The sequence below is a fragment of the Syzygium oleosum genome, unplaced genomic scaffold (assembly GCF_021117445.2).
Source record: "Syzygium oleosum isolate NSW1041296 unplaced genomic scaffold, Sole_v2.1 Sole_v2.18, whole genome shotgun sequence".
Taxonomy (NCBI): Eukaryota; Viridiplantae; Streptophyta; class Magnoliopsida; order Myrtales; family Myrtaceae; genus Syzygium; species Syzygium oleosum.
The window spans coordinates 7875078-7947166 of NW_026607502.1; the positions used below are offsets into that span (position 1 = coordinate 7875078).

Below are 72089 nucleotides of genomic sequence, written 5' to 3' on the forward strand. Positions count from 1 at the left end.
TTGTTCGTAAGGAAGAAGGATGGGTCGTTGAGGATATGCATTGATTACCGCCAGTTGAATCAAGTTACAATCAAGAATAAGTACCCCCTCCCAAGGATTGACGACCTGTTCGATCAGTTGCAAGGGTCTCGGTATTTTCTAAGATTGATCTAAGGACAGGGTATCATCAGTTAAGGATCGAAAAGGAGGATATCCCAAAGACGGCATTCAGGACGAGGTATGGGCACTATGAATTCACGGTGATGCCGTTTGGGCTGACTAATGACCCTGCTGCTTTCATGGACTTAATGAATCAGGTAGTCAAGGAGTTTTTGGATCAGTTCGTCATTGTCTTCATAGATGATATTTTGGTGTATTCAAAGAGTCCCGAGGAATATGAGGTACACTTGGAAAAGGTTCTACGAACGTTAAGAGAGCATGCACTGTATGCTAAGTTTAGCAAGTGCGAGTTTTGGCTGAACCGAGTGGCGTTTCTTGGACATATAATTTCCGGAGAAGGAATCTCTGTGGATCCAACGAAGATTGAAGCAGTGATGGATTGGCCGAGACCGACGACAGTTACTGAGGTTCGAAGCTTCTTAGGTCTGGCAGGTTACTATAGGCGATTCGTGGAAAGATTCTCAGCAATAGCCACTTCATTGACAATGTTGCTTAAGAATGAGACGAAGGTTGAATGGACGAAAAAGTGCGAAGAGAGTTTTCAGGAGTTGAAGTAGAGATTGACGACTGCGCCAGTGCTAACGATCCCTTCAAGACCGGGAGGATATGAGATTTATAGCGATGCTTCGCTTAAGGGATTGGGATGCGTGCTAATGCAACATGGAAGGGTGGTTGCTTATTCATCGCGTCAATTAAGGCCTCATGATATGAACTACCCAACTCACGACTTGGAGCTGGCGGTAATCATTTTCGCACTTAAGATTTAAAGGCACTATTTATGTGGAGAAAGGTTTCAGATTTACACAGACCACCAGAGTCTTAAGTACTTGTTTTCTCAAAAGGAGCTAAATATGAGATAGCGACGTTGGATGGAGTTGCTGAAGGACTATGACTGTGACATTTTGTATCATCCCGGAAAAGTCAACCGGGTAGTGGATGCCCTAAGTTGGAAGTCGAGCATCGCGCAGTTAATGGTCAAAGAGTGGATCTTATTGGAAGGAGCGCAAGACTCAGAGTTGAGTTTGAGGTAGGACACCTCTCCATTCTGATGGCGACGTTAAGGATTGAACCGGAAGTGCATATCAAGATTAAGGCGTTGCAGTCTACGGACCCTGAGATTCAGAAGATTCTAGAGATGGATGGCACTAAGAGGAAACCGGACTTACAAGTGTCTGAGGACGGAATTCTTAAGTTTTGAGGACGTTTGTGTGTGCCCGACGATTTGGAGCTTAAGGAAGAGATTTTATCATAAACTCATAGGAGCAACTATAGCATTCACCCGGGCAGCACGAAGATGTACCAGAACCTTCGACAGCATTATTGGTGGAACGGAATGAAGGTGGATGTGGCCAAGCATGTGGTCAAGTGTTTGACGTGCCAACAAGTGACGGCACAGCATTGTAAACCTGGTGGAATGTTGCAGCCGTTGGAAATCCCAGAATGAAAATGGGAGCATATTACGATGGATTTTGTAACGGGATTGTCAAGAAGCAAGAGGGGACACGATTCTATTTGGGTGATAGTGGACAGATTGACCAAGTCAACGCACTTCCTGGTAGTGCGGAAGGACTTCGAGCTAGAAAGGTACGTAGATTTATATGTGCGGCAGATAATCCGTCTTCATGGAGTACCGGTATCAATCACTTCGGACCGTGATCCCTGGTTTATTGCTAATTTTTGGAAAAGTCTGCAAGCGGCCATGGGAACAAAGTTGCAATTCAGTACGGCCTATCATCCGCAAACGGATGGCCAATATGAGAGGACTATTCAGACTTTAGAGGATATGCTGAGAGCGTATGTATTAGATTTTCAGGGCAAGTAGGAAGAGTAGTTGCATTTGGTTGAATTTGCCTACAATAACAGCTTTCAGCAGAGTATTGGGATGGCACCGTTTGAAGCACTTTATGGCAGAGCATGTAGAACGCCATTGTGTTGGGATGAAGTGGGAGAAAGAAGTGTAACGAGTCCAGAGTTGGTTCAGCAGTCGATGGAAACGGTAAAGATTATCCGGGAAAGGCTAAGGACAGCTCAGAGCCGTCAGAAGAGTTATGCGGACCGAAGGCGTAGACCGTTGGAGTTTCAGGTTGGTGACCACGTATTCCTTAAGATCTCACCGATGAGATCTTAAATCTATTTGGCAAGAAAGGAAAGCTGAGTCCAAGGTATATAGGCCCATTTGAGATTTTGAAGAGGATTGGAACGTTGGCTTATCGTCTCGCCTTGCCGCCGAATTTGTCGCAAGTTCATAACGTCTTCCACGTGTCAATGTTAAGGAAGTATGAACCGAATCCGACCCATGTGCTGAATCATGAAGTAGTAGACGTGGACGATAGGGTGTCGTACGTGGAGAGACCGGTGAGAATCAAGGACAGGAAGGAGCAGGTTTTCAGGAATAAGATGATCCCGTTGGTCAAAGTTGTTTTGGAGCATCACGGGACAGAAGGCGCCACCTGGGAAAGCGAAGAAGTAATACGACGTCAGCACCCATATTTATTTGAGTAGTCGGGTTTGGATTGTAAATTTCGAGGACGAAATTTTTGTAAGGGGGCAAGAGTTGTAACGTCCTGAATTCGATCCACTTTTGTGATCAATGAAATAGATAGGTATTTCTCATTTCGTTTTAGTAAATCTCGCCCGGAACTGATCATTCTCGGGATACTGACCAATAGGGAATGACTAACTAGGAAAAACGGTATGTGGACCCAAGAACTCCACCGTGAATTGAGTCCAATTCCGAGAAACGACGAGGGAATATTTTGTGCCAATGTGGGCCGGTCCAAGGAGAGTGACGGATCTGGTTTGGCCAACGACGTACGATCGGACCGCGGGTGATTCCGCACGACCGAGAGTACGCGTGGCCAACAATCCCGAACTTATTCCGAACGATCGCGACCCCCGGAACTAGTGATAAATCCTCGTGTTCTCTAGGAAATCGAGACTGTCACGACTCGAGTAATCCTAACTCGATACGCGTAACCCCTAAACAGCCGCCCGTTAGTGAGAGACGCTAAAATCGCATTTGAACGAAATCGATCGTGGAATTGAGTCCGGACTTCGGTGTCGAATTTCGTGGACGTACGCGACAATTTTGCAAGGACAACGTCGTATAAGTGTGGCCAATTATATTTGGGATCGGTAGAGTCGAAAATTGGAAATTTGGCCAAGGACCGGAAAATTACGATTTTGCCCTTGGACCCTACCCTTGTATTCCGAATTTTGAAGATTATTGGAGGGCATTTTGGGGTTTAAATTTCATTCTAATCAGCCCCCTCATTTTCGAAAATTTGGGACCAATATGCCCTTGGATATTTTGGCCTTGGTTGAACCCAACCCTTGAATGTAAGGGCAACATGGGCATTGTGAGAAGTTTGGTCAACCACCCCACTAAGCCAATAATGCATAAACTCTCCCATTCTCTCTCTCTCTCCCCCATCCCCTCTCATTTGCACCGGCCACTCCCTCTCCTCTCTTCCTCACCGAATCCTTCTCTCTCCTTTTCCCTCTTGGCCGTGAGCCACCGCACGCCGGAGGAGCCGCCGCCCGTCCGCCACCGCCTAGCCTCACCACCACCACCAAACGGCCCCATTCTCTTTCTCACCCGTCCGCCAGAACCACCGACCAGCACCCCCCTTCCCGATCGTCACCTTGAACCGCCGCCGATCGCCGTCGCCGTTTGCGCCGCCGCGGGAGTCACTGTCCGCCGCCGTGAGACCAGCTCGGGCCGCCCGTTTCCTCTACCTGTTCAGTGTTGTTCGGAGCTTAGGAGCCTAAGTGAGTATTAACCCTAAACCCTAATTAGGCTAATTAGCATTTCTAGATAGGTTTAGGTTAATTTAGGGGTTAATGAGGGCAAAATTAGGGATGATTAGTGGGCTGATTAATTAGTGGTGGTTTATGTGATGATTTGGGAGTCTAATATGTAGATTTCCATGTGGTTTAGTGCCTTAGAGTGGGCTGTTTAATTGCTGGAATTATTGGATTTAATTGGCCTAAGTTCGGTTAATTTAAGGTTTAATTGTGGAATCCCGAGCATGTCTCGTATTGTCCGATTAGTGGCTGATTCGTGCTTGATTGGTGATTATTATTGTGATGCCATGATGCATGCCTAGTGTGATCGAGAATGAGTAGGTATGGCGGTCCGTGCGTATGCGTATTTGGATTATTCTAATCGCCTGGAAATTGTGAGCCGTGTTCGAATTGAATTGAATTCATTAATTGGTCATGTCAATGTGACGTTACGAGCATGCTAAATTGTGATTTGACCGTGCCATGGCTGAATTGAGTGATTGGATTAATTGGGCAAGTTAGTTTATAGTATTGAGCATGTTGAGATACACGTTGAGTTGGCATTAATTGATTATGTGCCTGAGTTGATATTGAATGCTCAATGTATATTGTGTTGTTGCCCGAGTGCCGGATTGCATAGCCACGAATTTCGCATACCAAATATTGGCATGACATGAGAATTGTACGAGTATGCGTGCCTGACATGAGCATGTGATCACCTAATCGCCCTGATGCGTCTTACGCGGGGTTCAAATAAATTTTGGTGTGTACGTGTGATCACATAAAGCCCTGATGTGTGTTACACGGGGTATTGAACCTGTCCTGATGCGTTTTACGCGGGACCATGCCCGGATTGCCGGAAGATGGCCAACTTGATGCGTTTTACGCAGGTTCAGTTCGTATGCAGAGATCGGGCTAGAGACACTGGGCCTGATGCGTTTTACGTGGGCCAGGAAGTGTTGGATATTGATATAGACCTGATGCGTTTTACGCGGGTCGATTAATAAATGAGAATTTGGCAGTGTGCAAGTGTTCATTATTGAGCCGGATCATGAGCATGGCATATTGATGGCATGTGTGTGCAAGAGTGCATTGGCAAATATGCGAGCATGTGCGAACCGGTGAATCGTATGTGATGCAGACATCAAGAAGCATGAGCATGTGCATGGCGTACGTGTGGCTAGTATGTTCGCGTATGTGCCAGTATGGTGATTTTTATATGCCTAACCTGCAGGGTCATTTGTGTGCTCGATCTGGACCCGAGGGCCTAGGTCAATTGATTTTGGTCTGTTCGTGTGATTGTTTGATTGTCAGGAGGTGCATGTTAGCCTAGTTTAGGTTTAGGGGGTTTACTCGCTGAGATTCGTTCTCACGGTTGTTAAAACCCACATTTTCAGACCCCCGGCCTTGAGGATGTCCGAAGTGCCCATCTGTTTTCGGATCCCGTCCCGGATAGACCGGGAGGTGACAGAGTACCCCGTAGGGAACGGGGATACATATATTAGACATTTTACTACAGTATGGGTCAACTTGGGCGCGCAGCACTTTCAGGCCCACGAGTACATAGGTTGGTGCTTCCGAGACTATACCGGGACTTTTGGACCTCTTAGGACCTTCGATGTCTCGTTCAACAGGCTAGGTGATTTAGATCCCCAGTGTGTCGATGGAGATCTGGCGAGCCATGAGGCCTCATTTGGAGAGGACTCTAACATCGGACACGGACCTATTATCTGGGAGGTCGACGAGCCAGACCCGATGGATGAGGAGCCGGTAGAATGGGATTCTAATCCGGAGTCTATAGAGTCGGATAGCGAGCCAGAGTTAATGGAGCAGGACTCCGAGCCGGAGAGCGAGCCAGAGGAGGTAGATTCTGAGGGTGAGTCGGTAGAGGTCGAGTCCTAGTTGGATTCCATGGACTCCGAGGATGAGTTTTCTAATAGTTCTTTCGAGTCCTCGGGATCCGACCCGGACTGGGTACTTTAGGGTTTTGCCATATCTCTAGTTAGGTCGGGCCAGTACCTTTTTGACCGGAGCTCTTCCTTAGGTTAGTGTTTAGACTGATCACCCGGGCCACTTACCCCTTTTTTGTCAGCAGTGGCCGTTAACCCGCTTTTGGTTTTTGTGCTTATACTGTAAATGGATATTGTATATATTTCCCTGATGTCAATACAAGTGTATATTTGTAATGTTGTTTGTGGATTGTGCTACCCTTGGTCACGGTGTTTTATTTGTACGGGTGTTTATGTTGCTTCCGCATGCGTCTTGATCTCTGTGTTGGGTGTTGGGTCGGTGACGCGTCCTGGGACGTCGCACTGAATCGACATCGGTTGGGTTGTCACATGCCGTAGGGTTCGGGGCGTGACAGTCGTGATCTTAACCTTGTGATGTGGTGGAAAATTGCTGCCCAAAAGTTAAAAATCCTCTCTTCGATAGCTCGGAATATTTTGTCTATTCCTATAACAACCGTTGCTTCGGAGTCAACTTTCAGTACATCCGATCATGTGCTTGATGGCTTTCGAAGTTCTTTGACTCATAGAGTGGTGGAAGCTTTGATTTGCACTCAAGATTGATTGAGAGTAGTTACCATGCGGATTAATGTTGAAGAGTGCATTGAGAATGCGAAAAGGTTTGAGTGGGGTAAGTCATGAATATATCTTTTTATCTTGTAATTCTTTTGCATATCTAACAAGTGAATGCTTTATTTAATATTTTGTTTTTGTTAGATATGGACAATGTTCACTCGGAGCTTATCGGTAAATAGAGTTTGCAAGTTGAAGTGGAAGAAATATATGTGGTGAGATTTTCCATTAATTATTCGAGTTCGATTGTTAATAATTCTAGTTTAAAACTAATGTTTAGTGATGATATATAATATATTGCAGGACTATCAACGAGTTTAGCCGTGGTTTTTGGGCTCTTAGCTTTGATCATATTTTGCTTACTTGATCAATGAATATGTTCTTCCAGGAGTACGCAACTGTGAGTGATTCAGTGAGATGTGTGGAGTTTGGCAGTTTAATGTTGAACGTCTTTCTCTTGCTCTTATTGTAGAATTTGATTTCGTTTTTTACTCCTCGGAGAGTTTGTTCTAGATGAGTTATGACCATGTTTTCTTTATTGTCTGTACCAGTGATATGGTGATTGGGCTGATGCTTTTTGGGTGATTGTAGTCTGTAATGTTGGACATGAAGAGGTAACTTTTGTTATAGATATGGAACTTGGCTCAAGGTCTCATTGTCCGAAGGGAGAGAAGATCCCAAGCAAGCCACTGAACTTTAGAGGTATGAAATTATACTTGCAGAGTTTGCAGTCATGTCCGCACGCACGCACGCACCCGTGCGCCCCCACGCGCACGCGCACACACACATACATACCGGAGGCAGAATAGGTGGGTTGGTTTGGTTGATTCCCTTTGTGCTGTCATAAAGCAAGAACAAGATGAAGGTAAGATTCTCGATTCTCGTTATCCCTATGCTCATCCACAGCATAAGAATATATCCAAGTCTTGCGAAACTAGTAGCTACACTCGTTTATTTTGTCTTTCTCTTGCAAAATCTAAGGTAGCTACTTGAACGAATCGAATCTAATTGTCTTTGCACTTGGCCAGCTTTTATACGTGATGCTTTTGAACTCTGGTCCTGCCTTAAGATTGTCTAGCTCCATTGGAGGATAATCGTGAGGGGGTAGGGGGCGTATGTGCTTAATTGAGCTTCCTCTAGTTTTCTTCAAAATCTCTGGTAATGACTCCCTCTACTCCAAATTTAGGCCGTGGCATCTTTGTAATAACTCCCTCTTCTTCAATTCTGTAGCCATGTCTTCTCTCTATTTCAAAGTATAGATATATCATCTATGAACATTGAGCAGCATATGCAGGGCACTCGTTTTTTCTATTTTTTTTTGCAAAATTGAACACTGATTTTCAATTCACTCCAAAAAGTGATTGGTTCCATTAGAACTAAATCGGACCGAGCCACCGGGGACCGGTTCCTATTTCTAGTTTCTAGGACCAGAGCCCGGACCGGGATCCGATCACCCCTAAAAATCGTACAAAAATGTTGACACCTGAAATTAAACGACAAGAGATGACGTCACCTGTACTAAAATGACAGCTGGTAGGTACGGGCAGTCATAAGCGGGAAATTTGAAATTTAGATGGATGGGGATCAAAAGTACTGAAGGTATTTCATCGAAGATATCGACAAGGAGAAGAACGAATGCCAAGCTAGGAAAGATTCGATGAAGGCCAAAAAGCAGGTGTTAAAGTGCCAAAGGTATTTTCATCGAGGACATTGATGAAAAGAATGATAGGTGTCAAATCAGAATAGCTCGATGAAGGTCCCTATTTCTGGAGGACAGGTGTCATCCCGAAGGACAGGTGTCAGATGTAGGAAAGCTCGATGACGGTTATCGTCCCGAAGGACAGGTGTCAAATGGAGAAAGGTTCGATGACGGTTACCGTCCCGAAGGACAGGTGTCAAATGGAGAAAAGTTCGATGACGGTTATCGTCCCGAAGGACAGGTGTCAAACAAAAAAAAGCTCGATAACGGTTATCATCTCAAGGGACGTATGACAAATAAGGAAAAGGTTCGATGACGGTTGTCGCCTTAGAGAACAAATGGGCTCGATGACGGTTGTTGTTCCAGAGAACCAATGGGCTTGATGACGGTTGTTGTTTCAGAGAACAAATGAGCTCGATGACGGTTGTTGTTCTAGAGAACAAATGGGCTCGATGACGGTTGTTGTTCCAGAGAACAAATAGGCTCGATGATGGTTATCATTTCGAAAGATGAAAGGAGTTCGGTGATAGTTATCATATTAAGGACAGATGTCAACACAGAGAAAGCTCAAGAGCGGTTATTACTTCGTACAAAAGATAAGATCGATAACAGTTGATAAACAGGTGGCAACAGGTGAGCGGTGAAGATGAAATTAACTATTGATATCGGATACAACATCAAGAACGGTTACCAAATCTGCGTTATAAATATCATCTGATTATCGACAGAAAACCACCCCGACACACATGAACAAAACAAATGTTGTCTTTTATTCTTACTTTCCAGTTTCGCACTTTCAGTTTCCATAGTTGTAGTCTTTACTTTCCAGTCTCGCACTTTCAATTTCCCCTAGCTGTAGTTGTGTAGGTCCTTATGAACTTTGGACGCCGCCAGTAAATGGATGATTTTATCTGAATATTCTGTAAAAATCAAGTTCTTTATTTACGCCTGGATTGCTCCTGTCCGGAATTGGATCTAGAACTCAGTCTCCTTTCATTAAGAGCCGAAGAATGACTTTTGGTGAATTATATTTCGTCGCGGGAAAATTTCCGACGAAACAAAAATTAAACCATTTTTGGAACATGTTATTTTTATCCTTCAAGGTGTCGAACATGGAGTGTACGCTCAAAACATTTGGACATGGCATCTAGTGGATACATATGAAGCATGGGAAACAATCAGCATGCTCTTATACGAATTTCAGGTTTCACGGAATTTTAACTCAAGTCCCAAGAATCCAGACTGCTCCACGTAATGTTTGTGCTCTCAGTGCCAATTCGAAGTGTGATCACAAACTTGGACTAACACCGGTACATTAATAACAAATATTCCCCCGATCCAATTGAATGCTTGCTTGGATTTTCTCTATGGGGGAAATTTGGTGCTGCTTTCAGTTTCGGAAAATCACTAATAGTTCCTAAATTTTTGCCAAATGTGTAATATCATCCTTAAATTTTTAATTCGTTTAATTTGATCCTTAAATTACTCCTAAATGTTCAATGTAGTCCTTAAACCATTGCGAAATATGCAATTTAGTCCCTAAACTTTCAATTTGTTCAATTTAATCCCTCAACTTCCCATACAAAGTCAAATCAGTCCTTCTATACTAGTCACAATTTTTCATAATTACACTATTGTCCAAATTTATAATTTTTTTTATTTCAATCCACTTCCTACATAAAAAAATGCTACCTTTTCAATACCTTTTTACCTCTTTGGTCCTTATAAATATTATGATAATTCCATTTACATATATTTTAGCTTATGATCTTTATAATAATGAAAGTGAAACCCCTTTTAGAGTTGTGTTAGGTTGATATACCTGTTATTTGATATCAATAGATATTCTTATATTAATCAAAATCTTGTTCCTAATTTTTCATACCGATAAAATTTTCATATATTTGTATTTTGTGTTTTTTTAATTAAGTTTTCTAGCTTTTCTTAATTCAGAAAACACGAAACCCAAAAAAGATGAAAAATTTAATCTTTTCAAAATTTTTAGAACAAGATTTAGATTAATAGAAGTACAAGTATTTATAGATAAATTATCATCGTTTCAGATATTCTTATAAAAATACTTACACTTAAAATAGCAAGAACATCAATTTGATACAACTCTAAATTTAGTTTTAAATCATAGGCTAAAATATACTTAAATGGAACTATCGTATTTATAAAGACTAAAAAAGTGAAAAGGTAATAGAAAGATAGTGTATTTTTTTTGTTTATGTAGGAAATGGATTAAGATGAAAAGATTTTCTAAACCTCGATAATAGTGTAATCATGAAAACTTATGAATAGTATCGAAGGACGGATTTAACTTTGTATAGAAAGTTGAGGGACTAGATTGAATAAGTTGAAAGTTTAGAGATTACATGGAACATTTAGGAATAGTTCAAGGACTAAATTGAACAAATTAAAAGTTCAAGGATGACATTACAAATTGAACAAAAATTTAAGGATTATTAATGTCATTTTCCCTTTCAGTTTCTCACCATCACCCAGAGCACACCCACACCCCTTTTCACTGTGACTTCCATGCCCTCAAATGTGACATGCATTGTCAATTCTTTTAGTAAAGAGAAGTTCCTATCTCAAATGTTCCTCCAAAGGAGCTTTCGAGGTTTGTGGATTGGGCTTCAGTCAAGCTCATTAAGGGTGGCCCAAGTCCAAAACCCCACACTTCGCATGTAGGTTATAATTTTTGTAAAATCCTGTTTGAGTTTTCATGAGACGGTGGTAAAATATGCACTTTTTTAATTGGTTAATTTTAACATTTAATTGTAACTCCGGTAGAAAATGAAATGTCTGTTAATGTTTATTTAAAGATAAAATATTTCCATTTAATTAATCTGGATTTTAATTTAACTTTTTCTTAAATTACGATAGTTTCGTTTTTTTTTCATGTTTGGGTATTCTATTTTGTCCTTTTTTTGTTAAGTATGTGTGCTGTTGTCACTTATTATATTTTATGCTTACACCTTAACTAAATGTTAAAAGGGAATACATCTCACTCAATCCTCCAAATTACTTTTCCTTATAGATATATTGAAGAACTGGACATATTTTTGATGTTATGACGGATCTATTTGAAAATGCAATTGCTATTTTAATTGCGGGAGTATAATGGCCTAATTATCATGCGAATTCAAGAAATGAATTAAGCATTGCAAAGACCTAGAAATATGCATTTCTATGTGTTAAATTGGATATTAGGACGACTTAGGGGTTTAGAACTCACAGAGCAATTTGATGGAGTTTCGGACCCGCAAAATGCCGAAAAACCAAGAGATGAACCACCAAAATGTTAAAGCCACTTCAAATCGTCAGATGAGACAGAATCACAAATTAGAATGGCTTACTTATGGTTATCAGTTCCAGGGTGAGTAGGTTCCAGACGTGAAAAGACTTGAAACTTAGAACCTACCATGTCAGGGTCAGTTCCCAGCTATAGAAACTAAGATGCGACCCTATTGACCCGGAACCACTCACCTGCCAAATTCATTTTGCATAAAAATGAGAACATCACAGTGTAACTCTCCAAATCACCAAAACAACCACCATAATCCAAGACTTGATATGCCTACATTAGTACCTCGGTTTGGTTGTGCTTGCGTAAGTTTTTGCACAAATTACTCAATGTCAAAAGTTTAGGGAACTTTCCCTTCTTTAATCATGAAGGTAAAGATGGCGATCGCTGAACACTGAATTGAAACACCTGTACTAGGATAAAGATATCTTTTTGTCACCAGTTACAAGGAGCATTCAAGTAAAATAAAATAAACAATAAAAAATTCAAAACAAATAACAAAAAGTATGAATTATAAGACTTCATTTCTTATTCGTCCATAAAAGATTATTTCAAATTATAATCACTAGAAAACAAAACAAAATAACAAGCATAGTAAATTACTTAACAATAGTATTAAATAAAAGTCATTAGTCCTTGAAATAAAACAAATTAGTAGAAAACTCACCATATATATTGATTCCACTTAAGTCTTCAATTCATAAACTCTATTTGTTGATAACAATCTCCTCGGTAAGATAATCCATATATGAAAAAAAAAAAAGAGATTAAATAAGGCATTCACTCATTAGATATACAAAGGAATTGCAAGATAAAATTAAATATAGTGACTTACTCAACTCAAATTTTTCCTCATTCTCAATGTAATCTTCAACATTAATTAATACGGGAACGACTCTCAACCAATCTTCATTGTAAATCAAAGCTTGCACCACTTAGGAGTCAAAGAACTTTGAAAGCATCAAGCCCACGACCAAATGTACTAAAAGCTTACTCTAAAGCAACGGTAGTATCGAAATAGTCAAAACATCTTGATTCATCAAAGATGAGATTTTATACTATGAGCCGGTACTCTTCCATCACATCAAAAGGTCAAGATCAAAAACATCTTCACAATCAGCTTAAAGATAATGATAAATCTAAAATTTGTTCTTATCAAACACTCTTTTCTCCTTGTTGATAAAGTTTTTCAATGGGCTTCTAAAATTGAAATCAACTTCGTTGTTACCACCATCACTATTGTCATTGCATCCACTAGGTACACTATCACTAGAACTCACATTTTGATCACCCAAATTTTGGTCACTAGAATCAAGAAAAGATTGCTCATAAAATATGTACAAACACTACAAGTTGTCCTTAACCTTATCATGCATCTCTTTAGCCATCACACTATCATCATAAATTAGTCAACAATAATACTTCACAAAATTCAACCTTTTTCTAGTATCCAACGCAACAGCTCTCATGGGAGAATCCCTCACATACCTAACCATATTTCAAATACGTGCAACAGAATGATGTGCCTTGATCAAGTCATCTCTTACAATCAAGATTGATATACGAGCCATGCACCTCATACATAAAAATTGCCCTTTAAGATTACTAACATTTCTGTTGAAAAATTTTCTTTCAAATGATTAATGGTAACATCATTTTGAACTACGATTATCCCTGGTGATTGTCGTACTTTTTTTTGTACTTCCAACTCGTAGAGGCATTTCTCAACCATCTTTCAATCTCCTTGCCCTAGTGACTAGACATCACCACAAAGTTGATGTTCTTTTGTGCAACTTCACCTGTGCAAGGACCATGTTCCTCATCTTGAAGAGTATGCTTCTCAAAATGCTTTTACATCATCTTCTCGGGAGCCTATCTCGAGCACCCAATGCTTCATTTACGTGATATTTACGTAATAAACCTTGTAATGAGACCTTTCTAATGAGCTCAATATTGACGGACTGAATTGAAAAATCCAGGATTTGAGATTTTGGCTTAACCAGGGCAATACACTCAGGTCTATGAAATGAATATCGTATTAACTATCTGAAGCCATAAAAGATTCATTATTTGTCATAATTAAGAGATGTGAAAATTTTCATGCAATTTCAAGAAATCTAAGTACAATTACGGGCATCGAGACCATATAAAATCTTAGAGAATGGAGTCATTTGGATGTTGGACAATGAAGAAATCGTTGGTCAAATGTTATGGAAAATGTTAAATAAGTGCCTTTTTTTTTTTGTCAGAAAATAAGTGCCCTTTGAACGCTTGTTTATTGGATCTCATTAAATATGTTTTGGAAATTTCAAATTCACTATTTGACGTAAGTGATTTTTTTATAAAAAAAAATGTGATTATTTCATTTTCAAAGTGCCATGGAATTTGTTATTTTCACTTTTAGTTAATTTAACTAGTGTCCTAGGGATATAACGCTTTTTCCCTTTCCTCTCTAGGAGTCTCTCCTCTCCCTCCTATCTTCACACCGTTTTCTTCTTCGACTTCCATGGAGGGGAGGGTTTGAGCTAGATCTCCCTCCCTCCCTTTTTTCCTTTTTCTTTGGCTGAATTGGTTCTTTGTTCTCTTTTTCTTGCTTTCCTCCCGGTTTGAGGAGTTTTTCTCTTCTGATTTAGTCTAGATCTAGAAGTTTTTCTCTCTTGTTTTGGGGAGGTTTCTATTCCGATCTAGTCTAGATATGAGGTCTTTTTTGCATATATGATTTTGGGATTTCGCTTTTCTCGGGTTTCGTTGTTGTACAAGTCCAATTTCGAAGGATATCAGACAAGTTTCGTGAAGGTTTCCCTCTCACAGGTGTTAGATCTATGCATGTTCAACCTTGTTACTCTGCACGGCGATGGTATTGGAGACGCCGAACCTAGGCAGGCACTGCCGAAAGGCAAAGCCGCAGAACCAAATGGAGATATCTGTGTGTGCTCATTATTAAAGACGAATTCGGTAATCGGCCGCCAATTTTGGTTTGAAGAAGTCCCAGATCTGCTCTTTGAGCGTATGACCCATATCATTGCTCTAATGATTCATTTTCTTATATGGAACTTGTTTTGTTGTCTTGGTTTGCAGTTGGACTGCGTATTTCTATTGTATATTCATGGGAATGAATAAAATGTTTCTTTGATAAAAACAAAAAAAGTAGTGTCCTAGGGACAATTATCAACGAGACCCTTAACAAATAGCCCGAGATATGATAAAAATTGCCATGTGAAGCACCCTAAGAAAACCCACACAAAGTTCAACCATCGATATTGTGGAATGTTCCATTTATTACAAAGAATCGTCTTATTATTGCGAGGAATACACCTAAATTAAAATGAAAACGGAGGAATACTTTGCTCGTGTCGGAAAAAGTTGCGCGGATCAACCGCGGTCTTCACATGCACCAACCTGTCGAAATTGTTCTTGAAGTACTTCTTTCCCCAAGCGCTTGCTTGCGTATAACTCGTGTTGCCTTTGACGTTGTTCGTTCCTATGTCGAGATCCCTGTAGTTGATATAGGCCTCTCGAGGCGATTTCGACACATACTGCGCCATATAACTATAGAAGCTTCGTATCCAACTCACGTGCTTTGAAGCAACCTCGTTGCCTCCATCGGTCCATGACGTAAAGTACTGGATCTTGTACAAAACCCCAGCTCTGTGAGGGAAGGGAAGGGCAGATTCGGAAATCTCGCTCATTTTCCCGCCATAGTGGGTCCAAATCATTTGAGCCACGCCTTCATCTTCCTCAAAGAACCTCTCCCACATCCCCTCTAAGCCACTCTCTGGGATTGGCTCCTTCACGTAATCCGATTTGTCCTTAAAGTATAATTTGGTGTTGGAGCTCCTGTTGAGCAAGACTTCCAAGGGCCCTTCGATCGGAAACCCCGCGAAGTAGAGGATCGACTCGATCCAGCTCATCTCGGTGCAGTCCTGTCTCGTGACGTTGAGCTCGGGGAAGCTGCTCTTCGTCACCTTGAGGAGCGCATCGACCCCACCGAGGTAAAGGGTGGTGTCACGCCCCGAACCCCATCGAGCTCGCGACATCCCCTGCTCCGGTCGAAATGATGCGACGTCCCAGGAACGTCGCCGACCCAACCCAAACATCAGAGCCACATGCGGAAGCGAATAACAAAACCCCGGACAAATAATGACGACAACGGGGTAGAACAACAGAACAGTCCAGCAACCACATATTCATACAACACCAAATATACATACATCATATTACAGGCATAATTAACAAACTAGCATCCGAAATCACCGTCAACAAAATATCAGGGTCTGGTTAACTTAACTTCCCTATGGATCAACCCGATTTATACAACCCCCAAAAATCTTAAGGAAAAACCTAAGGATCGCCCTCCTCCAGTCTGCTTCTGAATCTCTGGCTCGAATCTCTGGAACTCACCTGCAGCTCCACTGGGCACCAACAGTAGCTCCCCGGACTTCCAAAAAGAAAAGGCGTACTTCCCGGGTTTAGGGCCGGGGGTCTGAAAGTGGCGGTTATACAACCGTGAGACGAATCTCAATGAGTGTACAACCTCAAACCCCACGTAGGCACTCACGTACCGCCAGACAAAAACACACATAACACACAACGATCGGCCAAACTAACAATCACATGCGACCCTACCTGGAATCCATCACGCACGTTCCTGCACGTTAGACAATAACACAGCCAACACATCACAGCAAGGAATCACAGACGCGCGCGTGCCTTAATTATAAGACAGAAACCACTTGGGCACGTCCCATACTGTGCCTAGCAGTTTCTACCCCATAATTAAGCATCACATCACGCGATACAAACACACTCGCACGCTACTCACACCATGCGTCACTTTCCACAATCCTCTCGCTTGTCTTGCCAAATCCCACTCATTTTCAACCTTTCCACCACTACCGCGCCCGCGTAAAACGCATCAGGCCAACGGTCTTCTGACCTCGTCAGGCATCGTCACCCCGTCGGGCCGGGCATCGTCACCTCGTCAGGGACGGCATCGTCCCGCGTAAACGTACATGCCTCAGGACGGAATCCTACACACACTTTCCTTCTACCGCACCCGCGTAAAACGCATCAGACCAACGGTCTTCTGACCACGTCAGGCATCGACACCTCGTCAGGCCGGGCATCGTCACCTCGTCAGGGACGGCATCGTCCCGCGTAAACGTACATGCCTCAGGACGGACCTTTCCAACCAATCCTACATTTCCATATCCTCGTTCCACTCAAACCACACTTACACACAACCAGCACACGCACAGCCAAACATACACGCCTCACACATACATAGCCACACACCAAATTCACATCTCACACAAACACGCATTCTCATCACACGAACACCACATGATCACCCACACTCGGCACACGAACTCAATGCACATTCACATGTCCACGCCACCACACCTCACGGCCACACACACGGCATAGCACCACATCACATTCGGCCCAAGGACAAACTAGAACAAGCCAATGACAGCAAACTACACAATTAATCCGATAAACCCAATCAAGCCAATACATTTCCAATTAATCACCCATTTAATTCCCGATCGATCCTCGACATCACAGCCCTAACTCAGCATTCCTAAACCTCGAATTTCGTCGCCCAATCAGCCCACAACCACCAAACATTCAACCCCTAACTTAGTCCGGAAGACAGCCACGAAACAGCCACAAACAGTCCCTAAAATAACTTAAACCGAACTTCAAACGAGTCTAGAAATACCCAAGGTCCTAAATGACATTTGGGGAAAACACTTACCCAAAGAGGCGAGACAAAACGGGGCTCGAACGGGCCGGGACAGCGGCAGCAGCGTCGCCGGCGATGTACGGACGGCGTGAACAGTGATCCCCCGTACGGCGGTGAACAGTACTTCCGTACGGACACCCCGTACGGACAGGGCTGGGACGGTGGCCGGCGAGGTGCCGGTGACAGCCGCGCGTCCGTACGGTCCGGCGTGAACAGTGATCCGTACGGACGGTGAACAGTACCGTACGGACACTGTACGGACTGTGCTGGACGGCGACGTACGGCGAGGCTGGACGGCTGGGTGTCGACGGAACGGCGATCGGAGCTCCGGCGAAGCTCCGGCGGTACTGTTTGCAGACCGGGAAAGAGAAAAAGAGAGAAACAAGGCTGTTTTGGACAAAAACCGGGGCTGTGGTGGCTGAACAGGTGAGAGGGAGGTCCAAGGGTGCTGTGGCGACGGCTGGTGGGCGGCCAGCAGCTCCGGCTGGTACTGTTCCGGCGTGAACAGTACCGGTTTGAGCAGAAACGTAATCTGCAGAAATGGAAACGGGAAAAGAGAGAAAATTTTGGGGGAAAATGGCTGAATGGTCTTCACGAGAGAGAGAGAATAGTCTGGTCAAATGAGTCAAAGTTGGTGTGAGTGGAATTCATGTGTCTCAATCTAAGCCAATTGGACAATTTTGCCCTTAATCCAATGGCTTTCTTTCCTTCTCATCCAATAATTTAGGGGTAGAATGGTCCTTTGCTCTTAACCATGGTTGACCAGACCTGAGTTAAGCCTAACTCACCTTGGTTAATCCCAAAATTAAATCCAAATTTCGGAATTAATTAAAAATGGCCTAGGGGTATTTTCGTAATTTTCCAATCCCGAACCGAAATTCCAATTTTCGCACATACGTGTTCCATATGTGCGTGGCCAACATAATATGACGTCGGAATCGCGAAATTCATCACGCAAGCCCTCGAAAATCCACGTCAAAGTTTCGGGAATAAAATAATATTATTTTTCCAATTTTTGTCGAAATTCCAATTTTTGGCCAAAACCACTCCGAATGTGCGTGGCCACCCCAAAATGACACTAGCCTCGAAAAATAACCTCAAACGGCCTCAAAATCCAACATCGGTGTCCACAGGGGCAAAATCGTAATTTTCCCGGTCCCGGACCGAAATCCATTTTTTTTTGCAGAAATGGGTGGCCCCAAGGTTGGCCAAGCCAAAACGTCATCGGCCATCCAAAATTGTCACTTTCAAAATTCTCGATTCTCGGGCCCGAATTCCAAGAAATGACTAAAATCGAACAATCGCGACTTTAGCTTATCTCTGGCTAACGGGTGGCTCATTGGGATTACGCGCTCTCGACCCATGACCGACACTAAGTCAAATCACGTTTAAGTTTGCTCGAACCAAGACGACCTCGATTGTCATATAATTGCAAGGGTCTGTCACTAGTGCCCTTTGGACACGATCAATCAAGTAGACCGGTCTCGGTTGGCTCAAAACATTCCCTCGTCAATCCATATGGTCGAAGATCGAACCCAGGTCGAGTTCTTTGGTCGTGCGAACTCAATCCCGTAACGGCCCTACCCCTAAGGTTAGCATCCCGAGAATGCGCGGGTCCCGGGTGAGATCTCACTATAAGTGCATTGATCAAATTCATTTCCTAAATCCTGGGAAAAGGATCGAAAATTCAGACTGTTACAGGTGGTGAACCAGGCTTGCATCGTCCTCGTCCTGTTGGGACCGGAGTTGTGTCTGTGCAAGATCACCCGCATGAATAGGTCGTTGGGGAGCTTGTTCCCGAGAAGTTGCCACTCGGTGCACGAGCTTCGTCGCGTGTTGCTCCAAAGTCCTCTCGGGAGTGTGAACACGGTCACGGTTGACGGCACCGGGACCAGCTTGACTTTCCGGGACACTACCACGCCGAAGCTGCCGCCTCCTCCGCCTCGGATGGCCCAAAAGAGATCTTCCCCCATTGATTCTCTATCCAGGACCCGACCTTGGGCGTCGACCAACTGCGCGTCGATTACATTATCGGCAGCAAGGCCATATTTGCGCAGCAACGTGCCGTAGCCTCCGCCGCTGAAGTGCCCGCCGACGCCGACCGTGGGGCAGATGCCGGCTGGGAAGCCTAGGGTTTTGCTCTTCTCAGCAATCCTATAGTAAAGCTCGCCCACCGTTGCGCCGGATTGGACCCACGCTGTTTCATCCTCCACATCCACGGCAACCGAACGAAGATTCATCATGTCAAGCATGACGAATGGGACTTCGGACAAATATGAAAGGCCCTCATGATCATGACCGCCACTTCGGATCCTCATTTGGAGTCCACACCGCCGGGAGCAGATGATGGCGGCTTGGACTGTAGGCCACGAAAATGGCATGCCCAGGATCACCATAATTAGAAACCGAAACACGATAATGGAGAAATTGTAGATTCGTGTACCTGGTTTGGAATCCATCGAACTTGACGCGGAATTTGCGACGGTTTCCGAACACAAACTCAAATGCTTCTCCCCTATCCCTTCGTTAGAACACTGGCCTAATGAGATTGCCACTCACGAGAAGAAAGTTCTCTCTAAATCCGTATGTGAGTCAAATTGTGCATCATCAGGTTAGGGGAGGGACTTGAGCGCTATTTATAGAGTCTTCGACCACGGGCCCTCTCATTACGGGCCGGGCCGTACTCGGCCCACACCAGCCAGTCCCATATTAGACTTATTAAGAACCCATATATCTTACCTTTATTAGACCAAACTAATTCAGTTAATTTCAATTAATGAAGCCCACATTAGGAAATTCTTACATTCTCCCACTTGGGCGATATTAATTGAAATTAACTGTGTGCGCACCCTTATATTGGTCTAGAGATTATTCTTAATAGTCAATCCGATCCCATAAAGTCTCGAACACCGAATCATGGCGGTAACTGCATGTACTCACGCAGAGCCTTCCATGGTCACGAGTGCTTTTAACTTTACTAATATGGATTCAATATGGTAGTGTGTCAAATGGACAATACCTCATAATGAGTGATACTTTATGTGTTGTCCACGTTGTTAGTCCAAATTCTCTCTCCTTAAGTGTCACAAAACCTAATGTGTCACCAGAGAATATCCTTCATGGTTCCAACGAACCTTCATATGTCTTACCTTGATAGTTAACTGTACTTTATGTGTAACAAGACATATCGTTAAGGCTAATACTAAGAATGCCCCATAGCCTGTACTCAAGGTTTACACAATGTCTCGAGATTTTCATCAAATATGTATACTCAACTTGATAAATCTACATTCACAAATGCCTCATTGAATGCAAAAGAGTTGATACATATTCAAATATTACAAAATGTAACAAAATCAGATACAAACTTCATCAGAGCAACATAAAACTAAACAGCTCCCACTAATTAACAGTATCCCATGATACTCCTAAGCCCATGTTAATGACATGTCGATCAAATACACAAGGGCGAAGGCCTTTAGTTAGCGGATCTGCAATCATATCATCTGTTGAAATGTGCTCTACTGCAATGTCACCATCCTGAACTTTTTCCTTTATAGTCAGGTACTTGACTTCCATATGCTTAGATCCCTTGAGACCTCTGTTGTTGTTAACAAACAACACTGCAGAGTTATTGTCACAATACAACTGTATGGGCCTATCCACAAAATCAAATACGGTCAACTCCTTAATGAGGTTCCGGAGCCAAATTGCCTGAGTAGCTGCCGAAAAGCATGCTACAAACTCCGCTTGCATGGTAGAGGATGTCATTGATTTCTGTTTCTCACTTTTCCATGATACTGCACCTCCTGCTAACTTGAAGATGTAACCTGTTGTCGACTTCTTTTCATCCTGACAGCCAGCAAAGTCTGAATCCGAATACCCAACTAGCTGTAGGTCCTGAACATGTTTGTAAATCAGCATATAATCTTTTGTCCTCTTTAAGTACCTCAAAACCTTCTTGGCAGCAACCCAATGATCGTGTCCTGGATTTGACTGATATCTGCCTAGAAGTCCTGTTGCAAAAGCAATATCTGGTCTAGTACATACTTGAGCATACATAATACTCCTAAGTGCACTAGCATAAGGTACATTCTTCATTTGGGCTTTCTCAAAATCTGAATGAGGACATTGTGACAGACTCAACTTATCACCCTTACTGACAGGAGCAATTCCTGGCTTGCATTGCTGCATGTTGAATCTTTCTAAGATACGATCAACATATGCCCTCTGAGATAAACCCAATAGTCGGCGAGAACGATTCCTACGAATCTCAATGCCAAGGACAAAAGACGCCTCACCAAGGTCTTTCATATCAAAGTTCTTTGACAACATCCGCTTTGTCTCATGCAAGAAACCAAGGTCACCGCTGCAGCGAATATCATCAACATAGAGTATAAGGAAAATGAATTTCCTCCCACTGACCTTGGAGTATATACACTGATCTACTTTGTTCTCAACAAAACCAAATGAAGCGACAACACTATGAAACTTCAAGTACCATTGTCTAGAAGCTTGCTTGAGACCATAAATAGACTTTTTCAGTCTACATACAAGCGTACCTGAATCATCTGCCGCAAAACCTTCGGGCTGCATCATATAGACTTCTTCATTAAGGTCTCCATTGAGAAAGGCAGTTTTAACATCCATCTGGTGTAACTCCATATCGAAATGAGCTACCAATGCCATGATCACTCTCAAAGAATCTTTCGAAGAGACTGGAGAAAAAGTTGCTTCATAGTCTACTCCTTCTCTCTGAGTGAAACCCTTGGCTACCAGTCTGGCTTTAAACTTCTCAATCTTTCCTTTGGAGTCCCTTTTAGTCTTATACACCCATTTGCAGCCAATGGGTCTATGACCTTCAGGTAATTCAACAAGTTCCCAAACTCCATTATGCTTCATAGATCGCATTTCATCTCTCATTGCATCCAACCACGGCCCGACCGAGGACAAGAAACAGCTTCCGTGTAAGTCACCTGGATCGCCTCTGTAACCAATATCGTAGTCTTGCTCTCCTATATATACTAAATAGTCTGGTGGTATAGCTGATCGTCTCTCCCTAATGGATCTCCTTACTGGAACAACAACAGCCTCATCCTGTACCTGAGAGCCTTGAGGAACTTCATTAGGAGCTGTCTGTGATTCCACAATTCTTGTGCCTCCATTGGGATTATAGAACCGATATCCCTTCGAATGATCAGGGTAAGATACAAAGTAACACCGAGTGGTTCTGGAGTCCAACTTACTTAATGTTGGATTGTATAACTTCACTTCTGCAGGACATCCCCAAACCTTAAGATGGTTTAAGCTAGGCTTACATCCAGTCCATAACTCAAAAGGAGTCAATGGAACAGCTTTAGTAGGTACACGATTCAAAATGTACAAAGCTGTTTTCAAAGCTTCACCCCACAGAAAAACAGGTAAATTTGTCCTACTTATCATACTCCTCACCATTTCCATAAGGGTGCGATTGCGCCTTTCGGCTACACCATTTTGCTCAGACTTCCGGGCATAGTAAACCGAGCCACTATCCCTGAATCCTCTAAGTATTTGGCAAATGGCCCTTAAGCTGTCCGGCATCGCCATGTTTGCCATAATACTCTCCACCTCGGTCGGATCTAACAACCTTTATGACCTTTCCCAACTGTTCTCGACTTCAATCCGAAAAATCTTGAGCTTGTCAAGAGACTCGGACTTTTCTTTAATCAAGTACGAGATAGCCATATCGAGAATAGTCATCAATAAATGTAATGAAATAAAAATTTCTACATAAGGTTGCCGTATAGGGTCCACTTATATCGGTGTGAATGACCTCCAACAGATCGAACTTTGACTGCAGTTTTCTTCCTTATCTTGGTCATTTTACCTCTACAACAGTCTACGCATATCTCTAGGTCATCTTTAAGAGCAGGCAGGATGTTAGTCTTTATCAGCCTTTCTACTCTTTCCTTAGAGATATGACCAAGCCTTTTATGCCACAATGCATAAGACTGTTCCTTAGGTAGTGGTCTTTTGGAAACAACCTTTTCGCCGTATAAGCGACGTATATGTCATTGGGAGACAAACACAATCTGTACAATCCGTTGGACATATTACAGCACCCAACCTTATTTGAATTAAGAAACAAAGAAATAACATTGTTCTTGATTTCAAAAGAGTAGCCATACATGTCCAAACACGATACGGAAACTAAGTTCCGTCTAAAAGAAGGTACATAAAAAGTGTCTTTCAACATTAATCTAAAACCGTAGTCTAGAATCAAGATTACATCTCCCACAAACACAACATCGCTTTCTCGTTATTTCCCACGTGAGTCTTGACTCATCCCGATTTGGCTTCCTCGGTTTATGAATCCCGTATGGTAAACGCAACATGATTAGTTGCACCGCTATCGAGCCACCAAGAACTGGATGGTGCTTCGATAGGTTGGATTCACAAACAAGTGCCAAAGAATCATTACCGTAGGCTCACGTTTGGACAACCAAGCTTTAAACTTTCCATGTCCTTCTTTATGTGACCTTTCTTCTTACAAAAGAAGCAGTGGCCACCATCCCTTTTGAAGGATGTTTTCTTTGGACCCATATTGTCGATTGACCGGTAGTTTCATGAGTACCTTTCGAGTACGATTTCGAACTTCTTATCCTTCTTTTTGTGGGAACCGAAACATATAAGGCTAGATGCCCTTTTTCCTTCTTAAGTTTCTCTTCCTCTTGCCACCACCCTTGCTATCAAGTCATTCATCGACAAGTCTCATCTTGGGAATTATAATTTGTCTTTATAATCCCAAAATCGATGGAAGGGTGTTCAAGGCTTGATGCACAATACAAGCATCGGAATGGAAACATTAAGAGCTTGAAGCTTCGTCTTTAGGTCTACCATCCTAAGGACATAATCTCTAACCCCAAAGAGTACCATCATACTTCATATTGAAGAGCTTTCGAAGAAGTGTACCAACCTCGCATTAGATGAAATGCGGTTTCTAGCCTCTAAGGTCGTCATCATTTCCTTAGCAAGATGGGCCACCGGCAAACCACTTTTCAAGTGTTCTTGAATGGATTTTTTCATTGTCAATAAGCAAATCCGATTGCTCTTTTCCCAGCAAGATAGTCCGTTTTCTCGCCTTCGATCTGGTGGCCATGATATCGCCGGCTTATCCTTTGTAAGAGCAATGTGAACATCCGCCACTCCATTCCAAATAGAAAATCCTCTTTCCATTTCTTAAAGTTCAAACCAAGTAAGGACCTCAATGGAAATGGAATTGCCGCTATGTAAAAGGTGACTGGAAAACAAACAAACAATACAATCAAGATCATGTGAGTACTTATCCAAAGAGTTACATACATCATCACATAATCACCTTTAGGCAGAAAATATGACATGCAGTTGTATTCTCTTCACATGACAGCGGCCATGAGAACATATTCTAATTTTTTCGTGAAATCACCACCTTTGGGTGTATGAACCACTAAGATTAGTCATTTCTCAAGCACATGCTATACATGTACCCCTCCATGAACCAATACAAGATCACCTCCTTTGGGAGTATGATCATGCAATAGAACAGGAGACATCCCACCACAATATGAGACCGATATTTCTCAAACCCAGTCAAGTGTGCCACTTTGGCGGTCACTACCCAACTGAATCTTTGAAAATCTCTCATACCAGGGATATGTACTTTATGTATCACATTCACTATATACATGTAATGCTAGACGTAAAGACAGGGGCGTATATCTCTAAAATTACATGCCATGCTAATTATATTGTTCCATTCATTGATAGACAATGAATTATACTCTACATAGTCCTTATGTGGTGATATACATGTGAGCTACCATATGTATTTCCGAAACCAAAGAGAAATACAAGAAAATACGCAAAATACCCTAAAAATACGAGTATATAGGGTTGTATACGTATTTTCACATCTTTAAAAGCTTCAAACATATAAAATAAATACACCACAATGTAGAGCATCTCAATACGAGCGCGACGATACCAAGAATGTCCAAAACGGACGTCGGACGCGCCTCACGCGCCGTCGGAAGGCGCGGCGCGTGCGCGCGTGTTCAGACGGTCAAACCGGTCGAACAGCCTGTCCGGACCGGTTGACCGGTCCAACCGGTCAACGGTCAACGGACCGGTCCAACCGGTCAACGGTCAACGGACCGGTTTGACTGGTCGGGTCGGGTCAGGATCCGGGTCGGGAGGGCGCGTGTAGGCGCGTGAAGGCGCGTCCGGTCTCCTCCGCCGACGATCCGCCCACCATTCTTCTCGTCTCGACGAGTAGATTCCAAATATATAATAAAATTTAACTTTTATCCTACAAAAATTTCGAAACCGGGCAAAAATCTCTCGGACAAAACTAAAACGGTCCTAATCCGTATGTTTCGAGTTCTAATCTATGGCAGGTCTCGATACCAAATGTAGGCCACGAAAATGGCATGCCCAGGATCACCATAATTAGAAACCGAAACACGATAATGGAGAAATTGTAGATTCGTGTACCTGGTTTGGAATCCATCGAACTTGACGCGGAATTTGCGACGGTTTCCGAACACGAACTCAAATGCTTCTCCCCTATCCCTTCGTTAGAACACTGGCCTAATGAGATTGCCACTCACGAGAAGAAAGTTCTCTCTAAATCCGTATGTGAGTCAAATTGTGCATCATCAGGTTAGGGGAGGGACTTGAGCGCTATTTATAGAGTCTTCGACCACGGGCCCTCTCATTACGGGCCGGGCCGTACTCGGCCCACACCAGCCAGCCCCCATATTAGACTTATTAAGAACCCATATATCTTACCTTTATTAGACCAAACTAATTCAGTTAATTTCAATTAATGAAGCCCACATTAGGAAATTCTTACATGGACATGGGAGACATGGAGTGGCGTCACGATGAGTAAAGGTTTCGGAGCGGAAGGAGTCAAGAAGCGCAGGTTCTGTATGGTAATGTCCAAGACAGAAGAATACGTAGAGTTGATCGGAGTATAAACGAGTGTAGAGATTGACGTTGCGTTGTCAGAGTGAAGAGAGAGGCATTGCACGAAATTCGCAGGAGTGCTCATAGCAAAAGCTACAAAAGGAGCTGAAAAGAGCAGGAGACATGCCAAGTGACGATGCATGGTGAAGTTTTGCACCTTCATTTGTTATCTTGTTCTTTTCAGCTTGCATTACCAACTATCTGAAGGGTGCCTTATTTATAGTGCATGCGAGGGCACAAATGGCGAAGTCGATTTTTGATTTCACGCTTCCCTTCCAATTGGGTGGACGAATTTGTCATAGATAACGACGTGCATGAAAGTTTACACGAAAGTGTACCGTTTGACTTTCTATCATCTTCCAGATTAGCACAGCATTGATTCATGTGATCATGAACGGTGTAAGAAAATCTTAGCAAATGAATCGATCCGGTGAGTGTCGAGGAAAGGCGTCTCTGTTGATGTTTGATTGGAAAGTAGATGGCGTGAAAGTAAAGGAATTGAAATGCAGGTACTTGAATTTTAAGGTTGCGAGAGAGATAAAAAGGTTCGAGAATTTAAAGTTCTGGAAGAGTAAATGTGCAGGAAATTGAAGACGAAGGGTAAAAGTAGAAGAGCCGATGTTCTAATATTGATTGTGTGTTTTTTTACGATGATTACAACATGAGCTTTTATATTCATATATAAGCACTTATTTACAAGAGATTATTCGACACAATATACTATTTATCAGTAATGGTCATCCATAAGAAGTTACAAACTCGAGATTATAGGCATAACCATCTAGCAATCCCATGTCCGTGTCAATGCACCATCTTTGTCTTGGACTAACGTGTTGCCAATTATTTGTTTTGTTCATAAATGACATTGCTTCAACACTTAGCAAATTATGCAATTATTTGTTGTTGATGACTTTATCAGTGATTCGTCAATCTCCTTCAAGCTATCGACTGACGAAGACCCTCGTCGATAATCGCTGCACTATTTGTTGTTGATGACTTTATTAATGAGTTCTTTGTTTCCTTCAAGTTGTTGAATGTCATGTTCATATCTTCTGCTTTAACCAAACTTTGCTCTTATCAATTGAGCTTACATTCATCAATAATAATCAAAATCTAGTCAAATTTTTTTGTGTCAAAAAAATGTATCATGCATTGAAGGGACTATCTGGTCTGGTGCTCTTAAAGCTGCTTCAACTATGAAAGAAATGTTGCGGCTTTTATAATGTGCACCTTCATAATTATAGTGAGGTGCTGTGGCTTTCAAACACTTCATAGCATAATTACGGCTTCACCGCTTTTGGGAACTTAATTTTCCAATTACAAAACTATAGTTACCGATATAGTTAGACAGAATAAATTGACATCACTCCAAACCAGTTTTCATCCCCTAAAGAATTTGAAACTAGTATCCTTAATCCAAACCTACCCTTCATTAGTATTTGGTCCAGTAGTCCGTTAAAATGTATACTGTTAAGACACATGACAAATAACTACAAGACGGATCTAAGTTGGAAAATGACAGACCCATCGTAGAAAATCTACGTATGCATTTTAACAGGATATTGGACAAAATACAAACGGAGTGTAGATTTGGGCTGGGGATACTAGTTTAAGATTTTTTATGAGATAAAAATTACTTTGGAATAAATATATCATGAGGATATCATTTGTGATTTTTAATGGTATTAAATCTTTAAAATGAGCTTATATCACAACCTATGGAGACCTATCATGTTGCATAATTATCTTTCTTTATGTATAATATTTTCACCAAATGACCTAGCTATCTGAAATGAATCACATATGAAAAGATGTACTAAAGATTATTTCTGTCGTCGTGAGAAAACGATTTAGACCTTTTTCGGAAAATTATGCGAGTGGTCCATCCGCAATAGAAATGTAAACCAAAGAAAACGTCAAAGCTGGTTCGAGAATGTCTTTAAGACTGATATTTCACATTGCAAAAGTCACATGATTCAGTTATATTAGTCATCCCTATTGGAATACATATCTCTCTTCTTGGTCAGAGTTTGCAGCCGCCTCAATAAATAACCTGTCGACCAACTTACGCGAATGTTCAAACAATTAGACAATTTCAATCTTGCCAAGCTGTATCGGCCAAAGAAAGAAAATTTTGCCAAGTTGTTTCTATTATGAGATGAAGATATCAGTCGATAAATTGCTTTCTAGAATCACCTTATCCGCCGACTTGGCCTCTGTGGACCTGGGCCCGGCCTCGATAGACCCATATTTGAGTGCCTATGACTTGGATGCGAGAGCTGGGTACACAGGTATGGCCACTGGAGAATCGGCCTCGACAAACGTGGGCATTAGCACTGGGGTCTTGGGCCCGATTTCAATGGACCCGAGCCTAAGGTGTCTAACTTGGGCGCGAGAGCAAGAACCAAGACATAGCCACTAGGGACCTGAGCACAAACATTGGGGCCGAGCCCGAGTGCCTATGACTTGGGCACAGGAGCCGCATACCCAGAATGGCCACCGAACACCTCGGCAAAGACACTGGTGTCGCAGACTCAGCCTCTATGGCCCCGAGCCCGGGTAATCAATGACTTTTGGGCGCGAGAGCGGAGCGTTGATGCCTGAATTTTTTGCCAGCAAATCGAACGTGCTTTTTTTGAAAATAAAAATATAGATAGATAATAAATGAATGGAGGAATAAATAACAAAAAATTACAGAGAAAAGAAGAAGAAGAAGAAGAAAAGTAATAAACAAATCCCAAACCCATCAGGTTCAGCCCATCTCTTAAGTCCAATTCACTCGTCACTTGAGCCCATAGAGCCCAGAGATCAATCCCATTTTCTTCATTAGCTTCAGTCCATGCACGAGCGCTCAGACGGGGGAATCCTAGCGATTCTCTCTCGCACGAGGCTCCATTTTCGCCGATCGGAGGTTCGCTGGAAGTGATTTACTACCGATTCTAACTAGCCTTCGACCATCTCTGCCAGCTCGCGTCGTTTCTCTTCTTCCAACCTTCAGGCGGCGATCCCCGTTCTCTCTCCCACGGCGGAGCTCTCTGCATTGTGCCTTCGGCCCCGCGGTTGCAACTTCCGTCTGTTTCGCTTTCACAGCATTCATTCGAAGCTTATCCATCTCGCTCAGGCCGGAGCCAGTCGCATTGCATCTGAATATCTCTGTCGAGTGATAACATCGCTGGATTTCGTCGTTGCCAAGCGTCTTCATTGCGAAATCCTCGGAGTCCCTTCATTGATCTTCTTTCCTTGACAGTTCAGTGAATTCAAGCAATCCAGGAAGCAAATAGTTTCCACTGGCATTCGATGAGATTGGCTGGTTCAACAAGGTTCGCGAAGGCAATGGCAGTAGCAAAAATCTCGTGCCATCATCCTCCGATCCTCGGTTGTGACCTGGCGCCTGGCGTTGCGACGATCTCATCATCACGCCAACACTCTGTTGCTGGGTTTTCTACGTTGATGCATCTTCGTCTCCGTTTGTTCTGATTGAGAAGTTTAAATATCTTCTTCGATCATGAAGGTCGTACCTCTGTCCTGCGGTTGCTCTGTTCTCGCATCCTCATTGTGGTAATCATGCGTTTGACGAAACGCCAGAGAGATCCGACACGTCTTCAATTCAGTATTCCTTGTTCAGCTCTAGATTTCACCTGTCACTACCACTCATCGTTGAGAGGCCTTCGCATGTTGTCGGTCTCTCTCGGTTCCCAAATTATCAGCTCGGCACGTTTTTTTTTTCCCTCGGACGTGGCGAGGACACAGGGAAGAGGGAGGCTCACCGAGGTGGTTTGCCTATTGAAGCCAGTCACGAGGGACCGGGTTTACCTGCTGATCGTCGGGCAGGTCGACGTGCGATCAAGGCCGGTGGTGTTCTGCTCCATGATCAAGGTTAGCGATGACAGATTAGGCAATTCTGATTGTTACTGAAGAGGTTATTTAATTCAGAGGATAAGGAGTTGTGCATTTGAGATTGAATTTGGCCTAGATCTTGGTCTTTGGTAGCGGAAATATTGCAAATACGCTTAATCTATGAGTTAGACCTTCAGATAATTGTCATGGTCTGTCCTAGCTCTTGAATTTGACCGTTTGATGATATGCCTAACTATGACCTAAATGACATACAAATGAGATCAAAATGATGATAAACAAGAGCGGAATACTGCGGGACAGAGATTGTCATGAGCAAACAAAGAGCATTAAGGTTCGCATAGGCGAAGCGAGCTCGCTAAGATCGATTCTTCCAAAGATAAGATTGCTTTTTGCACGTGAAAACAAATAGATCTCTTCGCCAAAATGAACTCACTGCTCCAGAAGATGGAGAAATTTAGCGTGCAACGCCCACATAGGCGAAGCGAGCTCTCGTGTTTGACTTTGAACTCTGGAGATTAAGCTCTGATGATGATGATGAATCGAGAAAAATGGAGATTCAAATGAAACAAGTGCATTGATCTTACCTTGGATACTTCGGAATGGCTTGAACGAGCTTATAAATCACAACGACAGAAAAACACACGTCCAACACGCACACACACGACTAAGAGAGAATGAGAGCGAGAAAATTAGAGATGGCCGAGAGGGAGAGATTGAGGATTCGGTGGGAAAATTACAAAATCGGTCCTCAATTTATTATACGAACGTTAATTCAGTCACAAACTTTGTAATTTTGCAATTGTAGTCCTAAATCTTTGCGCAAAATTTCAATGTAATCCTTCTGATAGATTGTCATTGAAAATCACTTACGTGGCAATTCACAAATTGTCCATATTAGTGTACCACGTAGGATGAACAGCGATGAGTGGACATTACGCTAGCAATTTTTGCCTACTATTTCTAGAAGGATTACATTTGAATTTTGCGCAAATATTAAGTATTATATTGACAAAATTGAAAAGTTCATCACCGATTTGGTAATTATTCCGAATTTGGCCAAAGAGAGAGGGAGAGCAAGTGAGTGAGAAACAAATGTGTCCTTGCAAACCCTAATCTCCTTTTTCTTTTAGTACCTCAAGCCTTTAAGACAAATTGTTGAAAAAAATTAAGGCAAAGTGAATGCCCCCTTCCCTCCTAGTTTGGCCGGCCATGCAAGGGCTCACCATCCTCATTAATGGATTTGTTCCCTTCGCCTGCATGAGGTCCTTCAATGCGTGCTCCTCTCTCATGCCTCCAATTTTCACTTGTTTCAATTCTTTCCAAATCCTAAATCTCTGTGGGTGGCCGACCAAAGCATGCTCATGGCTCTATCATTGGCCGAAATCACAATGTTCCTAATTGCAATGAAACGTAGCAAGATAAGTGAATGCTAAATAATACTGTCAATTTTTTGGGTTAGGGGTCAACTCATGTTATTATTAACAAATTAGATCCTTAATTTACATGAAACGTGATAGAGAAACATAGATGCAAATTTAGGTGTTGACAACTATCCAAAACTCCGGATTGCATTCTAGGAAGCCAGCTGGGAAAGTGTTGAGGAAGCCAAGGTCGTCTACAAGTTGTAGGGGTAGTAAGCCGACTCGATTCCTGTCACACCCCGACCCCATTCGAGCGTGCGATACCCCGCGTTGCTACACACACACTTAAGGTCGTAACGAAAAACGTTGACCCAGGCAAACGTCATTGACCCCACGATCAGAAGCACATGCGGAAATGAATATAAGAACACCCGTACTATAAAGATGACAATGGAATAGGGCAACAAGAGAGGCAATGAACTAACAATATTAACTTTTATACACTTGCCAACGTACCGAGCATACAAACAGCATTACATACAGGCTTAGCAAAATGAGCATCAAAACACCACCGACACAACAAAAAGGGACGGGTGGTTGGGTCAACTTAGCTTCACTACGGGTCGACCTATCTTCCAAAAAGTGACTGATCTGACCTACCCTACACAACCCCTAAAAATATCCCGGTGGCGCCTAAGGATCACCCTCCTCCCATTCCTCTTCTAAGTCCTCTAGCTCATACCCCGGAGGAATACACGGATCGCGGTACGGAGGGATCGCCTGCACGGGTTGCACAGCCTGTGGCTCCACTGGGGGTACCATGGGCGGCTTCTCATCTGGCTCCTCGGGATCGATGATCTCGCCATCGGGAAGGATGTTCACCAAAGAGTCCCACTCACCAACGCCATTAAAGGGGACGTCGAAGCCTCTCAGCGGACCGGTCTCCTCTAAGCCATCTCGATAAGTCCACGCCACGTACGAATAAGGCTTCAGGTATAATCCACCCTCGTCAACCCAAACAACGCTCGAGTGCCTAACGTAAGCTCGATCGTCTCCTAAAGGGTACTCCACCTCCTAATTATCTACATGTCTAGGGATCCCAAAACGAGGAGGCAGGCCTCCTGGGTTCATGGCTGGGGGTCTGAAATGGTGGTTATATAACTATGAGACGAATCTCAATAAGTGCACAACCCCAAACCCCACATAAGTTCTCATGTACCGCCAAACAAGAGCATGCATAATTCAAACAACCAATCATACTAACAGTCACATGCGATCCTACCTTGGATCCATCATACACACCCTTGCACGTCAGGTAATAATACAACCAACTCACTTAAGTCCATACTCATCAAGCACTACATCATGCTATGCAAACCACACTCGCACACGAACTCACGCAATGCGTCAACTTTCACAAATCTCGTACATTAAACCGAGTCCAGCTCATTCCTAACTTTCCATCACTACCGTGCCCACGTAAAAACGCATCAGGCCAATGGTTTTCTGACCCTGTCAGGCATCGTCACTCCGTCAGGCCGGGCATCATCACCTCATCAGGGACGGCATCGTCCTGCGTAACACGCCTCAGGACGGAACCTACCCCGCGTCAACACGCCTTAGGGTACCACTTTGCCAATCATTCAAATCATCTCGTACCATCAAGCCACATGTACCACACGGTCACACATAGCACACGGCCACACCGTCACATGCTACACATACATTTCACAAATGTACAGCGCCATCACGCGATTACACCACACGGCCACATTCACGGTTATACCACCATACTTTCACGGCCACACATACTTGGCACACGGCCACACACATACTTGGCCCAATATATATATTCCGAAACCAGCCAATAACCATAAGCCCTACAATCACTCATATGAGCTCGTTCAAGACACAAAACTGCCAAACAAACATGCAATTCAGCCAAGGTCATTTAGCCTCACCATAGCCCTATCCAAGCTTCCTAAACATCACATTTTCATTCACCAATTCAGTCCACAACAGCTATTATCGAACCCCTTCATAAATCTCAAAACAACCACCAAAAATACCCAAATCGAGCCCTAAACAAGTCCAACAATACCTAAGGTCCTAAGGAAGGTTTGGGGAGGTCACTTACCTTAAAAAGGGGTGAAAAACAGGCTGAAAAGGTGGCCGGGACAGCCAGACCAGCATCAATAGCCAAGCAGCGTCGCCGGCGACCGGACGGACGAGCAGCTGCAACGCCGTGGACGGGCGGCTGGCAGGCGGTGAACGGGCTGCTGGGGGCGGCAAACAGGACGTATGGGGCAGGGGAGGACAGCTGTGGGTGGCTCGGGTGGTGGTTGGACCGGACAAAGGAGGGCGAGACAGAGAAAGTGGGATGGGCGGACGGTGGAGGCGCGGCCAAGAAAGAAGAAGCAGAGGCGGCGGATAGCTGAACGGGCGGCAGCCGGACGGCTGGGCAAGCTGGTGGCCGGCCAAGCTTGGTGCGCGCAAGGGAGAGGAGGGAGAGAGAGAGCTTCGGCCGGTGGGGGGGTGAGGAGAGAGAGAGAGAGAGAGAGAGAGAGAGAGAGATCAAATAAAAAGGGTGCACCAATTATTGGTGCCCAAACCCCACCACAAATTACTAAACTACCCCTCTAATCACCACACCAATCCAAGGATCAAGGTTCAATCTTATCCAAATCCAATGGCCCACATTTAGTCAAATCCAATAATTCAAGGTCAAAAAGGTAAATGAGCATGAGAGGAGAGGGACATTCTTGTCCTTCCATTTTTCGGCCATACAAGATAATTATCAGTCCCCAAATTAATCCAGTTTTCGAAACTTCGTTCGCGGTGCAAGGGGCAAAATGGTCATTTTTCTGGTCCAGGACCAAAATCCATTTTTTTACAAAAATGGGTGGCCCCAAGGTTGGCCACACCAAAAACGTCATCGTCCGCTAAAAATTGTCACTTTCGAAATTCTCGATTCCCAGGCCCGGATTCCAAGAAATGATTAAAATCGAACAATCGCAACTTTAGTTTATCTCTTACTAACGGGTGGATCATTGGGATTACGCGCTTTCAACCCGTGACCGACACTAAGTCGAGTCACGTTTAAGTTTGCTCGAATCAAGGCGACCTCGGTTGTCATGTAATTGCGAGGATCTGTCGTTAGTTCCATTCGGACACGATCGATCGAATAGATCGGTCTCTATTGGCCCAAAACATTCCCTCGTCAATCCTTATGGTCGAAGGTCGAACCAAGGTCGAGTTCTTTGGTCGTGCGAACTCAATCCCGTGATAGCCTTACCCCCAAGGTTAGCATCCCTAGAATGATCAGTTCCGGGTGAGATCTCACTATAAGTGTATTGACAAAATATTCATTTCATAAATCCCGGGAAAAGGATCGAAAATTCAAAATGTTACAATTCCACTCGTTTCATGGGGAACCTTTAACCATGGAAAGGGAGCCTTAAGCCTATAGTTTACCTCACTCGGTAGGAGTCCAACATCACAAGTTCTTGAGCGTGTCTTATTAGAGCACTTTAATTCCTTTCCTTCTATTTAAGAACCCATGCATTTAAATCATAAAATTACCCAAGTGGGTCCATTTTGGAAAATCAAGTGCTGCAACTGTTCCAAAAAAAATTTGTGTTGGACGTCCTTATTAGGTGAGGCCCATTTCAAAATTGCATTCGGCCTCAACATTTGGCCTGTTTATTCAAAGAGAATTTTCCATATGACTCATCCGACAAGACATGAGGCCCATTTTTTCCAGAATAAAAGTGAAGATTGCCTTCGGCCTATCTATCATTTGTAATGATTATTGTCCTTTAAAAATCCATTAGACCTTTTCATGCAATACTCTTGAAAACGCATTGCACCTCTATACTATTTGATGTAAAATCCGTTTTTTGACATAATATGACGATAGTGTATGAGCTTGCTCAAGACAAGTAAAGTACGGCGGTAAAATTGAATGGGGTTTCAGATATCCAGTGGGGCTTTAGGTCCATCCAATAGCATTCAGCTTTTGTAAAAATTCATTTCCAAAATCTTTTTCAAAATTGCATTGGATCTTTATGCATCTCGCGATGGGGGAGGCCCATAGCTCATTCTATATGGGTGCACTTGGGCATCTGACTTAGCATGTTTATCAAACCATCCTTAATGATTGCTTGCATAACTAAACCTTGGCAAGAGATAAATTGAAGTCCTAAGTCCTAGATGTGTGCTAAAGCAACAATGTATGCATGAAGGCAATGTGACAAGGCCTCCGGGGGACAAATGTCTATTGCCCTAATATCAGTATAAAAGAAGTCACATGGAAGTTTGCCTTTTGAATTTGATATGTTTTCTATTGAATGTCAACAATGTTGCCATGGTAGAGTCTCGTAGATCTTGGATTTGCACCAAGTCACGAATTTGATGATCAACGCCTGAAAATCATGACTGCAAAATTGGTAGTGCAACATGGGGCAAAACCGCTTCGGAACATTTTGCCCTCCAAGATATGGGTTGATAAAATAGGATTGAGAATACACATTCAAGAAATAGGGTTAATACCACGAAAAACCTCAAACTGATACACATGTGACAAATTTACCCCGAACTAATTTTTGGACCACCAAAAAACCCTAACTGGTACACTTGTAACAAATTTACCCTCTGTCAAATTGGATTAATACAACGAAATACCACAAATTGGTAAACATGTGACAAATAGAGGGGTAAGACCCCAAACTAGTATACCTGTCAACTGCCACATGTCATCCAACTTAGCAATTTAACATATAATTTAACGAAAACTAACGGAGGGTAAATTTATCACAAGTGTACCAGTTTTGAGTTTTTATGGTCAAAAAATTAGTTTTTGGTAAATTGATCTTAAATATACCAGTTTAAGGTTTTTCGTAGTATTAACCCTAAGAAATAAAAGGTAACGTCTATTCCAACTCCATATGATTCTCATGATTGGATAATTACGAAGTACTTTTTTAAAAATCACCTCTCATGATTGGACTATAGATGACTAGAAAAGCATCCTTCATATTGCAAACATTGGATTTGTTGCATTCTCAGCTAATATGCTTCACTTAAGCACCCTATTTCGAACAAAAAAAAAGTATATATTTATTATAGGTGGCAAAATGGGTCCAAAACTCATTCATTAACTCATTTGATAAATGAGTAGGCTAATATAAAAACAAACAGATTTAAATTGGTTCAAGAAATAAATGGCTAATTACATATGCTTCAAAATGGGTTTGTTCCTAACCCATTTGAGACCCATTTTCATTGTTGCATAATTGCCCATTAAAGACTCGCCTTCCTTGTCCTCTCCCTCCTCTACAAGCTCCCTCTACGTCCCCTTCTTCATTGCCTTCCCCTCCCTCAGCCTCATTTGGGAGCCCACCGTGTTCATTCCTAGAGACTGGGTCCGGCACCTTTGCGTCCTCACCGCCACCGCCGTCGTCCTCTGCCTCTCCATCGCCTGCAATTTCGACAGCATCTATGAGGGCAACAAGGAGGGCACCGCAGCCACCACTCCGCACTTGTTCCTCCTCGCGAGCCAGGTCATGGAGGGCATGGCGTTCTCGTCGCGGTTCTCATCGTTGATTGTAAAGAGGAGGAGGGAGAAAATTTTGTTTGATTTCTGAGGCTTGAGGTCATAGTGCTTTGCACGCCAGACACGCAACAATTTTAGTTTTTCTTTTGATCTTGCCTCCAGACAACCAAACAAAACTCCAAAATCCTCGACTCACAGCATCACACCTCCGGACTCCCTCCCAGATTCTTCAGCTTCTGCTAGAATTCACTCACAATCCCACTCGTGTGTAATAGATTGAATTTTGGTGAATTTTTTTACACAAAACAAAATTTGAGGCAGATTTGGAACTAGACTTAAAGTTTGAGGTTTTTTTTAAGATAAAAAAAAAGCTCGGAACAGATTTGAGACTTGACCTAAAGTTTGGGATTTTTTTTTAAGATAAAAAAAAACTTGATATGAATTTGAGACTTGACCTAAAGTTTGAGATTTTTTACGAAATTAGGCCTATTTTCTTGAGATCGAGAGAGAAATAGAGAATTCAATCACGGAGTAAAGAGAGAGATGCCCACGTTTGTTTGTTCAAAAATTTTGCTGAGGTGGGGCCCGGCAACACGTGTCGCTAGAAGAATGACTCGTTTTTTGCTAGCGTAGAATCAAAGTGGTACCCAATATTTTGAGAAAATATTAGGTAGTCCCGGTGTTCCACGTAGGCGTGGCCCCCGACCACTTCCGAGGCGCCACGTGGTCCACGTAGCGCGGGTGGGACCGGCGAGCCGGGACTTCTTTTTTTTCATAAAAAATTAATTTCCTTTCTCCTTTAGCCCTGCATCCTCCTCTGCACGCTAGGGACCTATGCCCCTTCGTCAGTCTCTAACCTCTCTCTTCATTAATGTGGGGCCTCCTCCTTCTCTCTGCTTCTCTATCTCCTCAACTCTTCTCAGAGAAACTCACGAAGGAAGCCTCACATTCTCTCTCTGTTTTTTCAAATATTGTTCCCGCCCGAGAGCGATTAGCCCGCCCGCCGGTCCCGACCTCCACCGTGGCCTCCGCCTCCGCCCGCCGGTCAAGATCACCGCCGTCGCAGCTGCGTCCCGAGCTCTGACCGCCCTCGCCTCCGACCTCCGCCCGCCCAAGAGCAAGCCGGTCCCGACCTCCTTGGTCGCCTCCGCCCGCCGAAGAGCAGCTGGCTCTCGAGCTCCGACCTCCGCCGTCGCCTCCACCCGCCCAAGAGCAACCCGAGCATTTCGCAATGCAGCTTTTGTCGTCGCGAGATTCGCAACGCATCAGTTCTTCGCTAAAGCTCCTCCGCCATGCGCCGCCGTCACCAACATCTCCTGCTGCTTCCGCTTCTTCTTTCGTGCCCAGATGCTGCTTCGCTGTGTCGACTCTACAAACGCGATCAAGCTTCCAAAAAGACGCAGCAGCTAGCAATCCCAATATTTTTCTTGAGCCTCCTCTCTCAACTTCGAGTCGTTCAACGTCTGTGTCTCTCTAGCCACCACCAAAAGCCAAGCTATCTTGCCACCTTCAGCTTTGCTTTCGCCACCCCCTCTCCTCCACCAGCGGACTTTCCCACTCTTTCCCTCCCTCCTATATACATCAACACCCGCCCTCACTTTCCCTCTCTCTCTCTCCAAGCAAGCAACACAGTCGCACACCGCCCATCATCATCCCTTGACCCTTTGACTCTCTCTCTCTAGAACCCAGCAATGGCCTCGGCCTCGGCCCCGGCCTCCCACGCCACCGCCGCGAATACCCTCTTCGAGAGAGCCTTCATCTCCTCCAGGCCCCTCCAAAGTTCCCAGCTTTCCGCCGCCGCCGCGATCCTGATGGCCAAGAAGTCCCTGGGGGCCCTCTGGGTCAAATGCTCGGCCTCGGCGGCGGCGGCGAGGGAGTGCAAGGTGAAGTCGGTGAGGGCGAGGCAGATCGTCAACAGCAGGGGGAACCTGACGGTGGAGGTTGACCTGGTCACCGACGATCTGTACCGATCCGCGGTGGCCAGGGGGCGTCCACTGGGATTTACGAGGCGCTGGAGCTGAGGGATGGGGACGAGCGTGTACGGAGTTGTCCTCAATGCGGTCAGGAACATTAACGAGGTTCTTGGTCCGAAACTCGTTGGAGTTGATGTCAGGTAAACTGCTGGCGATCATCGATCAATGTCTGTGCTGTTTCTTTTCTGATGTCAATAGTTTATGAAGTTATACGAAGTGAATGAAGTTGATTGGAGGAGTGTTTGGTTTCTGGGTATTTAGATGTGGAGTTGGTCGCTTCTTGATGAGAGGGGTTTGTGAATGTTTGAAATTCAACACCTGCTAGAAGGAGCATTCAATACTCCATGACAAAATAGTGAGCTTACCACCCACTATAAAAAAAAATGGTAGTACCTAAAGCTATAAGAGATGAAGGCCATTAGCGGTTACTATTTGCCATCAGAGTCTTTGAAGAAGAAAAGTGACGGTCGTCAACTTTTGTTCAAGATTTTCATCCGCACATGTTCCTCATGTGCCTATAAATAAGGCATTCGGTGAAACATTCGAGTTAAGAGTGTGTTTGTATGGGCCTGTTTGCTCTTAAGAGTTTTGTGTGTAGTGTGAGAAAATAAGTTTTGCAACAGCGAGCTGTGGTCTCTGGCTATTCATATATAGTGTGTGTACTAGTTGTATGAGACAATATTTTATTAGAGCATTACACTTGTACCGTATTTCGGTGTCTTGAGCTACCTGATACAATTTTCTTGTGTCACCACATTTCTGTACTCAGCAAGTGTTATCAGAGCCACACGTCCGCATTTAGCAAGTGGTATTAGAGCGACGGTCCCATACTCAAAAAATGAATTTTAATGAGCATGAAAGGATTGACTTTTAAAGAAGCAATATTTGTTTGCTAGTGTGCTTTATAAAATGAGGGGAGAAAGATATAGAGGTTAGTGGTAGCTGGATACTTGGAAATTTAGAATTTGCAAGTTCAGATGGTTCAAGTTTATAGATTAAATTTTTTGCTTGAACAGTCTATTGGGAGTCTTTTTTTTCATATAAGATTTCGGAATACATCCAACTAAATATTCACAGTCATGCAAACATTACTGTGCCCGTTCAGTGGCAATGCACTACTTCTGTTAGATTAGTCTTCATGTTGTGTTTATGGTCATTTTCCTTTTGAAGCAATCCTCCTTTTAATCCATGCTCATGTTCATGGCATGTGATGTTCCACAGGAATCATGCTGATGTAGATGCTATTATGCTAGAAATTGACAGTACTCTAAACAAGTCGACTATGGGATTGAGAAGGCTGCGTACACAGGGAAGGTACATGCAGCTACTGGTCTAGGAGTCCCTTATTATCCTAATCTTTAGGGATCCTTCATTGTAGAAACTTGGTTAATGGTATTCATGGAAACAAAATAATGGTGCAGATCAAAATAGGGATGGATGTTGCGGCTTCTGAGTTCTTCTTGAAGGATGGGAGATATGACCTAAATTTCAAGAAACAACCAAATGATGGGGCTCATGTGCTCTCAGCGTAGAGCCTTTGTGATCTCTACAAGGATTTTGTCAAAGATTTCCCTATTGTTTCCATTGAAGATCCATTTGACCAAGATGACTGGAGCTCATGGGCGTCTCTTCAGTCTTCAGTTGATATTCAACCTGTGGGAGATGACTTGTTGGTTACTAATCCAAAGAGAATAGCTGAAGCCATTGGCAAGAAGGCTTGCAATGCTTTTCTTTTGAAGGTAGCCTCTAGTTCCAAATCATCCAACCGATTTTTTCCCCATGCTTTGAGTTATGACTGAGCTTTGTCAATTTCTGCCTGACCCTCTTCTTCCTATGGCCCATGCCTCATTGATTCTTTACTTTCAAATTATATCTGTTTTGCAATGTGTTTGGTAGCCTCCCTGCTAGAAATTTAATGAACGAATCAAATACCCTTGAGATTCTAGATTTGCATTTCCTTTATTCGACTTGTAAACCATCATGCATTGTGGAGTATTGGAAACAGCCATATAGGACCTGATAAGGGGAAAAAGGATATAGAACTATATGAGCTTAGAATATAAATAACTAATTTTGGTTCCAAACTTTTTCCAAGAAGGGTACATCCTAAATTTTATGATGATATGGTATTCATTTAATTACTTAGATATTTCTTGAGAGCAAAATAGCAGTTTGTTCATTGAAGAGAATATGCAATCTATTCCTATGACTGGTATAGACTATACCTATAGCCTTGTAAGAAGTGATATGGGGATCCTAGTGTTGATTGGTCACTTGGTCCTCCCTTTGTAACTCTGGTTACCACTTCACCTTTCATTACCAATTTGAAATAGCTGATGTGATCTTATGGGTAAATTCATTACCCTAATGATGTTTTTTTTTTTGTCATTTGGATAACCTTGTTGCAGGTAAACCAAATCGGCACAGTGACTGAATCCGTTCAAGTTGCGCTTGACTCGAAAGCTGTAGGTTGGGGTGTAATGGTCAGCCACCGCTGTGGTGAAACCAAGGACAACTTTATCGCTGATCTATCCGTGGGTTTGGTTAGCGGGCGGGTTCGATTTAACATCCACGACTTGCCATGAATCTTTTCCGATACCACGGAACTAACACAAGATGTTTTATGTTTGGTTTTCAGATCAAGACAGCAGCTCCTTGCGGAAGTGAGCGGTTGGCAAAGCATAACCAGGTAACTGAGTGTTACTCTTAATTTTATAGACATTTTTGGTCTCTCTCTCTCTCTCTCTCTCTCTCTCTCTCTCTCTCTCTCTCTCTCTCTCTCTCCTTCTCCTTGATATATCTATTGCCTTAGTCAAAGTAGATTCAGATTTATTAACGATAAGTACTTTGGGTTGCCTTAAACTTATACTAGAACTTCTTAGGATGTATTCGAAGTGTTATAGGTGCTTCTGCACTGCACATCCGCAGCAGCCTGTCTATTATGTTTATTTTCATCTGAGCCGTGTTTGAAAATGCTCATGGACAACTGTGGTTGCTGATCATTGCAGCTCTTACGCATTGAAGAGGAAGTTGGAAACATTCGTTACGCAGGCGAAGCTTTCAGATCACCCTAGAGATGACCTTGTATTGTACCTTTCATACACGTAATAACGTGGCATGGTACCAAAATTTGCAGTCATCAGAAGTTGTCGAGCTCCAGAGTAAGTCAAGTTGCAGCTACATTTAGAGAAGTTTTGGCGGATTCAATCAGCATGCTTGTGATCAAGAGCTCATAGTGGAGACGAATCACCTTGAGTTTCTGTTGGAATAATCTTTGTCCTCGAACAAACCTCGTGGTTTTGTATTTGGTTTTATATGAAATTGGAGTGACCATCAGATGGTTCCAAACATGAAATACTAACTGTTGCGACATTTGAATGCCCTTTTCTTGAGCCAAGGCGTTATTCTAATTGCTTGTTTGCATGAACCTTTCCGGGGGTTCTTTATAGGAGCGCGATAATTAACATCTGAACACACTCAACTACCTCATATGCACAAAGCTGTCAGAAATACAGCTAGAGCTTTATGAGGAACATAACCTATGGCATTGTACAAGAAAAAACTGACTAAATAAATTAGAGAATGTTCACACCTTCCTGCAGAGGATCAGTTGGAGCATGGTGATGCAATTGCTCCAGATCAAAGGCAACCTCAAAATTTTGAACCCAGTCCATGAACCATAGTGTTCAGTGAATTCGGCGAGACAAATCTAACTTTGAGGATGCAAAAGTTAGTCATCCAGCCAGATTATCAACCTGCTCATGAGCTGTATAATTATCTCATACAGTACGAGGTACACAACATTGCGCATACTCGCCATGGCTCATGATTGGTTGACGCACAAGGGCACGAGCCGAAGATTAGCGACTTGGACCAACATTCTGCTCTGAACACTCCCTACCCTCGCACACCCACTAGATGATAGGATGAAACTTTTTCCGCATCTGAAACCTGCTCAGAGGTGCCTCCTTCGCAAGTATTTTTAAAGAAAGCTAAACCTGCTTAGAGGTGCCTGCTTAGATAGGACATTATCGACAGCTGGCTTAGCCAATCTCACTACCAAAGAAAGAGTCAAGTAGTGAGTATTTCAGCCATCTGCTCTAAGAACCGACTGCAAGAAGCATATTACATATGCGGCTTATATTGACCAGCCAATAGAATTTCCCAGTAACTACAGTCTCGGCATTAGCTATTCTCTATTCAACTCCAAAATTATCGGCATCGGCTCAACAGAACGACATGGAGTCGGACAAATGCTATAAATAACTGGCCTAGAGAAAATGCGTGTGAAAAAGAAGAAAAAAAATCTAAGCTAAGACAATGCTTCAAAGGGTCAACTTCACGCAACTCGCATCACAGTCTCAATTTGGTCCTCCACTGACCATCTTAGGTTGTGGATTATCTTGCCCTCGATCCCGCTACCCCGATGTAAAGTACAACCAGCCATCCCAAAAGCTTGCGATTGAGGTTTTGATGCAGTAAGGAAGCTTCCCGATCACCGTCCATTTCTGCCACAAAGCATCACAGTCCACAAATGTATCACCATACAAGTGCAAAAGTAATAGAACATTAAGTACTGCATTAGAATATACAAAGCCAAGGATCTTTGATATGCAGCACTATCACCTATGGAACATATAGACTAACCGCGAGCAAATCGGAGAGGGATGGAACTTGGGGCACTCGATAGTTCCTTGCACAGGACCGACTTAGCACAACCAAGTATTCCTAAGATACGACAAATCAAAACATAATGACCACATTTGAAGTAACAAATTATCCACAAGAAGAATTATAAGATGAGAAGAGAATACCACAAGCAGGTACAATGATAAGCAATGTTGTTTAAATCAGGTGATAATCAAGCCAAGACACTTCCAAAAAGATATCATAAGACAATAGCATTCTTGTAAATGATCTAGAGATAAAAACAGATACTGCTAGACATAAGCTGTTTAGGCCCTCAAAATCCGATTCCCAAGAACAATCCATGTGTGTGATAAAACAGCTCACGAACAACAATTGCAGAAGATAATCGCAATATTCACTTTTCATATTCATAGATGGAGACTCTAGTCATCAAATTATAGCAGCAAACCTGTGCAAGCTGTCAATACTGATCAATATAATCACCAAGGAGAAGTCATCCCAGACAAGTACACAATTAGGGATCAGGTATGCTTGTCATCCACATCATTTATTTCGACCAACTACACATTGATGATTTGCTCGCCCTTCTGTGCCCCATAATGGAGATTTCGACACTAATACATATCAATATACACTTAATGATGAGGAAGGACAGTAACATCCACACTTCCTGTTAATAATTAAACTTAATGACAGAGACCTTGAGCCCTGAGGCCCTGGCATACCCTGTAATATACTCTACAGAGAGCTGATGAAATATGCCTTTTGACCATGGAAATCTCCTCTTACCAACGACAAAACAAAATCACCTCATAGCATCCAAGCCGCCTATGCATGTAAGGCACACAAGCACATCTGACTAAGATACGGAACCAAACAAGAACGAGCCTCTGTAGCTAAGAAAGAACAAAGCAGCTAGAAACAAAAAACCTAACCACAATCCCAATCGTCCTAACTCAACGTCCACGAGACCGCGGCGCCAAAACGAAACTAATCTGCTCTATCAGATCGCTAAGGCCTCGGTCTTTTCCAAGAAAAAGAAAAGCTAGGACCTATAATCCAAAACTGAAGACAGATGCATCGAAAAACCTCAAAAGAGCTCGAAATACCATCGAACCGGAAGCTACTGCGACGCTGCGTAATCAGAAAGATATCAAAAGCCAAGAAAGCTTACCTCCTCCGATTCCCTAGTGAAGCACCACCTCCATTCCCGAGGTCCGATGCAGCAGCGAAAGAGGACCTAGATCAGCACCACCATGGAAGAAACGGATACAGCAATCCACAATCTGAAGCTCGGAGCACGAATTCCAGAGGTGAAACGAGCTGCTTCATCGTGCATTCGAGAAGGAACTTCAGCGAGGGAGAGAGTGAGTTTGACTGGTGGTGGTGGTGGAGATTGCGAACGAGCTTGGGACCAGCTACTCTTGGGCGGGCAGAGGCGACGGTGATCAGAGCTCGAGACGCAGCTGCGACGGCAGAGGTCGGGACCGGCGGGCGGGGGCGGAGGCGACGGCGGAGGTCGGAGCTCGAGACCCAGCTGCTCTTCGGCGGGTGGAGGCGACGACGGAGGTCGGGACTGGCTTGCTCTTGGGCGGGCGGAGGTCGGAGGCGATGGCGGTCAGAGCTCGGGACGCAGCTGCGACGGCGGAGGTCGGGACCGGCAGGCGGGGGCGGAGGCGACGGCGGAGGTCGGAGCTCGAGACCCAGCTGCTCTTCGGCGGGCGGAGGCGACGACGGAGGTCGGAGCTCGAGAGCCAGTTGCTCTTCGGCGGGCGAAGGCGACGAAGAAGGTCGGGACCGACTTGCTCTTGGGCGGTCAGAGCTCGGGACGCAGCTGCGACGGCGGTGATCGTGACCGGCGGGCGGAGGCGGAGGCCACGGTGGAGGTCGGGACCGGCGGGCGGGCAAATCACTCTCGGGCGGGAACGATATTTGAAAAAACGGAGAGAGAATGTGAGGCTTCCTTCGTGAGTTTCTCTGAGAAGAGCTGAGGAGAAAGAGAAGGAGGAGGCCCCACATTAATGAAGAGAGAGGGGAGAGACTGACGAAGGGGCGTAGGTCTTTAGCGTGCAGAGGAGGATGCAGGGCTAAAGGAGAAAGGAAATTAATTTTTTGTAAAAAAAAAGGGGTCCCGGCCCGCCGGTCCCACCCTAGGCCTGTTAAACGGGTGAGTCGGGTCGAGTTTGGGTCGAGTCATAAATGGTCCGACCCAAATTGACCCATTAACCCGTTTATGACCCATTTATTCATAGTGTAAATATCTCAACCCATACACGACCCGACCCATACCCAACCCATACCCGACCCGACCCATATTGCTAAAACACTTTTATATTTAACCTAATCTAGGAATACTTGTTTCTTATGATTTTTTTTTTACAAATTATACTGCTAAAATATTTTATGCAATACAAAGCTAGTGAAAAAAATTTATAAATTTGAGGTTCTGTTTGTTTTACGAAAAATGCGACATTTCTAGAAAATATTTTTCATAAATTCATTATCCAAGAAAATAAAAAAAAAATATTTTTTTATTTTTTAAATCGAATTTTTAATTATTTTTTATTTTTATTTTTATTTTTTTCTTTTTCCTTTATTTTTGGCCGATCGCCGGCCGCCGTGGCCGGCGACCAACCACAGGCGAGGACGAGCTCGCCGGAGGCCGGCGAAGCTCGTTCTTGCCGATTTGGCGAGGACGAGCTCGTCGGAGGCCGTCGAAGCTCGTTCTCGCCGATCTGGCGAGGCTGAGGCCTCACCGGCCTCAGGCGAGGCTCCAGCCTCTCCGATCTGGCAAGACTCGAGCTCCCTCGCCGGCCTCGGGCGAGCTCTACCTCGCCGGATCTGGCGAGGTGGAGCCTCGGCCGAGGCTGGTGAGGCTCGAGCTTCGCCGGCCTCGGGCGAGCTCTACCTCGCCGGATCGAGCTAGCCAGATCGGCGAGGCTGGAGCCTCGATCGGCGAGGCTGGAGCCTCGCCGGGATCGGGCGAGCCTCGAGGTCGCCGAAATCGGGCGAGCTTGAGGCTCACCAGATCGGCGAGGCTCGAGCTCGCCGGCCTCCAGCGAGGTCGTCCCGTCCCGGTGACCGGTCGCCGTGGCCGACCACCGACCGGAATAAAAAAAAAGAAAAAGAAAGAAGAGAAAAGAAAAAGAGAAAAAATAAAAATAATTAAATTTTGATTTTTTTAAAACATCTTTATAAAAGAGGGAGAGAGTGTGTGGATGGGTCTAGTGGGTGGGTTGGACATGGGTTCCAAACTCAACCCATTTAGACCCATTTATCTTTAAGCTTTAAAATTTAAAACCCATTTAAGGTTGATTCTTTAAAATTAAGTGATCCATATATGACCCATTTATTTTTAAATAGGTCATATATGGGTTTAAGACCCATTTTGACACCTCTATCCCACCCGCGCCACATGGACCACGTGGCGTCTCGTGAATGGTCGGGGACCACGCCTACGTGGAGCGCCGGGACCACCTAATATTTTCTCTTTTTTTTTTTCTCCTGGATTAGAGTTGTTAGAAGTTAGTGGACTTGGTCAATTGAAACGTGGCAAGACTAAGGGTGCGCATGGAATGCATTCCGGAACAGAATGGCGTTTGTTAAAAAATTTTCGGAATGCATTCTGGAGCGATTTTTGCATTCTGGAATAAAAATGCGTTTGTTAAAAATACTTGATTCCAGAATGCATTTTTGATTCCAGAATGAGTTTTTGGCAAGAAAAAGAGAAGCTACTTTTTGTAGCTTCTTGATTCCGGAATGCATTCTCCCTATTTTCTCACAATTTTTTTTTTCAGAAAATGCATAAAAATTGAAAAATTCTAGAAAAATTCATAAAAATTTTCAGAAAATAAAAAAAAGTCAGATTTCGGGAAAATATAAAATTTGGTGAATTTTTTTTTTAAAAAAAAAATCAAAAATTTCAAAACTTCACAGAATAGCTTAAAACACATGTGGCCACCCATTTTGAGCGAAATTTAAATTTTTTGAGGTGCCCAATAAAAAATCAAAAATTTTAAAACTTCACAAAATGGCTTAAAATACCTGTTGCCACCTACTTTGAGTGAAATTTAAATTTTTTTGCGGTGCCCAAAAAAAAGAAAAATAATAAAAAAATTTAAAATTTCAAAACTTCATAAAATGGCTTAAAATACCTGTGGCCGCCCACTTTGAGTGAAATTTAAATTTTGTGAGGTGCCCAAAAAATAAAAATAAATAAAAAATTTCAAAACTTCACAGAATGGCTTAGAATACCTTAGCCACCCACTTTGAGTAAAACTTAAATTTTTTTAGGTGCCCAAAAAAATAAAAAAAATTCAAAACTTCACAAAATGGCTTAGAATACCTGTGACCACCCACTTTGAGTAAAATTTTAATTTTTTTAGGTGAAAAAAAATCAACAAATCAAAACAGATTTCTGTTCCAGAAATCAATTTCTGGAGCAGAATTAGTCATGTTTTACCAAACAGATTTCTCTTTCGGAAATCAATTTCTGGCAAGAATTCTAGAAATCAATTTCTGGCAAGAATTTGATTTCTAGAGCAGAATGGTTACCATTCGCACCCTAAGCTTTCATTTTTCTTTTTTATTTCCACAATCTATTCACCGAAATATTCATTTATATGTATAAATATATAATAACATACTCTTCCCTAAACATTGCCTCTAATGATGACACGTAATATTCTAAATAGCCAAGAAACCCTCGTTCTTATTGCAAAGATTGGCTTTCTCGCGTTTTCCACAAAAAAAACGAGCGACACCTAAGTGCTACTATCTAAACTTATAGTTGAATAATTGCCCTTTTCAACTCAAGCATGCATTCAACCACTGAGGGTTTACCCCAGTGGCCACCCTTCTCACTTGAGAAGGGGGAGGTGGGGAGTTCGAATCCCCACCTTCGCAGGGGGGTAGGGGTGGGGCCGCGTAGTTTTAAGATGTGGGTTTCGACGCCCACGCCCTGCAAGAGGCGGGGCGCAAGTCTGAATGTGTATCGTGAGTGAGAGACAGTAATTATTTTCACGGTGAAAAATCTTTCTGATAAGTTTAATATCAAGTCAATAACGACCGGAATCAATGTGGTTTTTTTTCTGATTAATAGTAATTATTTTTTGGATTAGTACCACAAAAAACTCCAAACTAGTATACATATGACAATTTTATCCCGAACTAATTTTTTTACCACCAAAAACCCCAAATTAGTACACTTGTGATAATTTTACCCCGAACTAATTTTTTGACCACTAAAAATCCCAAATTGGTACACCTGTGACAATTTTATCCCGAACTAATTTTTTTACCATAAAAAAACTCCAAGCTGGTACACCTGTGATAATTTTCCTCCAAACTAATTTTTTTACCACTAAAAACCCTAAACTGGTAGACCCATCAACTATCATGTCTCATCAAACTTAGCAATTTGATAGTAAAATTTAACGGAAACTAACGGAGAATAAATTTGTCACAGGTGTATCAGTTTGGGATTTTTGGTGGTCAAAAATTAGTTCAGGGTAAAATTATCATAGGTGTATCAGTTTGGGATTTTTAGTGCTCAAAAAATTAGTTCGGGGTAAAATTATCACGGGTGTACTAGTTTGGGGTTTTTCGTGGTATTAACCCTTATTTTTTCATGTAAGAGTCCAAACAGAGCGCACATCATTGGTCTTCTAAAGTTCGATATGCTTACTTTCTCCTTCTCTCTAAGATTGAAAACACCAAATTAGACATGAAAAACAATTGGTCAATTCTATTTTGATGCAATCGACGAAGAAGCGATTAACATAATCAATTTTCGTATTTCTATATGGTCTCAATGAGATGACAAGAAATCGCTGTAGACATTGTTGCCCATTGGTGTTATACTTTGGAACTAGAAAAAAGTTATTTACTTCACACCTAGCTTCTTTGGAAATAGGAGAGGTCAGAGTTCCTCCTATGAAAAGATTTCTTTAAAAACCATGGGTCATCATACTCTTGTTTCAAGACCAACAAAAAGCTACTATTAGACAAGTATTAGTAACTATGAAGTTCATGATTAATGAAAACAACATATCGTATAAACATTGTAATCGCACACATCGCGCAGGCTTCTGTCTAATATTATTGCCAAAGAGGTTTTTCTGTACAATTGATATATTTAGTATTGATGTGAGAAGTCTTTTCTTTTCGAAATAAAATTCAAGGTTTTGCTAAGAAAAGATATAGTATAAAGAAATCTATGTGAGACGTTAACCTAAATACGAATGTCTAATCATAGTATAATCGGCTATGTTTATGTATGGAGTTTATACAGAGTGATATATTTTTAAGTATCTAAGTTTATCATGATGCATATATGTATACACACACACACACATATATACATAGTAAAACTAACTCAACTACGAACGGGCAAATAGCACACATCTTTATGCTTATACAAGTTAAATGTGAGAGCGAAAAGAACTTTTAGTTAATTAAGTGAAACTTTATAAAAAAAAATTTCATAAAAATCCATGTAAAGCATGCTTACAAGTACTAGCATCATAGTGAACTTGACCTTTGTTTTTTGGTTGCTTTGGTTTTCCCCCTTCTTACATCCCATTGTGTAACAAAATTGAAGGGAACTTTTAGGAAATAAATCCGCTAATTTTTTGAAACATTAAACATAACAAAAATACCCGATTCATTATTATTATTACTATTATTATTAGAAGCAAAATATACTTGAAATTGATTATAAAAAAGAAAAAAGAAAGCCATGCCAAACATGGGTAAGAGCAATGGTTACCTAACAATTCATATAGGATTCAAGTAATCACTAAGTAGATAACTCTTCCCATTGCTTGAATAGCACATTAATTAACAAAAAACAGAGAACTTGATCCCTTATTTATCATGGTACATATATAAATTTATATTATGTAAATCTTTTCAACTCATTTTACTTTTTAATAATTCGTAATCTTATTTCAGTAATTGAATATTCGATATTTAAAATTTAAAACTTAAAATTTGAAATAAATAAATATTATTTGGCAAATAACCCGCACAAAGCTCGAACATCGACATCGTCAAATGTTCCATTAATTACAAAGTATCATCTTGTTATTGCGATGAATGCACCTAAACTCCACCGTTCTTCTTTTTCTTTCAAGATGAAAACGGAGGAATACTTTGCTCATGCCGGAAAAAGTTGCCCGGATCGACCACGGTCTTCACACGCACCAACCTGTCGAAATTGTTCTTGAAGTATTTCTTTCCCCAAACGCTCGCTTGCTTATAGCTCGTGTCGCCTTTCACGTTGTTCATTCCTATGTCGAGATCCCGGTAGTTGATGTAGGCCTCTCGAGGCGATTTCGACACATACCGTGCCATATAACTGTAGAAGCTTCGTATCCAACTCACATGCTTCGGAGCAACCTCGTTGCCTCCAGTGTTCCAGGCCGTAATGTGCTGGATCTTGTACAAAACCCCAGCTCTGTGAGGGAAGGGAATGGCAGATTCGGAGATTTCGGCCATCTTCCCGCCATAGGGGTTCCAAATCATTATAGGCACCCCTTGATCTTCCTCAAAGAACCTCTCCCACATACCCTCCAAGCCACTCTCGGGGATTGGCTCCTTCACATAATCCGATTTGTTCTTGAAGAATGTTTTGGTGTTGGAGCTCCTGTTGAGCAAGACTTCCAAGGGCTCTCCGCTCGCAAACCCTGCAAAGTTGACGACGGACTCGATCCAGCTCATCTCGGTGCAGTCCTGTCTCGTGATGTTAAGCTCCGGGAAGCTGCTTCTTGTCACCTCAAGGAGCGAGTCGACCCCGCCCAGGTAAAGGGTGTTGAAAATGGCTTGCATCGTCCTCGTCCCGTTGGGCCCGGAGTTGTAGCTCTGCAAGATCAGCCGTATGAATAGGTCGTCAGGGAGCTTGTTCGCAACAAGTTGCCACTGGTGCACGAGCTTCGTCGCATTTTGTTCCAATGTCCTCAGGACCGTGAACACAGTCACGGTTGACGGCACCGGGACCAGCTTGACTTTCCAGGACACTACCACGCCAAAGCTGCCGCCTCCTCCGCCTCGGATGGCCCAAAAGAGATCTTCCCCCATTGATTCTCTATCCAGGAGCCGACCTTGGGCGTCCACCAACTGCGCGTCGATTACATTATCAGCAGCAAGGCCATATTTGCGCAGCAGTGTGCCGTAGCCTCCTCCACTGAAGTGCCCGCCGACACCAACTGTGGGGCAGAGGCCAGCCGGGAAGCCTAGGGTTTTGCTCTTCTCAGCGATCCTATAGTAAAGCTCGCCGACCGTTGCACCCGATTGGACCCACGCGGTTTTGTCCTCTGCATCCACGGAGATCGATCGGAGATTCGCCATGTCAACAATGACGAACGGGACTTTGGACATATACGAAAGGCCCTCGTAGTCGTGACCGCCGCTTCGGGTCCTCATTTGGAGCCCGTACCGTTGGGAGCAGATGATGGCAGCTTGGACGTGGGACACATTGAGTGGCGTCACAATGAATAAGGGTTTCGGAGCAGAAGGAGTCAAGAAGCGCAGGTTCTGTATGGTAATGTCCAAGACAGAAGAGTAGGAAGAGTTGATTGGAGTATAAACGAGTTTAGAGATTGCGGTTGCATTTTCGGAGTGAAGAGAAAGGCATTGCAGGAAATTATCAGGAGTGCTGATATCAAAAGCTAACAAAGGAACTACAAAGAGAAGGAGACGTGCCAAGAGATGGTGCAAAGTGAAGTTTGCCATCTTCATTTGCGATTCTGTTCTCTTGAGCTTGCATTACCAACTCTATCAAGCGTTCCTTATTTATAGTGCATGTGAGGGTACAGACGGCGAAACTTCGATCGTAGAATTCCACTCTTCCCTTCCAATTGGTGGCAATCGAAATGGACGAAAATAGCTGAAATTTCTCCTACATAATGATGGGCATGAAAGTTGGCACGATAGTAGGGTTTGACTTTCTCATATCCCGGCCATTGAAGACTTTGAATTCTATAGACTGTCTGGCACGTTGCTTGTAGAGATTATATTTGTTGCCGTGGGAGAATGATGAAAATCATTTTCTGATAATTGCACGTAGTTATCTGCAGCAGAAATATAAACCAAAGAAAACGTCAAAACTTGATTAGACAATGCCTTAAAACTGATGTTTCATATAGCAGAGGAGCCACGTGATTCAAGTATATTAGTCAACGTCTATCTGTAATTGATATAGATTTCTCTCATCTTGGTCAAAGTTTGCATCTGCCTTAGAACATAACCTTTGAACCGACTTGTGGGAATCTTCAACAATTAGACAATTTCAATCTTGCCAAGTGGTGTCTGTTATTACAGGGAAAAGTGTCAGAAAAGTCCAAACCTATTGCATTGATACCAATTTAGTCATAAACATTTAAATGGTACTAGCTAATTTAGTCATAAACATTTTGACATAAAGCCAATTCAGTTCTTCCAACTAATTTTGATCGGATATTATTGACGTGGATGTCGATCATGTCACATAGGTCGGCTGACGCTGATGTGGATAACTTTTAATAATATTAAAATATTTTTTTGAATTTATTTTTTTTATTTTTCCTTTCTTTTCTTTTCTTTCTTTCTGTCTTTTTTTTCCTTCCTTCCTTCTTCCTCCAGCTAGTCGCCGGACCTTGGCAATCGGCCAGAGGCGAGGACCGACAAGGTACCTCGCCAGCAACAGCGAGGGCGGCCTCGCACTAGGCTGGCAAGGCTCGCCCTCGCTAGAGGCCGCGAGGTCACAACCTTAGACCTCATGGCCTCTAGCGAGGGCTCGAGCCTTGCCATGGCCGAGTGAGGCTCGAGCCCTTGCTAGAGGGCACGAGCTTCTCAAGCCTCGCCAGAGACTGGGCAAGGCACCACCTCACCAGAATTGGTGAGGGTGGCGAGGACGAGCCTCGCTGGTCCTCACCTATGGCTAGTCAACGAGGTTCGGCAGCCGACTAGAGGAGGAAGGGAGGGAAGAAAGGAAAAATAAATAAATCAATCATTAAAATATTATTAAAATTTATTCACGTCAGTGCCAGCCGGCATCCACGTCAGTAATGTCCATCCAAATTTAGCCAGACGAATTGAATTGACACTAGGTCAAAAATTTTAGGATCAAATTTTCACCATTAAAAGGTTTAAGACTAAATCGCACAAATGCAATAGGTTTATGACTTTTCTTACACTTTTCCTGTTATTACATAAAGACATTATTCACTAAATTGCTTTCTTGAAAATATCATAGTGAGTATATATAATTTAGTCTGAAAAATATAATCGCTGACCTTTTTCCGGTCAATTAATCAGGTATTGTTCCATTGTTTTGACTTTGCTTTGTAGGTACGGCATGTATATTCAATATGGGCTGCTATTCAACATCTTGTTCGATTAATACTTCCGAAAATTCAAACGCCTAGAAGATTTTGTATGCATTTGATCCCAATAACTAAATTATTTTTGGCAAAGTACCCAAGGATTCACATTGAACCTTTTTCATTACGTGTCCGAGCATGATGCTTGGCTGCGTGGTCTGTCGTTTCTTTATTCTTCTTTTCTTGGCTTAAAATCAAATGATCCGTGTCAATTCTCGACTAACTACAAACATGTGATGAGAAGTATGACTTAGATGTACTCATCCTTGATTAGGATAAAATACTTATGGGGAAAATTAGTTGAATTTCTTTCCTACATTATTGTACAAAACTCATAATTCCACAAAAGAACTCCCACTTAATTAAGCATTTCCATTATTTCTCACTCGCCACAACTGCCACGTCATCATCGGACACGTGCCACATCAGCCTGCCAACTTTTAGCTTTCCGCTCACTCGACTCTTGCCGTGGCATCGGCATGTTTGCCACGTCAACGTCTTCTTCCTCCCGACCAATTGCTCTTGTAAATTTTGAAAATTCATTGCTAACTCAACTACTGACTGGCCGCTAACATGTCTGCCACATCAGCGTCACCTTTCTGCCAACTAATTTCTCATGAAAATTTGTTGGAATGCTTGTCTCTCCCTCATCCTTGTGGCATAAATTTTATTTCACAAAATATATGTGTATGATAAGATATTGGCCTCTAAAATTTTGACTTTTTCAAGTTCGAGTTTGATTTTTTCACAAATCATTCAGCCAAAACAACTCAAGCTTTCCAACATTGATCAAGGACATAGTAGCCACAACATATGTGAAAATCATTAGGGGTGAGCAAGATGGACCGCCCAAACCGAGACCGGACCGGACCGGACCGAACCGGACTGGCCGATTTGGTCCGATTCTCAGGAGTATCGATCCAGTTCCCGGTTCCTAAAATTAGAACCGGTTTCCAAGCGGTCCGATTCCTGGTTCCAAGGTGGGAATCGAATCGACTGAACCGGATCAGACCGGACCAATAAATATATATTTCTAATTTTTTCATATATATATTTATTTATTTACTTTTTAAATTTTTTGAAAAAATAAAAAACCTAATCTAATTTCCCCAATTGCCTCTTGCTTTTACCAATTTCCCCAATTCCCTCTTACCTTTACCAGTTTACCTCTGCCTAATCCCTCACTCAGATTCATAAATAGAAACCCTAATCTAATTTTCCCAATTCACTCTCGCCCTTTCCTCTACCTAATCCCTCGCTCGCTCCGTCGTTCGAAGCCTCAAACGCCTTTCCCTCTCTCTGCCTCACCAGTCAGCTCACACCTCGCTCCACATCGACGCCTTTCCTTCTCGCCTCACGCCTCACTCGACGTCGACGCCTTTCCCTCTCACTTGATGCCTCGCTCAACATCAACAGAGCTCAGCTCTCGCTTGACTCTCAGTCTCTGACGGACAGCCCTTTCCTGATTTCCTGTAATTGGTAAGTTTTTCTCACTCGATTTTCTATTGAAGTGAGGGTTTGTGTATAGTTTCTCTTGGGATCAAGCGATGGCATTCTTCTTTGAGATTTGCTCATTTAAAATCTACGAATGTGATTGGATTTGTTTTATTATATGGAAAAGTGAAGTCCTGTGGATTGTTTGGTCGGTTTGCTTTGCTTGTGCTCTGTGACTTGATGTCGCCTTGCTGAGGACATGCCTTGTGCGCAAACATAGGTTTAAGATGTAATAGCTCTCTCTATTCTAAGGCAAAGTAGCTAAGGATTGAACCTCAAAATATGAAAAAGTACAGCTAAAAATTGTGTAAATCGACCTTATCTCTAACACGAGCAAAGGCCTCTTCGGCCTCTTCGGCCTCTTTCTTGAAAAGATGTGGACTTGTTGTGTATATGAGGAAGTATAACGTGAAGATAGATAATAGATACATCAGTTGAAAGATTTCATCTGCAGATGCTTGCGAACTTTCTATTTACATAATCGAAGCCCAACTCATATCTAGTCATGCAAATAGTGCACATATATGCTTGGAATATTTGTGTGCATACACGTGTCGACAGTTCTTCTCCATTTAGTGTAGTTCTCTTTCCCAATATCCCAATCCATCTTTCCTTTAGAACCAGTTGATCAATTATGCCAAGAATATAAGGAAGTCGTAATCATCATAATTAGACACATTGATTGTATTGCTATAGGATTCAACATTAAGTTCAGGCAAGCAATGTTCACTTTACATCCCAAACAAAAGTATATTTCTAATGGCAAGACAAGGTCGGACATGAAACTCGATAAAGATCATCAACGAGAAGAATCGTATGTGATAATGCTTAAATTCTTGATGCCAATCCTAATGGTACAATTATTACTGAATTTGGTGGGTGTTCCGGTTTGATGGCTCCAATTATGTTTGCTTGATTCAAGTGATCTATTTAAATGTCAATGGAAGTGGACAAATCCAATGATTCTATGAATCCAGTAATTGACTCACTGGAAGATGAAGGTGAAGAAGACCTCGTAGAGGGATCTGACACAAACAAGATATCTAATACTTGTCCTTCTGGTAAACGAAAATCAGTAGCCTCGCTTCATTTTTGTAAAGGAAAAACTGAGAATGGGAAAGCTGAGATGTTTTGCAATTATTGTGGGGCACACTATACGTACAATGTTGATAATGGTACTTTTGCTATGTAAGGTGCAACAAGTATCCTTGCAATATAGATAAGAAGCAAAAACAATTTGTTGCACGTAGAGTAGATGGGACTCAAATGACAAGGGGCATACCAGTACCAGTAGTGCTAATGTCTTATCGACATGGACATTTGATCAAGATCGTTGTAGGCAAATGCTTGTTTGGATGATCATAATGGATGAACAACCTTTTTCGATGGTTGAGCGTGTCAGATTCCATGATTTTATTAATTAGTTACAACCTCTCTTCAGTCACATCTCACGATTTATAGTGGCTAGAGATTGCAAGAAGTTGTATCTTTGTGAAAAAACAAGTTTGAAGACTTACTTTCGCAAGCTTAAGTCTAGGGTCGCACTCACGACCGATACATGGAGTTCCATTCAGAATTTGAATTATCTATGTCTCACTGCACATTTTATTGATGACGATTGGAAATTGCACAAAAAAAATCATCAATTATGTGGTGATGCCTAGTCACAAGGGCAAGGATATTGGGAAAATGGTTGAGAAATGCATCTACGAGTGGGGAATAGAGTAAAAAGTGTCCACAATAACTGTGAATAATGCTAATTCGAATGATGCTGCCATTGGTTTTTTGAAAGAAAAATTATCAAGAGATAGACTATTGATCTTAGATGGTGATGTTTTACACATGAGGTACACGGCTCATATATTAAACTTGATTGTGTGGGATGGATTGACCGAGGTATGTGATTCTATTGCACATATTCAAAACGTGGTTAGGTATGTCAGAGGTTCTCCCATGAGAGCTAAAACATTCCGAGATTACATTGAAAGTACAAGGATCACTTATAAGGGTTCAGTTTGTCTTAATGTCACAACTAGGTGGAACTCCACTTACCTCATGTTAGACACCGCCTTAAAGTTCATAAAAGCTTTTAAAAGGATAGAAGAGGAAGATCTTTCTTTCTTAATCGAGCTTGACTATAAAACTCCTAAAAATGAAAATTGGGCAAATGGCAAAATTCTTTCCATATTTTTGAAGAAGTTTTATGATGCCACCAACAAGATATCTGAGACTTTGTACATCACTTCGAATGATTATTTAAATGAGATAGCTACTTTATATAAAACTCTGAAACAAGTGGAGATGGCTTTGGATCCTAGGGGTGTGAAGATGAATGATAAGTTTGACAAACATTATGGGAGTTTCGAAAAAGTAAATATGATGGTGTTGATTACGGTAATATTGGATCCAAGAAAAAAGATGAATTATGTGCGGTATTGTTTTAGACTAATCTATTATGATAGTGCGAAAGTTGATGAGATGTTCGATAAGGTGAGGATTGCCCTAGAACATTTGTTTCATTTTTATGAAAAATATTTTCTTGGTTCTGTCGACAGAAATTTGGGTGGTCAACTTTTGATTGATACTGGTAGTAGTTGGGATCCTGATAGTCATGTGGAGGGTGACAAGGATGAACTTGATTTGGTTGCGGATTTTGATTAGGAAAAGGCGTACGAATTCTTTCTTCACGAGGAGAAAAAAGTGTTCGCGGGTAACTTATCTGAGCTCGATAAGTATCTTAAAGCCGAACATGAAGAAGGTCGTGATCTTGACCTTTTGATGTGGTGGAAAATTGCTGCCCAAAAGTTAAAAATTCTCTCTTTGATGGCTTGGGATATTTTATCTATTCCAGTAATAACCGTTGCTTCGGAGTCAACTTTCAGTACATCCGATCGTGTGCTTGATGGCTTTCGAAGTTTTTTGACTCTTAGAGTGGTGGAAGCTTTGATTTGCACTCAAAATTGAATGAGAGTGGTTACCATGCCGATTAATGTTGAAGAGTGCATCGAGAATACGGAAAGGTTTGAGTGGGGTAAGTCATGAATATATCTTTTTATCTTGTAATTCTTTTGTATATCTAACAAGTGAATGCTTTATTTAATATTTTGTTTTTGTTAGATATGGACAATGTTCACTCGGAGCTTACCGGTAAATAGAGTTTGCAAGTTGAAGTGGAAGAAATATATGTGGTGAGATTTTCCATTAATTATTTGAGTTCGATTGCTAATAATTCTAATTTAAAACTAATGTTTAGTGATGATATATAATATATTGCAGGACTATCAATGAGTTTAGCCGTGGTTTTTTGGGCACTTGGCTTTGATCATATTTTGCTTACTTGATCAAAGAATCTGTTCTTCCAGGGGTACGCAACTGTGAGTGATTCAGTGAGATATGTGGAGTTTGGCAGTTTAATGTTGAACGTCTTTCTCTTGCTCATATTGTAGAATTTGATTTCGTTTTTTACTCCTCGGAGAGTTTGTTCTAGATTAGTTATGACCATGTTTTCTTTATTGCTTGTACTGGTGATATGGTGATTGGGTTGATGCTTTTATCAGTGTGCTTTTGTAAGAACTGCTGTGATATGGTGATTGGGCTGATGCTTTTTGGGTGATTGTAGTATGTAATGTTGGGCATGAAGAGGTAGCTTTTGTCATAGATATGGAACTTGGCTCAGGGTCTCGTTTTCTGAAGGGAGAGAAGATCTCGAGCAAGCCACTGAATTTTAGAGGTACAAAATTATACTTGCAAAGTTCGGAGTCGTGTCCACCCACATACACACACGCACACGCACACGTACACGCACGCAAGCACGTACACACAACACGCACACACGCGCCCACACACACTGGAGGTAGAAAAGGTGGGTTGGTTTGGTTGATTCCCTTTGTGCTGTCATAAAGCAAGAACAAGATGAAGGTAAGATTCTCGATTCTCGTTATCCCTATGCTCATCAACAACATAAGAATATATCGAAGTCCTGCGAAACAAGTAGCTACACTCGTTTATTCTGTCTTTCTCTTGCAAAATCTAAGGTAGCTACTTGAACGAATTGAATCTAATCATCTTTGCACTTGGCCAGCTTTTATACGTGATGCTTTTGAACTTTGGTCCTGCCTCAAGATTATCTAGCTCCATTGGAGGATAATCATGAGGGGGGAGGGGACGTATGTGCTTAATTGAGCTTCCTCTAGTTTTCTTCAAAATCTCCGGTAATGACTCCCTCTTCTCCAAATTTAGGATGTGGCGTCTCGGTAATGACTCCCTCTTCTTCAATTCTGTAGTCATGTCTTCCCTCTATTTCAAAGTATAGATATATCATCTATGAACATTGAGCAGCATATGCAGGTCCATCGTCTCTTCTATTTTTTTCTTGCAAAACTGAACATTGATTTTCAGTTCATTCCAATAATAAGTGATTGGTTCCATTGGAACTGGACAGGATTGGACCACCGAGAACCGGTTCCCAGTTCCTAGTTTCAGGGGACCAGAGTGGGAACCGATCAGTCCTAAAAATCATACAAAATTAAAACCATTTTTGGAACATGTTATTTTTATCCTTCGAGGTGTCGAACATGGAGTGTACGCTCAAAACATTTGGACATGGCATCTAGTGGATACATATGAAGCATGGGAAATAATCAGCATGCTCTGATACGAATTTCAGGTTTCACGGAATCATAACTCAAGTCCCAAGAATCCAGACTGCTTCACGTAATGTCGGTGCTCTCTGTGCCAATTGGAAGTGTGATCACAAATTGGACTAACGCCGGTACATTATCAACATATATTCCCTCAATCCAATTGAATGCTTGCTTGGATTTTCTCTATGGGGGAAATTTGGTGTTGCTTTTGGTTTAGGAAAATGACACTAATAGTTCCTAAACTTTTGCCGAATGTGTAATATCATCCTTATACTTTTAATTCGTTTAATGTGGTCCTTAAATTATTCCTAAATATTCAATGTAGTCCTTAAACTATTGCGAAATGTACAATTTAGTTCCTAAACTTTCAATTTGTTCAATTTAATCCCTCAACTTTCCATACAAAGTCAAATTAGTCCTTCCGTACTAGTCGCAAGTTTTCATAATTACACTATTGTCCAAATTTGTAATTTTTTTTATTTCAATCCACTTCCTACATAAAAAAATGCTACCTTTTCAATACCTTTTTATCTTTTTGGTCTTTGTAAATATTATGATAGTTCCATTTACATATATTTTAGCTTAGGATCTTTATAATAACAAAAGTGAAACCCCTTTTAGAGTTGTGTTAGGTTGATATACCTGTTATTTGATATCAATAGATATTCTTACTTATATATTAATCAAAATCTTGTTCCTAATTTTTCAGATCGATAAAATTTTCATATATTTGTATTTCGTGTTTTTTTAATTAAGTTTTCTAGCTTTTCTTAATTCAGAAAACACGAAACCCGAAAAAGCTGAAAATTTTAATCTTTTCAAAATTTTTAGAACAAGATTTAGATTAATAGAAGTACAAGTATTTATAGATAAATTATCATCGTTTCAGATATTCTTATAAAAATACTTACACTTAAAATAGCAAGAACATCAATTTGATACAACTCTAAATTTAGTTTTAAATCATAGGCTAAAATATACTTAAATGGAACTATCGTATTTATAAAGACTAAAAAAGTGAAAAGGTAATAGAAAGATAGTGTATTTTTTTGTTTATGTAGAAAATGGATTAAGATGAAAAGATTTTCTAAACCTCGATAATAGTGTAATCATGAAAACTTATGAATAGTATCGAAGGACGGATTTAACTTTGTATAGAAAGTTGAGAGACTAGATTGAATAAATTGAAAGTTTAGAGATTACATAGAACATTTAGGAATAGTTCAAGGACTAAATTGAACAAATTAAAAGTTCAAGAATGAGATTACGAATTGAACAAAAATTTAAGGATTATTAATGTCATTTTCCCTTTCGGTTTCTCACCATCACCCCGAGCACACCCACACCCCTTTTCACTGTGACTTCCATGCCCTCAAATGTAACGTGCACTGTCAATTCTTTTAGTAAAGAGAAGTTTTTGTCTCAAATGTTCCTCCAAAGGAGCTTTCGAGGTTTGTGGATTGGGCTTCAGTCAAGCTCATTAAGGGTGGCCCAAGTCCAAAACCCCACACTTCGCATGTAGGTTATAATTTTTGTAAAATCCTGTTTGAGTTTTCATGAGACGGTGGTAAAATATGCACTTTTTTAATTGGTTAATTTTAACATTTAATTGTAACTCCGGTAGAAAATGAAATGTCTGTTAATGTTTATTTAAAGATAAAATATTTCCATTTAATTAATCTGGATTTTAATTTAACTTTTTCTTAAATTACGATAGTTTCGTTTTTTTTTTCATGTTTGGGTATTCTATTTTGTCCTTTTTTTGTTAAGTATGTGTGCTGTTGTCACTTATTATATTTTATGCTTACACCTTAACTAAATGTTAAAAGGGAATACATCTCACTCAATCCTCCAAATTACTTTTCCTTATAGATATATTGAAGAACTGGACATATTTTTGATGTTATGACGGATCTATTTGAAAATGCAATTGCTATTTTAATTGCGGGAGTATAATGGCCTAATTATCATGCGAATTCAAGAAATGAATTAAGCATTGCAAAGACCTATAAATATGCATTTCTATGTGTTAAATTGGATATTAGGACGACTTAGGGGTTTAGAACTCACAGAGCAATTTGATGGAGTTTCGGACCCGCAAAATGCCGAAAAACCAAGAGATGAACCACCAAAATGTTAAAGCCACTTCAAATCGTCAGATGAGACAGAATCACAAATTAGAATGGCTTACTTATGGTGATCAGTTCCAGGGTGAGTAGGTTCCAGACGTGAAAAGACTTGAAACTTGGAACCTACCCTGTCAGGGTCAGTTCCCAGCTATTGAAACTAAGATGCGACCCTATTGACCCGGAACCACTCACCTGCCAAATTCATTTTGCATAAAAATGAGAACATCACAGTGTAACTCTCTAAATCACCAAAACAACCACCATAATCCAAGACTTGATATGCCTACATTAGTACCTCGGTTTGGTTGTGCTTGCATAAGTTTTTGCACAAATTACTCAATGTCAAAAGTTTAGGGAACTTTCCCTTCTTTAATCATGAACATAAAGATGGCGATCGCTGAACACTGAATTGAAACACCAGTACTAGGATAAAGATATCTTTTTGTCACCAGTTACAAGGAGCATTCAAGTAAAATAAAATAAACAATAAAAAATTCAAAACAAATAACAAAAAGTATGAATTATAAGACTTCATTTCTTTTTCGTCCATAAAAGATTATTCCAAATTATAATCACTAGCAAACAAAACAAAATAACAAGCATAGTAAATTACTTAACAATAGTATTAAATAAAAGTCATTAGTCCTTGAAATAAAACAAATTAGTAGAAAACTCACCATATATATTGATTCCACTTAAGTCTTCAATTCATAAACTCTATTTATTGATAACAATCTCCTCGGTAAGATAATCCATATATGAAAAAAAAAAAGAGATTAAATAAGGCATTCACTCATTAGATATACAAAGGAATTGCAAGATAAAATTAAATATAATGACTTACTCAACTCAAATTTTTCCTCATTCTCAATGTACTCTTCAACATTAATTAATACGGGAACGGCTCTCAACCAATCTTCATTGTAAATCAAAGCTTGCACCACTTAGGAGTCAAAGAACTTTGAAAGCATCAAGCCCACGACCAAATGTACTAAAAGCTTACTCTAAAGCAATAGTAGGATCGAAATAGCCAAAACATCCTGATTCATCAAAGATGAGATTTTATACTATGAGCCGATACTCTTCCATCACATCAAAAGGTCAAGATCAAAAACATCTTCACAATCAGCTTAAAGATAATGATAAAGCTGAAATTTGTTCTTATCAAACACTCTTTTCTCCTTGTTGATAAAGTTTTTCAACGGGCTTCTAAAATTGAAATCAACTTCGTTGTTACCACCATCACTATTGTCATTGCATCCACTAGGTACACTATCACTAGAACTCACATTTTGATCACCCAAATTTTGGTCACTAGAATCAAGAGAAGATTGCTCATAAAATATGTACAAACACTACAAGTTGTCCTTAACCTTATCATGCATCTCTTTAGCCATCACACTATCATCATAAATTAGTCAACAACAATACTTCACAAAATTCAACCTTTTTCTAGTATCCAACGCAACAGCTCTCATAGGAGAATCCCTCACATACCTAATCATATTTCAAATACGTGCAACAGAATTATGTATCTTGATCAAGTCATCTCTTACAATCAAGATTGATATATGAGCCATGCACCTCATACATAAAAATTGCCCTTTAAGATTAATAACATTTCACTTGAAAAATTTTCTTTCAAATGATTAATGGTAACATCATTTGAACTACGATTATCCCTGGTGATTGTGGTACTTTTTTTTTGTACTTCCAACTTGTAGAGGCATTTCTCAACCATCTTTCAATCTCCCTGCCCTAGTGACTAGACATCACCACAAAGTTGATGTTCTTTTGTGCAACTTCACCTGTGCAAGGACCATGTTCCTCATCTTGAAGAGTATGCTTCTCAAAATGCTTTTACATCATCTTCTCGGGATCCTATCTCGAGCACCCAATGCTTCATTTACGTGATATTTACGTAATAAACCTTGTAATGAGACCTTTCTAATGAGCTCAATATTGACGGACTAAATGGAAAAATCGAGGATTTGAGATTTTGGCTTAACCAGGGCAATACACTCAGGTCTATGAAATGAATATCGTATTAACTATCTGAAGCCATAAAAGATTCATTATTTGTCATAATTAAGAGATGTGAAAATTTTCATGCAATTTCAAGAAATCTAAGTACAATTACGGGCATCGAGACCATATAAAATCTTAGAGAATGGAGTCATTTGGATGTTGGACAATGAAGAAATCGTTGGTCAAATGTTATGGAAAATGTTAAATAAGTGCCCTTTTTTTTTTTGGTCAGAAAATAAGTGCCCTTTGAACGCTTGTTTATTGGATCTCATTAAATATGTTTTGGAAATTTCAAATTCACTATTTGACGTAAGTGATTTTTTTATTAAAAAAATGTGATTATTTCATTTTCAAAGTGCCATGGAATTTGTTATTTTCACTTTTAGTTAATTTAACTAGTGTCCTAGGGATATAACGCTTTTTCCCTTTCCTCTCTAGGATTCTCTCCTCTCCCTCCTATCTTCACACCGTTTTCTTCTTCAACTTCCATGGAGGGGAGGGTTTGAGCTAGATCTCCCTCCCTCCCTTTTTTCCTTTTTCTTTGGCTGATTTGGTTCTTTGTTCTCTTTTTCTTGCTTTCCTCCTGGTTTGAGGAGTTTTTCTCTTCTGATTTAGTCTAGATCTAGAAGTTTTTCTCTCTTGTTTTGGGGAGATTTCTATTCCGATCTAGTCTAGATATGAGGTCTTTTTTGCGTATATGATTTTGGGGTTTCGCTTTTCTCGGGTTTCGTTGTTGTACAAGTCCAATTTCGAAGGATATCAGACAAGTTTCGTGAAGGTTTCCCTCTCACAGGTGTCCGATCTATGCATGTTCAACCTTGTTACTCTGCACGATGATGGTGTTGGAGACGCCGAACCTAGGCATGCACTGCCGAAAGGCAAAGCCGCAGAACCAAATAGAGATCTCTGTGTGTGCTCATTACTAAAGACGAATTCGGTGATCAGCCGCCGATTTTGGTTTGAAGAAGTCCCAGATCTGCTCTTTGAGCGTATGACCCATATCATTGCTCTAATGATTCATTTTCTTAGATGGAACTTGTTTTGTTGTCTTGGTTTGCAGTTGGACTGCATATTTCTATTGTATATTCATGGGAATGAATAAAATGTTTCTCTGATAAAAACAAAAAAACAAAAAAACTAGTGTCCTAGGGACAATTATCAACGAGACCCTTAACAAATAGCCCGAGATATGATAAAAATTGCCATGTGAAGCACCCTAAGAAAACCCACACAAAGTTCAACCATCGACATTGTGGAATGTTCCATTTATTACAAAGCATCGTCTTATTATTGTGAGGAATACACCTAAATTAAAATGAAAACGGAGGAATACTTTGCTCGTGTCGGAAAAAGTTGCCCGGATCAACTGCGGTCTTCACATGCACCAACCTGTCGAAATTGTTCTTGAAGTACTTCTTTCCCCAAGCGCTTGCTTGCTTATAACTCGTGTCGCCTTTCACGTTGTTCGTTCCAATGTCGAGATCCCTGTAGTTGATATAGGCCTCTCGAGGCGATTTTGACACATACTGCGCCATATAACTATAGAAGCTTCGTATCCAACTCACGTGCTTTGAAGCAACCTCGTTGCCTCCATCGGTCCATGACGTTAAGTGCTGGATCTTGTACAAAACCCCAGCTCTGTGAGGGAAGGGAAGGGCAGATTCGGAGATCTCGCTCATTTTCCCGCCATAGTGGTTCCAAATCATTTGAGCCACCCCTTCATCTTCCTCAAAGAACCTCTCCCACATCCCCTCTAAGCCACTCTCTGGGATTGGCTCCTTCACGTAATCCGATTTGTGCTTAAAGAATAATTTGGTGTTGGAGCTCCTGTTGAGCAAGACTTCCAAGGGCCCTTCGATCGGAAACCCCGCGAAGTAGAGAATCGACTCGATCCAGCTCATCTCGGTGCAGTCCTGTCTCGTGACGTTGAGCTCCGGGAAGCTGCTCTTCGTCACCTCGAGGAGCGCATCGACCCCACCGAGGTAAAGGGTGTTGAACGAGGCTTGCATCGTCCTCGTCCTGTTGGGACCGGAGTTGTGGCTCTGCAAGATCACCCGCATGAATAGGTCGTTGGGGAGCTTGTTCCCGAGAAGTTGCCACTGGTGCACGAGCTTCGTCGCGTGTTGCTCCAAAGTCCTCTGGAGTGTGAACACGGTCACGGTTGACGGCACCGGGACCAGCTTGACTTTCCAGGACACTACCACGCCGAAGCTGCCGCCTCCTCCGCCTCGGATGGCCCAAAAGAGATCTTCCCCCATTGATTCTCTATCCAGGACCCGACCTTGGGCATCGACCAACTGCGCATCGATTACATTATCGGCAGCAAGGCCATATTTGCGCAGCAACGTGCCGTAGCCTCCACCGCTGAAGTGCCCGCCGACACCGACCGTGGGGCAGACGCCAGCTGGGAAGCCTAGGGTTTTGCTCTTCTCAGCGATCCTATAGTAAAGCTCGCCCACTGTTGCGCCGGATTGGACCCACGCTGTTTCGTCCTCCGCATCCACGGCAACTGAACGAAGATTCACCATGTCAAGCATGACGAATGGGACTTCGGACAAATATGAAAGACCCTCGTAATCATGACCGCCGCTTCGGATCCTCATTTGGAGTCCATACCGCCGGGAGCAGATGATGGCGGCTTGGACATGGGAGACACGGAGCGGCGTCACGATGAGTAAAGGTTTCGGAGCAGAAGGATTCAAGAAGCGCAGGTTCTGTATGGTAATGTCCAAGACAGAAGAATACGTAGAGTTGATCGGAGTATAAACGAGTGTAGAGATTGAGGTTGCGTTGTCAGAGTGAAGAGAGAGGCATTGCAGGAAATTCACAGGAGTGCTCATAGCAAAAGCTACAAAAGGAGCTGAAAAGAGCAGGAGACATGCCAAGTGACGATGCATGGTGAAGTTTTGCACCTTCATTTGTTATCTTGTTCTTTTCAGGTTGCATTACCAACTATCTGAAGGGTGCCTTATTTATAGTGCATGCGAGGGCACAAATGGCGAAGTCGATTTTTGATTTCACACTTCCCTTCCAATTGGGCGGACGAATTTGTCATAGATAACGACGTGCATGAAAGTTTACACGAAAGTGTACCGTTTGACTTTCTATCATCTTCCAGATTAGCACAGCATTGATTCATTTGATCATGAATGGTGTAAGAAAATCTTAGCAAATGAATGGATCCGGTGAATGTCGAGGAAAGGCGTCTCTGTTGATGTTTGATTGGAAAGTAGATGGCGTGAAAGTAAAGGAATTGAAATGCAGGTACTTGAATTTTGAGGTTGCGAGAGAGATAAAAAGGTACGAGAATTTAAAGTTCTGGAAGAGTAAATGTGCAGGAAATTGTAGATGAAGGGTAAAAGTAGAAGAGCCGATGTTCTGATGTTGATTGTGTGTTTTTTTTACGATGATTACAACATGAGCTTTTATATTCATATACAAGCACTTATTTACAAGAGATTATTAGACAAAATATACTATTTATCAGTAAGGGTCATCCATAAGAAGTTACAAAACTCGAGATTATAGGCATAACCATCTAGCAATCCCATGTCCGTGTCAATGCACCATCTTCGTCTTGGACTAACGTGTTGCCAATTATTTGTTTTGTTCATAAATGACATTGCTTCAACACTTAGCAAATTATGCAATTATTTGTTGTTGATGACTTTATCAGTGAGTCATCAATCGCCTTCAAGCTATCGACTGGTGAAGACCCTCGTCGATAATCACTGCACTATTTGTTGTTGATGACTTTATTAATGAGTTCTCGGTTTCCTTCAAGTTGTTGAATGTCATGTTCATATCTTCTGCTTTAACCAAACTTTGCTCTTCGCAATTGAGCTTATATGCATCAATAATAATCAAAAGCTGGTCAAATTTTTTTGTGTCAAAAAAATGTATCATGCATTGAAGGGACCATCTGGTCTGGTGCTCTTAAAGCTGCTTCAACTATGAAAGAAATGTTGCGGCTTTTATAATGTGCACCTTCATAATTATAGTGAGGTGCTGTGGCTTTCAAACACTTTATAGCATAATTACGGCTTTTTTGATCCGTCCAACATGCATGAATAGCACCGCTTTTGGGAACTTAATTTTCCAATGACAAAACTATAGTTACCGATATAGTTAGAATAAATTGACATTCACTCCAAACCAGTTTTCATCCCATAAAGAATTTGAAACTAGTATCCTTAATCCAAACCTACCCTTCGTTAGTATTTCTTCCAGTATTCCGTAAAAATGTATACTGTTAAGACACATGACAAATAACCACAAGACGGATCTAAGTTGGAAAATGACAGACGCAACGTAGAAAATCTACATATACATTTTAACAGGATATTGGACAAAATACAAACGGAGGGTAGATTTGGGTCGGGGTACCGGTTTAAGATTTTTTATGAGATAAAAATTACTTTCGAATAAATATATCGTGAGGATATCATTTGTGATTTTTAATGGTATTAAATCTTTAAAATGAGCTTATATCACAGCCTATGGAGACCTATCATGTTGCATAATTGTCTTTCTTTTTGTATAATATTTTCACCAAATGATCTAGCTATCTGAAATGAATCACATATGAAAAGATGTACTAAAGATTATTTCTGTCGTCGTGAGAAAACGATTTAGACCTTTTTCGGAAAATTATGCGAGTGGTCCATCCGCAATAGAAATGTAAACCAAAGAAAACGTCAAAGCTGGTTCGAGAATGTCTTTAGGACTGATATTTCACATTGCAAAAGCTACATGATTCAGTTATATTAGTCATCTCTATTGGAATACATATCTCTCTTCTTGGTCAGAGTTTGCATCCGCCTCAGAAAATAACCTGTCGACCAACTTACGCGAATGTTCAAACAATTAGACAATTTCAATCTTGCCAAGCTGTATCGGCCAAAGAAAGAAAATTTTGCCAAGTTATTTCTGTTATGAGATGAAGATATCAGTCGATAAATTGCTTTCTAGAATCACCTTATCCGCCGACTTGGCCTCTGTGGACCTTGGGCCGGCCTCGATAGATCCATATTTGAGCGCCTATGACTTGGATGCGAGAGCTGGGTACACAGGTATGGCCACTGGAGAATCGGCCTCAACAGACGTGGGCATTAGCACTGGGGTCTTGGGCCCGATTTCAATGGACCCGAGCCTAAGGTGTCTAACTTGGGCGCGAGAGCAAGAACCAAGACATAGCCGCTAGGGACCTGAGCACAAACATTGGGGGCGAGCCCGAGTGCCTATGACTTGGGCACAGGAGCCGCATACCCAGAATGACCACCGAACACCCCGGCACAGACACTGGTGTCGCAGACTCAGCCTCTATGGCCCCGAGCCCGGGTAATCAATGACTTTTGGGCGCGAGAGCGGAGCGTTGATGCCTGAATTTTTTGCCAGCAAATCGAACGTGCTTTTTATGAAAATAAAAATATAGATAGATAATAAATGAATGGACGAATAAATAACAAAAAAATTACATAGAAAAGAAGAAGAAGAAGAAGAAGAAGAAGAAAAGTAATAAACAAATCCCAAACCCATCAGGTTCAGCCCATCTCTTAAGTCCAGTTCACTCATCACTTGAGCCCATAGAGCCCAGAGATCAATCCCATTTTCTTCAGTAGCTTCAGTCCATGCACGAGAGCTCAGACGGGGAAATCCTAGCGATTCTTTCTCGTACGAGGCTCCATTTTCGCCGATCGGAGGTTCGCTGGAAGTGATTTACTACCGATTCTAACTAGTCTTCGACCATCTCCGCCAGCTCGCATCGTTTCCCTTCTTCCAACCTTCGGGCGGCGATCCCCGTTCTCTCTCCCACAGTGGAGCTCTCTGCATTGCGCCTTCGGCCCCGCGGTTGCAACTTCCGTCTGTTTCGCTTTCACAGCATTCAGTCTAAGCTTATCCATCTCGCTCAGGTCGGAGCCAGTCGCATCGCATCTGAATATCTCTGTTGAGTGATAACATCGTTGGATTTCGTCGTTGCCAAGCGTCTTCATCACGAAATCCTCGGAGTCCCTTCATTGATCTTCTTTCCTTAACAGTTCAGTGAATTCAAGCAATCCAGGAAGCAAATAGTTTCCACTGGCATTCGATGAGATTGGCCAGTTCAACAAGGTTCGCGAAGGCGACGTGTTGTGGATTAGGAGCCTGAGAAGCTTGCGAGAGGTTCCGAGGCAATGGCAGAAGCAAAAATCTCGTGCCATCATCCTCCGATCCTCGGTTGTGACCTGGCGCCTGGCGTTGCGACGATCTCATCATCACGCCAACACTCTGTTGCTGGGTTTTCTACGTTGATGCATCTTCGTCTCCGTTTGTTCTGATTGAGAAGTTTAAATATCTTCTTCGATCACGAAGGTCGTACCTCTGTCCTGCGGTTGCTCTGTTCTCGCATCCTCATTGTGGTAATCATGCGTTTGACGAAACGCCAGAGAGATCCGACACGTCTTCAATTCAGTATTCCTTGTTCAGCTCTAGATTTCACCTCTGTCACTACCACTCATCGTTGAGAGGCCTTCGCATGTTGTTGGTCTCTCTCGGTTCCCAAATTATCAGCTCGGCATGTTTTTTTTTTCCTTCAGACGTGGCGAGGACACAGGGAAGAGGGAGGCTCAACGAGGTTGTTTGCCTATTGAAGCCAGTCACGAGGGACCGGGTTTACCTGCTGATCGTCGGGCGGGTCGACGTGCGATCAAGGACGGTGGTGTTCTGCTCCATGATCAAGGTTAGTGATGACAGATTAGGCAATTCTGATTGTTACTGAAGAGGCTATTTAATTCAGAGGATAAGGAGTTGTGCATTTGAGATAGAATTTGGCCTAGATCTTGGTCTTTGGTAGCGGAAATATTGCAAGAAACGCTTAATCTATGAGTTAGACCTTCAGATAATTGTCATGGTCTGTCCTAGCTCTTGAATTTGACCGTTTGATGATATGCCTAACTATGACCTAAATGACATACAAATGAGATCAAAATGATGATAAACAAGAGCGGAATACTGCGGGACAGAGATTGTCATGAGCAAACAAAGAGGATTAAGGTCCACATAGGCGAAGCGAGCTCGCTAAGATCGATTCTTCCAAAGATAAGATTGCTTTTTGCACGTGAAAACAAATAGATCTCAAAAAAACTTTTCACAATTTCCCGCCTCTGATACTGTTCACGCGGGCACTGTTCAATTTCTCTCTCAATTTCTGATACTCGCGGTACTGTGCACCCGCCCAGAAGGTGCGCCTCCTGGGGTGTTCCAGCCATCGAATGGGGCTGTAACTTGGTGGATAGACTCGCAAGGTTAGCCCTTCACCTTCTCCCGTTTGAATCTCGATTTCTTTGTGTCTGCTGCTCGGGAGAGCAGATCTGGAAATCGGGATTTCTGGGTTTCTGATTTTCTGGGTTTTGGAGATTCTCGGTGATTGTCTGGACGATTTCTCCTGTTCTATGGTTCAATCCTCTGCACTCTGCCGGTCTTGGTGTGGGTTGATTCTGGACAGCTAGGGTAGATAATCCTTTTCTGTTTCAACCCAGAATCGATCCTCTGCGGATATACCATTACTGTAGGTGCTTCAGCCTTGATACGGGTGTCGTTTGACTGGGTTTACTGCTGTATGGCTCTGCTCTTCTAAAGTTGACCATGGCTGGAAAACAAAACCCTGAGGAGTCCCTCCCGTTAAAGGAGAATGTGGGTATGGTCGTCCCTCCTAAGGTACCTCCAAAGCCTCCCATACACAATGCTGGCTCTTCTAGAGTCATGGAACAATCCGACCCCCCTGGAG

At 42.1% G+C, this 72089-nt stretch overlaps 3 protein-coding genes, 1 long non-coding RNA gene and 1 pseudogene across 4 annotated transcripts; 1 reads left to right on the forward strand and 4 right to left on the reverse strand.

Moving 5' to 3' along the window:
- Positions 1-14856: 14856 nt before the first annotated feature.
- On the reverse strand, positions 14857-19603 carry LOC115662495 (berberine bridge enzyme-like 26). The gene is made up of 2 exons (XM_056319589.1): positions 19052-19603; positions 14857-15501 (listed from the first exon to the last, which is right to left on the reverse strand). The coding sequence occupies exons 1-2, from the start codon at positions 19601-19603 to the stop codon at positions 14857-14859; spliced, it is 1197 nt and encodes a 398-aa protein (XP_056175564.1).
- Positions 19604-38737: 19134 nt separating this feature from the next.
- Positions 38738-42397, forward strand: LOC115667064 (enolase 1, chloroplastic-like; annotated as a pseudogene).
- Positions 42398-42566: 169 nt separating this feature from the next.
- On the reverse strand, positions 42567-45478 carry LOC115692798 (uncharacterized). The gene is made up of 3 exons (XR_004007146.2): positions 44844-45478; positions 43667-43747; positions 42567-43527 (listed from the first exon to the last, which is right to left on the reverse strand). It is a non-coding gene; the product is annotated as an uncharacterized LOC115692798 (long non-coding RNA).
- A 5183-nt stretch (positions 45479-50661) lies between these two features.
- LOC115662494 (berberine bridge enzyme-like 26) lies at positions 50662-52440 on the reverse strand. Its single transcript, XM_056319551.1, has one exon. The coding sequence runs from the start codon at positions 52406-52408 to the stop codon at positions 50801-50803; it is 1608 nt and encodes a 535-aa protein (XP_056175526.1). The 5' UTR covers positions 52409-52440; the 3' UTR covers positions 50662-50800.
- Positions 52441-65499: 13059 nt separating this feature from the next.
- On the reverse strand, positions 65500-67339 carry LOC130140405 (tetrahydroberberine oxidase-like). The gene has a single exon (XM_056319717.1). It carries the CDS (start codon positions 67240-67242, stop codon positions 65635-65637), a length of 1608 nt encoding a protein of 535 aa, XP_056175692.1. The 5' UTR covers positions 67243-67339; the 3' UTR covers positions 65500-65634.
- Between the last annotated feature and the right edge of the window lie 4750 nt (positions 67340-72089).

What these genes read in the sequence shown, in the direction of transcription:
- LOC115662495 (XM_056319589.1), bottom strand. Translation starts at nt 19,603, where the DNA reads ATGAGGATCCGAAGTGGCGGTCATGATCATGAGGGCCTTTCATATTTG. An exon ending in CCAACGACCTATTCATGCGG is followed by an intron (nt 15,502 to 19,051) that starts GTGATCTTGCAC and finishes GCGCTCCTCAAG; the next exon opens with GTGACGAAGAGCAGCTTCCC.
- LOC115662494 (XM_056319551.1), bottom strand. Translation starts at nt 52,408, where the DNA reads ATGAAGATGGCAAACTTCACTTTGCACCATCTCTTGGCACGTCTCCTT.
- LOC130140405 (XM_056319717.1), bottom strand. Translation starts at nt 67,242, where the DNA reads ATGAAGGTGCAAAACTTCACCATGCATCGTCACTTGGCATGTCTCCTG.